The sequence below is a fragment of the Pan paniscus genome, chromosome 5 (assembly GCF_029289425.2).
Source record: "Pan paniscus chromosome 5, NHGRI_mPanPan1-v2.0_pri, whole genome shotgun sequence".
Classification (NCBI taxonomy): Eukaryota; Metazoa; Chordata; class Mammalia; order Primates; family Hominidae; genus Pan; species Pan paniscus.
Genome location: NC_073254.2, coordinates 145683969 through 145750062, shown reverse-complemented (window position 1 = coordinate 145750062; position 66094 = coordinate 145683969). Strand labels below are relative to the sequence as shown.

Below are 66094 nucleotides of genomic sequence, written 5' to 3'. Positions count from 1 at the left end.
CCTGAGCTTGGCCATACCCTCATCTCACTTATCTGATGGTCACCAGCTTGCACAGGTCTTTTTGGTTTTTGTTTTTGAGATGGGACCTCCCTCTGTCACCCAGGCTGGAGCACAGTGGCATAATCATAGCTCACTGCAGCCTTGAACACCTGACTCAAATGATCCTCCTGCCTCAGCCTCCCACGTACTTGGAACTACAGGCACATGTGTGCTCGGCTTGCACATGAGTTTTCATGAGTTACCACACCCAACCATTTGTACTATTTTATGCTTATGTTTTCATTGTCAGAAAGATGTCAAAACAATAAAATAAATCTAACAGTGGCTGCTTGTAAGATCAAAATGTGACTGGCTTAGTTCTCGTTTAAGAGTGGCTTGTGCCTGGGACAGAAATGTGTTATCATGAGAGTCATGGTCTATGTGCCTCTATGTTTTGCCCTCATGACTGCAAACACATCTCCATCATCTTGCCAGATCCCAGACAAGCCAATATGATGCAGCTGTGCTGGGACAGACTGGTTAGGACAGGGAAAGAAGCCAGTCATTGCTGGCATAAGGGAAAGTCTACCCAAACAGAGCTATGCAAAGCTCCAGGCACATTGTTTTGGTGGAAAAAGAAAAAAAAAAAGTCTTTAGGTTCTCTGCAATTAGGAAAAAGGTTAAAAAAGAAGTGCTGAAAGACCTAGGAAGGTAAATCCTGTTCATCTTGATAGCTTATAATCAGGAAAGGAGGGGTTAACGCAACTAAGATATTCACTTGTGTTCAGAGTCATAATTTATTACTACACTTATACAAGTAAAACATTATGAATAATAGCCATTCTTTGCAAAATACTTTTTCTTCTGCATGAGAAAATGTGACTTTGTTTTCATTGTAATGAAAACACAAGACTTACAATGCAAACTTGATACAAGAAACTTTAGAGTTAAGTGCCAAGGTTATTCAACCTCTTTCTACCCCTTAAAAAAACTTATAATACATTCTGTTACATCCATGTCACACTTCATATGCATGAATCTCTTCATTTCCACACACTAACAGAATGACAACAAAGGTCAAGAAAACCAAATATTTAGTTTATAGAAGGCTAAGAACTTAGAGGCATCTAAAAACCTTTCTGGGCATAAGATTTTTGAAAAATTATACACGTATTAACTGTTAACTGCTATCAAAAACATTCTTTAACTCTAGGCTGAAGAGTTAGGTCAGTTAAAAGGCCCTTTCTGATAACAAGAATTATTAAAGTGAATGGGTTACTGGACAGGTCTTCATAGGTCAAATGAAGAATTTTGTTTTATGGCATATGGACCTATGGTGTATAAACATTCAGAATAATCCAGCATTCTCCCTAAGCAACAACAACAACAATTTCTTATCTTTTAGATATGGAAGATTGGAAATGATTTTTTTTTTCAAACTCAATTTGCTTAGTACCTTAATACTTCACCATTTTGCCACACCTTTGTCAACCACTTTGAGTGAGATTATAGAATTTTCTTTGGTAGCCTTTAAAGATTAAGCTCATAGATGAAGAAAAGATACGTGTGACTTGATTGAAAGTTGAGTTAAAACTAGAGAACTGCCAAAATAATTTCCCTTTTATGTTGCATTATAAAGTGGAGTTATTCCTTTTTTCATCCTTTCATATATTAAAAGAGTGAGATGGAAGTGGTTTTACGATAATACTATAGCTGGATTTACTGTCATCTTTAGTCCAAACTGATCCTAGGCAGGCTGAAATCCTGGGGGAGTCTGGATAACTCTGAGACCAAAAAAGCAGTGTCAAAAGCCACAGCCTAGAGGTCAAAAGTATGAATTTAAGTATCAGATAGTTTTCAGATAGTTTAACTCAAAGCTCAACCTGCTAGGAATGGCCTTGGACAATTAAGCTTTATTCTCCAATTCCTAATATGTAAGTAAGTAAACTATTATCTACTCTACAGGACAGTTATGAGGCTTAAATGAAGAAACAGATTTCAAGCACTTAGCATGGGGCTTAGTATAGAGAACAACTGACCAGTATTAGCAGTTAGTATCATAATTGATTTTCTTTTTCAGACCTGCACCTTACAGTGGGTACTGGTTCCCACAGTCAGAGCAGATTCCCTGACCACTTCCTTTCCTTTCCTTTGAAGTTAGAAGTAAGGGAGCCATGGGAAAAAGCACCACCTCATGCCTAGAGAACCATTTCCCGTCTGCCTCTGGCCCCTCACGCAAGACTGTCTATGTAAGCTCAGGGGCTTTTCTTCTTCTTAAGATCTCCCAACCAAGTTCAAAGACTTAGCCTTCCGAATAATATGAGCTATAGTCACAGTTTATGATGTCATGTTTGCTGCAATGCTTTGTTGTAGTTGCTGAAATATTCACAGCCTCAGTCAGTGCTTAGATCTTAAAAGAATTATAAGGGGAAGTCAAACTCCATTCTTCAGTAAAATGCAGCAGAACAACTAGAAGCAGTCCCATTGGGCAATAAAAAGTTTAAAAAATGCATCTATCTTTAGACCATTAGGCTTACAAAGTCAATCTAGATTCTTTGATTTGACTAGGTAGGACTCTATCTTATTGAGACATTTTAAAAGTAAGCTAGAACAGCCACATTTTAATCTATGTACAACTCTAGCCATGAATTTCTAAAATTGCATTGGAGTACAATACTGTGTTATTGTATTGCCTAAAATCCGAGATGCCATTGAAATTTTTTTTTTTACATTCTAGTAATTAGGAAGTTTTATGGTCAATGTGTAAATTTATGTTGTAGTGGTTCTTTTTCTTTAAAAACTGATCTTCAACCAATAGTGTATCTTGTAACTAATGGAGTCTTAGACTCACAGAAATATAGAATTCTAAAATCATATTGCTTTCTCATGATGTTACCTAAGGTGATTAGTCTGACTTTGTGATAACTTAATGATTGGCAAAAAGAACAATTTGAATATATAAGAAAGATAATCCAAAAGGCTTCATTATGTTTGATAATACCTATGCACAGGTGCATAGGAGAGCCATCTCTCTGGTTAATATTTGAACTTTTCCCTAGCTGCTTGGGAGGCTGAGGTGGGAGGATCACCTGAGCCCAGGAGGTTGAGGCTGCAGTGAGCCATGATCACACCACTGTACTGCAGCCTGGGTGACAGAGGGAGCCCCTGTCTCAAAAAATATATATATTTTGACTTTTTAATGTTTCAACATCACTTTAAAGTTCTCTCATATTTCTTCAAAACTGCAGTATCATATTTGTGATAGTAAAATATCCAAAGAAGAGCAAAAAGCCTCCTCCCCCTAGCTCCCAGAATCTCCTTTTGTCACTTTTAGTGCACCTCCTTCTTTTGAGAACTCCTGTGAATAGCTAGGGTGGCAGCCATACCTATCACTATCAGTCTATAGGATTGTACTTTGATGTGCTACTATACACCATGCAAAACTCAACATATACAGTGCAATGCTGGGCCACATAACAGTTATTTTAAAAAAATACCTTCTGGCTCACTGATGTGAACTTTAAACAAAATTTCTAATTAGTCATGCACATAGCTTTAAACAGTTGGAAAAACACAAATTTCTAAAAGTGTTACCTTTTTCCTTTTATCCTACTAAAAATCCTTTGAGTTAATTTTGGGACTTTTACACAAATAAAAGCAACCATCAATAAATCAAACCCTGAAAATTCTTTTTCCCTAAAATAACTTTAAAGGGTATAACTCTTTTTCTATTTTGGTAGCAAACATGAGAATTACCACATCTGATGGTGGAATACCACCTTCACAGAACACTTGGATGGGAGATGGCAGCCTCCGGTGGTCAGGTTAATATAAACAGTGAGATGTGATGCTACAGGTTGATCATATGAAACATTGATCATAATTAACTTGAAATGATTGAATTACTGACAACGATTATCTTTAGGAACACTTTCTTATTAACTATGTTGCAAGTTCATTTGCAAATATTTTAGTCAGTGGAATTGAAAAATAATAATCTGGCTGGGCCTGAAGGCTCATGCCTATAATCCCAGCACTTTGGGAGGCTGAAGCAGATCGATGAATTGAGTGCAGGAGGTCAAGAGCAGCCTGGGCAATATAGTAGGGCCCCGTCTCTGCAAAAAATACAAAAATTAGCCGAGTGTGCTGGTGCGTGCCTGTGGTCCCAGCTACTCGCAAGGCTGAGGTTGGAGGATCACCTGCACCTGGGAGGTCGAGGCTGCAGTGAGCCATGATCACACCACTGCATTTCAGCCTGGGTGACAGAGTGAGCAGAGTGAGACCCTGTCTCAAAAAAGAAAAAAAAAAAAAGAAAAGAAAAAAGAAAAATAATAATACATATATAACCTGCAATAAAAAATGTAAGAAAAAACAAAAAGTAAAAGAAAGGGAGGGAAGGAGGAAGGAAAGGAATTTATCTTAAAATATTTAATTCAAATAAATTTTAAATTCCTGATCTCTAAAAGTTTACATTTCAAAAAAGGAAAAGAAGTTCTCTGAATGCTGACATTACAATAGGAATACATTCAGGTTTTAGATCTTAAAGTAAAAATTATATGGCTGTTGTGCACAAATCATGATTATAAAGCAAACACCTAAGACAACGAAATCAATTTTCTTATTTGCTACCTCATTCTATTAGAGCCAACTGGAAAATATAAGAACCACAAGGCTTATAGACACAAGAAACAAGGTGATTTGCCTTTGCCTCCCCTCGACCTTTTCATTACCCACTTACAGACAGAAATTAAACTACTTGCTGGATTTTTCAAAACTAGAATATAAAAGCCCTCCTTTTTCCTTTGAACAAATTGATAAGCATAATAAAAATCACTTTCATTCTTTTTATGTTGTTTGGCCCAATAGCTTCAGGAGCTCTATGATGGTTTATTTAGGCCTCACTGAAGCAGAAGCAATACCCATACAATCTCCACAGCAACAAAAGAAATTGTCATTGAAGCACAAGGGATTTATCATTAGGACGTATGTACATGCCTATCATGTATGTATGTGATGTTTTTAAAACACTCTACAAATGTTTTTGAATTACAACATGTATGACATGTTCTAGCTTATTATCCTACATTTGGTATACCATTTGGAAGTCTTGAATTTGCACTTTCCCAAGAACTGTAGTTAAGAATAAAAGGCAGAGGAAACTGATTATTTCTTGCCTCCAAGTATCTTACTGCCTATGCTTAGTTTACAAGCTCAGATAAATGTTATTTTCAGGCAAGCTGTGAATTATATCAAATGATTTTGAAAGACATAAAGAAAAGCCATAGCTTGGATCGTTAGTAAATAAAGACCTCTTGAAATTCATGTTGACTTTCCACATAGAAAGTGGAAGGAAACTTTTCTGCAAAGCAACTCATCCACATAAAAAATAGTCAAAAAGGACTTCATTTAATTAGTGATATGTAAAGACTCTTGCATAGAAAAAGGTTACAAAGTAATGCAAAAAAGACTAGGTACAGTAATTTCAAAACAAATATTTAAAAGTATAATTCTGCATAACGTTTAACATTCTCATAATGTTTATTGCTTTCTCCACACAGTAGAGAAATGAAGTGCATAATACATGCTGTGTCTCTTATCTTTTAAACAAAAACTCTCACGTGCTTGATTTCAGCATATTAAGAGATTATTTTGTCATTAAACGAAATCGAAAAAAACAAAACCACAACCCCATTACATAGCACTAGTTTAGGCATGGGCAAAAATAACTTATGTACATCCCATTGCATACATTCATCTTGTTTTGGGATCAAATGCAATCACTAACTTGACAAAGAGCTTTAAAAATTGTAGCTTTTCTCTTCCTAGTGCTCCCTCCTTGCTTCATCACCTCCAGAAATGTAACTTCTCCCAAAGGGTGACAAGAATAGATGTTGCATCATTAGGAGAAAATGAAGAGGATAAATATATAAAAATAGTCCTAATGAAACTGAATAAATTAAACCAAACTCCTACGAACTGGAGAGTTTTCAAGTTGGCATGAATTAAATAGCCTCTGGTGGACACATGGTAGGCAACTGCTCATAGGTGCACTATATAAATGTAAGGTTTATATAAAGAAGCACCGTATTTTGAGCCATCCAAAAAAAAAAGTGCCTGGGGGCTTGCAGGCAGAGCAGAAATGCATGTTAATCTGAGAACTGATGAAATAATTGCTTATACCAATGCACTGCTAAATGTCACCTCTTGGCATGTCTGTACAAAGAAGGCAAACTAAGATAAAACTAGATCTTTCAACTTGAAAATTATTTTCAGCAGTCATTTTGACCAGTAAAACCTGTTAGTTTCAGCAGAATACTCTTCTCTGGCATGGTATTAAAATGTCTGCAGCCTATTCCAAGACTTCTGTCCTTTTCCTTTCTTAACCTATCCTCCACACTCGTCTTCCCTTGTGCAATGTTATATATCCAAAAGAAAACTTCCTAAGCTCAGGCACTTATGAAACACGACTCTCTCACTCTCTCTCTATATATGTATGTCCCATCTAGTCTCAAGAGAATTCAGTCAGGGCATTTTACTTCCCCAATTCAGACATACTGATGCACTGCTGGATGGTACGGTCCATATATTTTCCAGGAAACTTCTAAATGGTAACAAGTGTGAAGTTTTCAAAAGTTGCTGATGTCAGTTACCGAGCTGCCTTAAACCAAACAAAAAAGGGAGAGAAAAAAAAGAGAATACCACATTTCCACTCGTGAGGTTTGTGTCTCAAATAGCTTTATTGTTCCTTTGTGGATCTGTCGGCATCTGTATGGCTACCTTCAGGGTGCAGAGGTTTTAAGCTGACTCTGAAATGGAGGACATTCAGTTACTATTGCAAGAAGTTCAAGAAAAATTTAAAAAGCTCCAACTTCTGTCCCCCAGGGTCGGTAAGGTTTATTGTTTGTTCCACTGCTGGTCTGCTGAGGACTGGACGTGGCTGATACTGACAAGGGCGGGCTGATGGCTGTGGCTGCGGCCACTGCTGCTGCTGCGTTTGGGGGGAGCATGGGGAATGCCCCCGCGAAGGACAGAGGGAAGCTGTGTGCAGCTGCGGTGGCTGCTGCGGCTGCGGCGTGGACGGTAGCAGAGAGGGACAAGAGAGAGGTGGAGAGAGGTGGCACGCAGGGGGCGACGCTGCCCGTGGATGGCATTCGAAGGGCTGAATCCGCATGGGCAAACGTGGCCGTGAGGAGAGCAGAGCCGTGGGCAGGAGGCACTTCTGAAGTTGTGGAGAGGCGACAAGGGGTTGACTCTGAGGCATGGAGGCCGTTGGGCTGGAGCAGGGCTGCGGGCAGGTGGTGGAAGGCGGCGGCCCAGTGATGCGGGTGGAGCGGATGATGGTGGTGGGCCATGGAGGATGTCATGGCCGCCGCCTCCCGCTGGGTGGCGCAAGTGCTGAGATGAGACACAAGCCGCACCCGCAGCGGATCCGAGGAGTCCAGGCCTTCCACGGAGCTCAGGTACCGCGCAACTTCTGTTAGGCACTCTCGGAATCCTATGCTCATGAAGTCCATGGCAAGAGCGTGTGCGTCAAAGTAGCCTAAAAGTGGGTTTGAGCAAAGTAGGGAACAGGAGAGAGATGGGGGGGAGGTAGGGGTGAGAAAATGGTATAGTCAAGAATAACCACCCACTGATGTTCCACTCTGTCCTTCAGAAGACTGAAGTGGAACGATAATCCTTTCTGGAAATATTGCCAGCTATTTATGGTTTTAATTTTTTGCAGAAGTTAAGAAAGTATACTTTGCCACTCACATGTGTGACAACTCTGGCAATGCAATATGCTACAGTTGTTCTTGCAGCTAAATATCACAGTGGGGAAAAAATTAAGAACATCCGCGTTTCAAACACTTCCAGAGAAAGAAATGGGGTCTCCCCCTTTGTATTGTGGGATAGTGAAATTCTCCAGGAAATTTTTTCATGGAAATACAGAGTTCCAGTCTCTCTGTCTCTGTCACATGAGTTGGAGATTAAAGGGCTTATCTGAAACATCTTTACTCTCTTGGCATTTTAACAGAGATGCCAAGTGCATCTTAGTAGCTTGAGGACTTTAGAAATGTGCTAGAATCGCAATAAATTCATAACTGCTTCTTGACTAACAATGTTTTTTATCAACAAAGTGAAACCATCTTGTCATAACTTTGTATAAAAAATTTAATGAAAACAAAATGAGTTTTTAAAAAAAAATTTGGTTTCTTACTTGAAGATCTTATATTTCTGTCAGTAATATAAGGCTAAGTTCCTGATATGAAAATACTATATGTCAACACCTAGTTTATCTGAAGTTCAAATATATGTCCTTACATTTTTCTAGCATACACCCAAGAAAAAAATGTATATTAATTTTGTCAGTGTATATGCATGCACTCCTATACCTATCGTTACTACCATAAAAATGGCTAGAGCTTGGTCACATTTATCTGAGTGTCTGTCTGAAGATAATACATTAGAATAGAAAATAATAATGTCTAATTATTGGAGTGCCCATGTAGGGCACAATAATAATCAGACATTTGGAGAAATGCTGCCCACTCTGAATGAGTGACGTCTGGTATATAAAAACAGATTATTTTTCATTTACAACTTTTTAAAAAGTAATTTCCAAATCAAAAGTTTGGCCTATTCATTTTGGGGATGTGTATATACATGAATAAGAAATATCACATTCAAATAAGGTTATTTATTAATTTATTTATCTTTGAGACAGGGTCTCACTCTGTCACCCAGGCTGGAGTGCAGTGGCCCGATCACAGCTCACTGCAGGCTCCATCTCCTGGGGTTAAGTGATCTTCCTGCCTCAGCCTCCTGAGTAGCTGGGACTACAGGCATGTGCCACCACACTTGGCTAATCTGTGTGATTTTTAGTACAGACAAGATCTCGCTATATTGCTCAGACTGGTCTAGAACTCCTGAACTCAAGCCATTCTCCTGCCTCGGCTTCCCAAAGTGCTGGGATTACAGGCGTGAGCCACCACACCCAGCAGTTGTTTTTATCTAAAACATTTACATTATCTATGTTTTTGCTGATCAAAGCATTACCTGTTTATTCATCACCTATTAAAAATTTGGCTATCTTAATCTGTAATCAAAGAACTTTGGAGATAGTAGTCACATATATTAAGAGTCCTAAAGCTAAAATTCCAACGATTTGGAAGTTCCCAGAAGATATTTGTGGCAAATATATACACTACTAAAACAGAAACAACAACAGTACAAAGCTGATACCAAGAGAATATCATGAAATATGGAAGATCAGCAGCAAAAATAGTTATCATCCCAGGACTCTGACATAGTTAACAAACAGAGCCTCTTGGATTAGGATGAAAAGCTATTCCTGAAGAAGAGGTATTCATGGAAAGATTTCACTTTTTGGTCCTCAGGGTTCTGTAGGGCTTTGCAGACTTCTGACTCCCATGAGAGAAAGACGGGGGTAATGAATAGAATAGACAGAGTCCAGAAATCCAGAGGGATTTCGAAACTTAGGTTATTCTACTAAATCCTCTCTAGATACTATTGCCATACCAAGACAGACTATAAAGAATGAACTAACAGAATTGGAGCCCCAAGAGCTTCTAAGATTTTCATTACTGGTCATGAAGTAATTGAAATTTGTGGTTTGCCTGCTATGTTGTCATATATGGCTGAGCTCTCTGTTATATCTTAAAGGAATATAAATTATGCAATTCCTATCCTATTGTGGACTTCAGAGGGAAATGATAAGTAGCTCCCTTTTGTGAATGGATCTTGGGCCAACAGTAACATACATGTCCATACCACTCCCTCTACGCCAGCACTATTCTATCGGCCTTAAGTGAATTAACTTGTAACAGCCTTATGGGTTATATAGTATGGACACTACAACTGTCCTCTTTTTACAGATGATAAAACTGGACCAGCTCCCAGGGGGTAATTTACCCAAAGTCACAGAGCTGATCAGTGGCAGAACCAGGATTTGAAATCAGGCAATCCAGCTACAGATACGATGCCCTTCACCACTGCACTATGAGGCAGTTGGTATTCTTTTACAATGTTAACCCAAACAGCCAGCTCCCTTCTTTTTATTTTTTCTATTTTTTTTGAGATGGAGTTTCACTCTTATTGCCCAGGCTGGAGTGCAATGGCGCGATCTTGGCTCACCACAACCTCTGCCTCCCGGGTTCAAGCAATTCTCCTGCCTCAGCCTCCTGAGTAGCTGGGATTACAGGCATGCACCACCATGCCCAGCTAATTTTGTATTTTTAGTAGAAATGGGATTTCTCCATGTTGGTCAGGCTGGTCTCAAACTCTGGACCTCAGGTGATCCGCCCACCTCGGCCTCCCAAAGTGCTGGGATTACAGGCATGAGCCACCACACCCAGCCACCAGCTCCCTTCTTGAAGGCCATTCTCCAGTGCAATGACCTCTTCAATGATCTGACAGTCAGGTGACGTGTATGGAGCCTACTTGGAAATATCTGTTCACAAACTATTCTGGGACAAATTTTAGGACTGTCTAGGTGGCCAAGAATAGCAACCAAGATGGAACTTAGTTTTTATAATAAAGCCTAAGAACAATATTACTCTTTAGAAGTACAGCTCATGCCAAATATTTGAAACCCTGATAAGAAAACTTAGACTTGTGGCTAACAATGCTAAGGGAAGTAAAGCAATCAAACAAATTTTCTTGTAGCACGACTAATTCAATCAGTATCCTAACATCCTGAGGTAGCAGTTGTAGAGACAGAATCATGGAGCTGCAGGGGCCCTTGGCGCTCATGCTGCTAGTGTAGCCCTCAAAGTGCAGCCCAGACTTTTTTCTTAGGTCAGAGGCACAGCAGTGGTCAAGCTAGGCTGGATCATTGGCTTCTGTGATTTAATCCAGTTATCTTTTCTATTATGTAAGAACGTTTGCATTTCATGCCATCATTCAGGATGGTTCCTTGAGAAGGTACAATCTGGGAAAAGTCAACCCATTGGGGCTTCTCTGTACAATGGTTACCCTCCCTCCCTACTAGACACAGGAAAAAGATGGTTAAGATCAGGGCTGATGGTCTAGAGATCCTCAATGGTATGGCCATACAGGAGTTAAATATTGGTAACAGTTGCTTCCCTCCAATGTCCTGCCTCTGCCCTGATCTAGGACCCGTATACTGTGTAGTAAAAGGTTAATGCTGAGCACCGGGAGGCCTTCAGGATTTAGTTGGAGCCCTTAAATCCTTCTGATACCTTCTCCTTATTCACTTGTTAAATATACTGAATAACACCCTTGGCTAAGGTGAATATCAAAGGATTCTTTGAAGGATGAAAAAGATTCAGAGGGACAAAATCAAGTCTGAGTTGTGATGTGTAAGTGGGATAATGAAATCTGAGTGAACTAGGATCTCAAGGCTGTTTTTAGCATGAGATGAGATCCTCTCTCACCACCTCAACAATTCCTCCCTAAGTCACTATCCAGTACAGAGGACACCTCTCTAGGGCCCTGGACCTGGAGTGCCTGCTCCTGTTTGCTTTCCCCAAGAATGACTCTGCTCCATTAATGGCTTCTGGTGTAGAGACTTCCTACCTGCACTTCAACTGTTCTGTTTGGTCTAAATTCAAGACCAAGCAAAAATCTGAAAACAATAATGAAAATAACTCTAGAGTCACTTCCTTTGGAATAGCTGAATTATTTTCAGTCTTAGCCTTCATTTAATGAAGACAGAGGAGGAGAAGGAGTAGGAAGAAAGAAGCAGAAGGAGGAGAAAAGGATTGCCTCTAACCTCCTGTTTATGTTTGGATGTTTGTGTGTTTGTTTTTTGTTCTTTCTGTACAGATTCCAGCATGCGCTTCTTAAGTCCTAAACAAATCTCTGACCAGGCTGCTGTGAATGAAGCTTTACTCCCACAGTATTATGAAAGCAAACACAAGCCCAGGGTCAAGTGCTTCTTTTGTTCCAGAAGTTCTTTCCCACGAGTTCAATCCTGCCATTAGCATTGATTTCCATGGCTTTAATCTGGGGCCTCCTATCTCAGCTTGTTAAAGAACTGTTCAGCTATGACTTCCTTACAATATTAGGGGGAATAACATGAAAAGAGAAAGGTAAAAAAGGCAAAAAAAAAAAAAAAAATGAAGTCATCTACTTACCTTTACCCCCTGTTGCCTGAAGCATCTTCAAATGATCCACTGTCATTTGCAATATTTCAGCTTTTTCTAACTTTGCAGATCCCTTCATAAATAAATAAATAATCATATGTCCTACAGAAACTAATCTGAAATATTATACACTGAATTTAACATTATGGCTTCAATTTCCCTCTCACTAGACAATTCCAACTTTTATTTTTTCACAGAAAACTTCGAATTCTTTCCAAACTTTACATGAAAGCACTAATTAATGTCATACCTAATGACAAGTATTTGCCATTTTAACTTTTAAAGACTAAAAGAAACTAGAATGACTTTTTTAAATCATAAGAATAATTATTCTCCTAAGATCACCACAGCAAAATGATTTCAGTTGTAAAAATCTCAAACTTTGCATTCAATCTGTGTCTTGGTTAATAATATGTTTTATTATGGGGCATCAATAGTCTTCTATAAAGCCAAAGTCTAGAGGAGTTGCATAACAACTCCAGAAGATAAGGAGATAGGATTTTAGCAATTGATTGTTAAATATTTTTAAAATAGAAAACTCCAGTAAGTCCTTTCACAGGCCTACTAAGTCCCGAAATAAGGTATTCACACTAGAACAATATAATTGGATCTGCATTTCAAGCAGATCCAAAAATTTTAGAAAGGAAGACTTTTAAGGTTTTTTTTCCCCAATAATTACCAGCAGGTGTCACTGTGAATTTCTAAGCTCACAAACAAGAAGCAATAATTTACTGCTTACCTAGGAAGCATCATAAATGCTTAAGGATTTTTGAACCTTTTAAAATAGTTCTTAATAAAATTGTCTTGCAAATATATTTTTATGTCCCTGCTTTCAGAATAAGGAAACCTCTGGTAACCAATTGAAATACAAATGTGCCATTTCAAGCTGTCTCGGGGACTGTGGGTGGCTTCTCATTTCCTGGAAGAGCTAAATAATTACCAATATGTTCTCTTTTTTTTTCTTTTTAAGGACACTAAGGTTTATTTCAGGTCCCTATGCTTTACTTGTTTTGTAAAAATTATCAGCACCACGTACGGTGAGAGTGCCAGAGTTACTTAACTGCTCTAAAGAACACTTTTCTAATCATACTGTGACAGGGCCAACTCACTTGGGTTGGTAGCCAAGCTCTGCAAATGGGAAAGCTTGTGTTTATGGTAACTAACTGCCAAACAACTGATGTTTGCTTTTAAGGTTTAAGTCAACATTTAAGAAAAAAAAATCTAACAAACCAAGAAAAAAAATCAAACAGACTTCGCCTCATAACTGCAGACATTTCAGTACTTCCAAATTTTAAAAACATCATTGATTACTGACATTTTCACTTGAAGCCTATTTGGCACTGAAAATGCTACTAATCAGAACTACAATTTCCACATTATTTTTAGTTTATCAAACACAGTCTCTGCATATAGATTGGGTGTGCTTTTTGTCTTAAAAATGTATGATCAGTAGCATATTATGTTTTGTATTTGGTCAGCGTTTAATTTTTCCATGAAAATGGTACAAGCAGATTCAGTAAAGTCACTAATAATTGAAACTGCACTTTCTGGATAATTTCCAAGGACTTTGTAGGGCTTGTTTTATAATGTTTGCAGATTCATGAAGTAAACAAACAAAATGGAATAAACAAACAACTGTTGTCTTATTGGAATTAAACTGAAAGTATTTTCAACAAGGACATGCTGCCATATCCTTTGAAAGATACTCTTAGAAATCTGTGTCATTAACCACTGCGGCAGGGGGAGAGCCATGACTTCTGAAACCACAAAAGATTTAAACATTTGGCTTTCTACTTTTCTAAGTGTGCAAAATCTTTTTCTTTCTTTTTTTGTAAAGGAATAGGTGAACTATGAAAAGGGGCATTTATGATTAACTTCGTTTTTACCAAACTTCTAAAAAGATGACCCAAATCAAATGGCATTCTACCAACCCAGGGATTAAAAATGAAAGCAAATGGCTTGGTAAATAAATTTTATTGGTATTATCATTTAGGAAATAGAGCTAGAGATGTTACTTCTTGGGCTCTGATTGTTTTTTAATTAAAAAGATTACATTTTAAAAAAATTTTGAGAAAAAAATGGTTTCTTTTTTTTTTTGAAGGATACGGTATACAGCACAGTTTTAAATAAAACCACTACTGGTATTCATAGAAAGAACAGAGAAAGCATGAACACTGTTACCCTTAAGGGGAAAATAAGCTAAAGAATGGAAATGTTTTTCAACTTCATGATGGATTATGTTTTTAATAGTTTTGCCACAACAAAGCATTTTATTGAAATAGCTGCTCTGTGCCAGATCAGGGCACATACACCATTATTTTAATGAGCTTTAACAAGAACCCACATTCCCAGATGAGCGAATCAGATTGTGTTTGAGCTTTTTTTGGGGGGGGTGGCGGGGTGGGTGGGGGGATTCTGGGGAGGGGATAGCTTACTTGTTTTTCAAAAGCAGTTGGCACAAGTCTTCTCAACTCAGATAAACTGTTATTTATCCGATCCCGACGCCTTTTCTCTATAATCTATCCAAAAGAAGCAGACAACAAAAGTTTATGAATTCACAAATGATAAAATTACTCAAATGAAAAAATGTAACTGTTACACAATAGTATAAGTTACATGAAATTAAAAGGGGGAAAAGTCACATACCCCTCTCCTTTTCTTTCTTGCCATAATCTGAGATGTTGTTGTTGGAGAATTCAATCTAATCACAGAGCTAGTACTTTGCCTATGAAATAAGAAGAGTATGTCAGGTGCTGCATTAACATAACAACAGTTTCTTCTGGGTACTTGTGGCACCCATTAAATATTCAGAGTGATTCCACAGTTCAAGTCTGTGTTATTTTATTCTTAGTTCTTGTTTCACTCTTAACAGACTTTGCTTTCAGCCCGGCTGTCTCTTTTCAGGTAAAAATTATGCCTTAATTTGTAATCCAGATGCTAACCCATTGGCCAAAATGTCCCAGAATTTTTACTTGAAAGTCTCCCAGTGAAATAATTACCGGCAGTTAGGCTGAGAAGTTAGATATTAGCATTTCCTAGTTCCACTCATATATTTTAAAGTCAACTAATCTCAAATAGCTTTCCTTCTCCCTCCTGTCAGGCACACTGAACAAAATAATGCCACTTTTTCAAATCAGGGTTATGTTAAGCACCACTATCAAACAGATGTGCAGTCGTCATACGTCAAACTCTTGTCTCTAGGTGCAAACTTTAAAATAAATAGAAGTTATCTTACTGTTTCAAAACTTCAGTTAGTCATATATTGCAACATGAAAAAATTGACAAACTTGATGTTTTGCATACTAATCTTCCAAAAATATGCCCTAAATATGCCACTGATAGGAAAATTAAAACTCATTTTATTACTAGGTGAATGTTTTACTTTGAAAATGAAACCGTAGGTGTGTCTCAGACTTTAGGCTAAGCTTAAATCTCCAGAAGCTGCAATGCACCTTGGATTTACTAATGAAAATATATTTTTATATTGAAAGTTCAATCAAAGTATTATTTGGTCACATAATTTTTACAATCCTTTCTAGTTTGTATCTGTTTCTCTTCATAATTCATGGATACTATGCTTCTTTGTGTTCTCAAATTCCCCAGGTTCCTGTTATTTGTTCTCTTTCATTTTAGAAATGCTGCACACACCAGGTTGCTATTACCTCACCTTCTCACTTCTGGATCTTATTTCTGAATTACCTGTCCCCCTCATTTTCACCCCTTCTTTACGGGTTTCACCTTTCACGTGATAGCTTCTGTTTTTCAGACCTCATTTTTAAAGACGGCACAACAACACTTCAATGATTAGATACTTAAACCTTCGGTTTCGTGTAAATATCTTTGCTCTTGCAGATTTTGTGCTTTGCTTTGTATGTATTAGAATAACAATATGAAAGAAAACCAGTTTTCCAAAGGTAGGAAGAATTTCCCTCTTTGAGTGACAGCTGCAGATAAATAATTAAGGTGCTTCTGGGGATGCCAATTAGAAGCAATTATCATTTGACCCGCCTTGGCTCTAAAATGCCTCGGTAATCTCCCTCTGTCACAGGAAAGTGGAGGTCTGGCTTCTGTGATTACGACGCCGATCTCTTCCAGACTTGAGAACAAGCAGTCAAAGAAATGATGCCCTTTCCGATGCTTACATCTGTCACTCACTCTTGCGTTAGCCAAGTCACACACGGTCAACCTGCAAAGTTCAACCTACGTAGCCTTGACATCGCAGGTTGCTTTAATTCCTCCAAAGATCAAGTTGTGATTTTGGTATCTCTAAAAATCAAAAATCAAATTGTTTTTATTTTCTCCTGATCTATTTTGAAAGTGCCCCCAAATACGGTTTCAGTGGCTGGGACATCGCCTGTCGCCCAGACGCTGCCGTTCGCGCGTCCAACTGTGACAGCCAGGACCCTCCCTCGCCAATTCCTGCGCTCTGCCTTTCAGTGGCGTCTCCCATCCTGGCTACTCCACCCCTACGGTGAAAATCCACATCCCTTGCCCCATCCCAACTCACGCTCTGCGAGCGCCCACCACTCAAACTTTCTCAGGCCAAACTTTCCCTCTCTACCCAGATGCTGCGGAGACCAGCCTCGGGATTTCCAGGGAGCCACGCATTCACAAAGCTACCCCAAGCTCCCGAGCTGCGGGCCGCTCCCGCGGAGCCCGCGCTCACCCCGAGTAATTGTTCTCGCTCCCCACGTCGATGGTCTCGTCCATGTCGCTCTCGGAGGTCGTCTCCTCGCAGGGGCGCTTCATCCCGGCGAAGACCGCGCGGGGCACAGCCCGGCCGGAAGCTCGGACGCCGAGCGGGGCGCAGCACCCTGGCGCCCGCCTCCTCCCTCCCCGGGCCTGGGCAGGCGCGGCTCCGGCGGCGGCGCGGTCTGCTCCTAGCGGCTCTTTCCCACGCCGCAACTCTGCTCGGCCCCAAGAGCCGGCGCCGGCCACGCCCCCCCCTCGAGCGGGTGGGGCCACCTCACCCGCCCCCGCGCACCGGCCCAGGCCTTCCGCCCGGCACCGCCCCCTCGCTGGTCGGCGTGGCCCGCGATTGGCTGGGCCAGGGGGCGGGGCTGCGCTCGCCAATGACCGCCGCAAGGCTCCAGCAGAGGCGTGGGAACGCCGCCGCGGACCTGGTACCCCAGAGCAGCGAGCGGGTGGGGAGCAGCCGGGGCGAGAGTGAGCGCAATCTTGCTAACCCCTGCGGAGGGAACGCGCGGGCGCCAACGCGGGCGCGGCGGGGGCGGGCCCTGGACCTGGACCTTGGGTTTCGGCCCTCCTCCGCGCCCCGCGGTCTCGCGGGCGAAGTTTCAGTCCTGAGTGTAAAGAATAACCCCGAGCGCGTGGCTAAGTGCGAGCAGGCGCGTGTGACGTCGGGAGGCGCCGCGGCTCCTCGGCCGCCCCACTCGGTGGTCCCCTGTCTGGACCCAAACTGCTGACTGGCTGACCCGAGTGGTCACATTTGCCCTCTGGGGCTTTTGAAAAGCTTAAATCAAAATTGCTTTTGAATCTGACAACTCCTGAGGCTACTTTCGCGGCCTCGGGGCTGTTTCATATAAGGACGCGAGTTTTCCCGATCAGGTCGGTCGGCCACGTTACGATTTCCAATTTGCGATCCATCAGTTACTTCCATTGGGTCTTCAGCCCGCAGGGACTGTGGATCCTAGACCCCGCGGAGAAGCCCGTGGACTGGAGCTGTGTCAGCTCTGATGGTAGGAAAGACTAGATCAATGACGCGGGCATTTCAGGACATAATCGTATATTTTCAAGTTCGAGTTTTTCGGGCTTCGATTATCCAGATAATTGCCTCCAGTCTCCTCCAGTCCCCCTGGTGTATGCACTCGCAGCCGCAGAGTTAGAGTCCGGGACGTGAAGATTGGCGCTTGGAAATTAGATTTGGTTTCTAAAGTATGAATTCGTGTCCAACAGTTCGTGCCTTGGACAACGTGGGTTGTATAAAACTCAAGCTGTGTGTTTAAAACATGTTTTCTAGCTGCTGGTTCTCTCCAAGTTATGTAGGACTTTTGAACTGGCCACCCCGCTGTGCGTCTGCGAGGGCAGGGACTGAGCGAGACCCAGCCAGGGGCGCCGGGGTCCGCTCGCCGGCTCCGGCGCGGCGGTGCCGGGAGACTGGCGGCGGCTGGGTTGGGGTCCAGCCGGAAGCCACACGTTGGCAGGGCCGCTTGGTCAGTAGTGGAGAGAGCCTCTGAGAAAGGGCCGTCTATCGATCCCCAGAGCCCTCCGTCACGGACGGATTCATAGCTTCCTGGGGATCGGCCCAGGGCGTCCCTTTGACACTCCGTTCTCTGTCCACACAAGCCCGGCGCGGGGCGGGGAGAAGAGGAAAGGACGCGACTGGGAAAGACGGGACCCTGGCGGGGTTTGGCCCGGGGGAGAGCGGGAAGGAGCCCGGTCGGCGCGGAGGACCTGCGGCCAGCGTGCTAAGCCCTTATTAGAACAGAAACCCCTTTACCCCCACACTCTCATCTCTTTTGCGCTGTCCCCACCGCCATGCCTTCAATAACCTTGTGAATAGAAACCCGAATCGTTCCATCTTGGCTTCTGAAACTTAACCCCAGGCAAAGCACACACTCGGCGGGGCCAGGTGGGGCTGGATGGGGTCCGCGCCCGACGGCGGGGCCGCGGGGGTCGGTGAACCCCAGCTCCCCTGTCGGCCTCAGGGCGGGTGGCTGGGTCGGCGCGGGGTTCGGGGCCTCCGGTCGGCTGCACGAGGGCGGGCCAGGACCCAGACCCCGTCCCCGCTCCGGCCCCGCAATCCAGCGGGTGACGAGCCTGACGCGCGCCGGTCGCCTGCCACTTCCCGCCCCGAGCGCCCTGGGCCAGTACCTCCCGGCCGCAGGTGAACGCTCCGCGGCCCGCCAGGCTCAAGCTCGACCGTCACAACTTTCCGTGAGGGCTGCACGTTTTTCCGAATTCAAATGCCTGCAGGTGCAACTAATGTTTGCTACACGGGCAATTAATTAGCGGGCGCGTCCAAACGCCTGAGGCAAAACCTGAGATCATCACTGAAAAAAAAAAAATCTAACAGTTCTTTGCCACTATACTAGTGTATTTAATTATGATTGCGAAAAATTGCAGAGGGAAACGATTTGCTGGCAATTAAGTAGCAACTGGTTAAAGTTTTTTTTCAATTTGTCTTTGAAGACAACTGCTGTACTATGTATAAAGAAGAGTATAGCAGGGAAGTTCGAAAGCACACACGGAATTTTAAATCTGTTAAAAATATTTTTTAAGCAAAGAAGGTGGTATTTTAAAAGCATTTAAAACAGCGCCTGGTATATAGTAAGCGCCATAGAAGTCTGTTAAGAATGCATAGGGCAAGAGAGCTCAGGGTTTTGAACACTATGAAAATAATATGCTTATTTATCTGCAAAACACAATAGCCATTAGGCAGCACGAGATTTCCCCATTAGGTCGTTTATTCTCCTCAGCTATTTATTCCATTTGCCTGTCCCTTGGTTGAGCGCCTTGTCTGTCTATAACCGAAAGTGCGTTTCGGGTCAGAGAGACAGAAACAGACACAGGAAACCCTTTAAAGCGCCCCCGCCGACTTAAATACGGTAGTGGATTGGAGGTGGGGAGGTGTAGGGGAGGCGTTATGTGGAGAGAAAGAAAAGAGAAAGAATGAGGGAACGGCGGGATTTCAAGCCTCCCCGCCCTTCTGCGACAACCTTTTCAGCGAAAGGGAAGGCTTAGGAAGAAAAGATGTCCGCGCGTAGAGCAAACCGCAGTTCTTTCCTTTCTTTTTGAAGGATTTGTACCATGAGTTAATTACACCAAAAGATACGAGGGACTTTATTAGAAAGGAGATGCCGTTAGGAAAGAAAGGCCAGGACGGCCGATCTAAAGGGAATGGAGAAGGGAAGACTCAGACGCCTTCCCGAAATTGGTGGTCTAGCCTGTTTTGTGCTAAATGTTATTTAACTTAATGGCGTGGGAGTGAGATGTTGAATGCAGAGATCTGGAAATACCAGATTTAGTGGTCCTGTTCCTCCTCCCCGACTCTTTTCACACCCATTTAATAAAAAGTTACAGTTTTTACACCCGTATTGATAAATTTGGCGATGTTGGCCAAGTATTATCTCGCCCCGCAGATTTTGAATTTTGTTGCACAAACCGATGAAATGATTGCTTTGCTATAATTGTAAAACTTTTTTGGAACGAACCGGGATTTTTTTTATGCCTCTTCATCTACTTTTTGCTTCATTAGAGCCCTCTGGTTTTCCAAGACCGACTGTCACACTTTGTTATTTGTTGCTTCTCTAAATCCTTTGAGATGCTGCTCGCAGCTACTTGAAAAACGTTGGCCACTCAGGTATTTGATGGGCTTAGAAAGTCACCAAGATGTGACACCATTTAAAAGTTTTAGCTTGGTTTCTCAGTGAAATAAGGGCATCTCTGTTAATTAGAAAACTTTGTGTTAGTCTGAGATGCCTAAGAGCATAGTCCAAATTGAAAATTCCAATATTTTGCCACATCTGAAATATAATTATTTACACAGCCTTCTCTTTCAAAGGGAGGACAAACAGGTTGCCTTGAGAAGAGCTATTCTATTTGCAATTGCTGGGGCAGGTGACAAACACGTGTGTATCTGTGGGCAGCCTTGTTGGGCTGCCTTCCCTGACTACAAGGCTTTTGTGAGCTGGTAACGCCTTAAAATGTGTGAGAATGCTGCGCCCTAGGAGTGGAGGCCAAGGGCAAGATCCTTGTACATTTCAATACCTTTTCCAACATCAGGCTGGCAGCAGGCAGGCCAACCTAGGGTCACTGTGTGACACATATTTGCAAGCCAGTAAAGCAAAACAAAGCTGAAAGCAAGTGCAAATTTAGGCCCACCAACCTTGAAGTCATCCCTGAAAGGGAGCTGCTTTACTAGTTAATTTTTCTTGCCCAGTCAGCCACACAAAATGCATTGTATTTCTTGGCTTGCCCCAGTAATTGCGACTTACTTGTTACAGCAGAAGCTTCAAGGTAGGAAATCTATGACCCAAAGCTCTCTCTCGAAAGTTAGAATGTTTAAACTGATCTTTAAAACTGTTGTTGAGGGGCAATTTATTTAAAAGCTTTTATTTTATGGTGTTGTTAGTGCTTAGCATGCCTCAGGATAAAGACTAGTTTTATTGCAGGACCCTTGAGAAGAGGGGTGTATAGCAAGTAACCAGTTTTCCGTACGCCAGTAAGCAACAGTGAGAACACTCAGTGTATTAGCTTAACTTTTTGTGGGAGTTAAATTGATGATGGCAGGCTTTGCCTTTAAGGAAATTCTTTTAAATTTCCATTTTCTTGAAGTTGGTTTGATTGGCAGATCTCCCCCCTCTCTTAAGGATACAATGAAACATATTCACTTCTCTTATGAAAATAGTCTTTTAATAAACTACATTCCCATCCCCTAGAAAAATGCCCAGCACACAGTAGGGGTACAATAAATGGTTTCAGATTTTCTTGTTAAATTTAATGAACTCTCTGCTTCTTTACGTGTATATGTAGAATTTACACTCATTGGAATAATAAAATAGAAGTAAGCAACCGTGCATTAAAAAGCTATGAAAAGATGAAGAGAATATGCCTTCAAATGGGAAGGAATACTTAACTGTGAAGAAGACCTAGTTCAACATGGAACGTCCTGGTGGCCAAGTCAGAAGAGAAGCACAGTGAGTTTTCTAACTTTCATAATGAGAAAAGAGAAAGCACACTGTTTTTCAAAAAAGAAAGTTATTACCCAGTCACTGAATTCTAAAAGAACTTCATGCTTGCCTTGTTCATGGACTTCAAATAATTTAATTATTTAAAATAATTATTTTGTCTAAAATTCTCATGTATCTCTGTTAATTATAACATGAATAATAGCATTTACATTATGCATAAATGAAGACAACAGTATATCTTCTAATAGCTGTATAAACCATCTACTAAGCTGTCAAGATTAATTGACATTAATAAAACCACTGTCTCACAGAGTTCCAAAAATATGGATTCTCTGTAAGAAAGTTTCTTCTTTCAGTGTCAGAAGAAAAAATTAAATCAAAGATTCCTGGATCTGCTTGTTTGGCATTATTTGATAAAAGTGAAAGAAAAGAAGAGGCTCTGCAGGTTTCTGAAATATCAAATGCTGTGGAAATATTTAAGGCTAAATGTCTTTTCCACTAGACTACAAATAACATCTATATTTTCTCAACACTTTTATTAAAATATTTTTATTAGATGTGTGCACATTTTTGCCCTTATCTGATTATTTTTAAATTGGCAGGTGACTTTCTGGGGAAAAAACCTTCATAGACTGGAAATAAGGAATTGCTAATTTTAGATTTACTGTGGAAAAAAATACAGGCTATTTTTAGACCTCCATATTTTACAAACTTATTGAAATATATACTTTACAAGAAACAGAAACATAGCAGTTTTTTTTCCCTAGACGGGACTGGATTGATTCTACTAGAGAAGAATTTGACTACATTTTTCTGGATTTAGCCTTCAAAATAATTTAATAATATATTAGTATATTGAGAATATTGGACTGAAAATTTTTAGAGACCGATTTTGGTCTTGAATAGTAGCTCCTTACATTTCTGGGACATGAATACTTCAAAGAAACGAATAGTTTGTTGAGGAATTGCAGTATTCATTAGGGCAACACAATCTCTTTGGAAACCAAATGTCATGCTGCTTAGCAGAGAACAACCATGCTCAACTGCACAGTGGAGAAGGGCAGTGTACTGTGCCTTGAATATGGAAGAAAGGGACACTACATTTCCACAGTACTTTTAATCTGAGAATCCTAGGTCATTATTGAATCATGTATCAAAACTCACAGCGCTGCAGGATTTACTTGTCAAGGCTGGCTAGCAGGATTTTGCTAGAATAACAGTTGTAATGGGAACATTAATAAATCCTGAAAATAGAAGACAAAATATGAATAGAAAATAGAAGACAAATATAAATGATGTATGTGGGTATATACTTGTCTGTCTGTCTATAGATGTAAAAGGCAGAAAATAATGAACGGTTTTATAATTAACATGACTTGTTAGTATATGAAGGACTAGGGTAGTATCTGTCAGAAGACAGTAGTTCAAGTCAGAGAGGAAAATGCTGCATTTTGTAATTAAACCACCATTTGCAAAACGGAGTTTATATATTATATGTATTTGCATATTTTCTCTATTTTTGAAAATTGCATTCACTTTATTTCAGTTTATTTTATTTTAGATACTGAAACATCCTTATGTTTTGTCGATTCTATTGTCTGTGTTTTAAATAACTTTCTTTATGCAGTTTTTAAAATGTAGACCTTTAGAAAAACAGACTAGTATTTTAAACCTCTTGGTGTGATGGAAATAAAATTTTTATACTAAAGGGTTGGGAGAATGATTTTCCCTGATGTTCAGGTAGTATACCTGAAAAATCATGTCCTCTTTGCATGGACCCATGAAATATTGCTAAATTAGATAGTATACTTGTGAACATAGATTCTAGTTGAGATGAAAAAGGTTCAATTCAAATTTTAACATTTTAATCATAAATTTATTTCTGTGCAATGTGAATTGGAAAAAGAATGTCCATTCTTTAATTTGATAATGAACACTTTGTTCTTATTCAAAAATGTAGTTTGAGAACTAATAGGAACATCATAGTGGGGACTACTTAAACAGAACTGTGGGAGAAATGATCAGAAAATGAAACCAAAGAGCTATGGACAGACATAACTGACAAACTGTTAGTGTGTGCACTTGAAAGTAATAAGACTAATTTTCATTAATCATGGCTTGATTTTTCAGACTGTACCTCTCTTCATTCATTCATTCTCATTTCCATGCCACTAAAATATTGAACACCTACCTACGTTGAGCAATACTGTCTGCTAAGTAGTGTGGTGGTACCTGGTGAGCAAGATTTAATTCCTGCTCAGGAAATAGCAGGGAAAATAATATGGGAGTCTAAACAAACAACTGTTAGACAAGATAAGATGTGTTCAAGGCCAAAGTAAACAGCAGACTACATGCTATCGGCACAAAGAGAGAGAAGATTCCTTTTTAAAGGAGAGTTCAGCAGTGATAGCTCCAAACTTTTTGTATAGAATTAGAGGCAGCAATCCTGTTGGAGGGCCGGGAGTGGCCCAAGGATTTTTGTTGCCAAGCTCCATTTGTATTACAAACACACTATTTTTACTTAGATATTACATTTATTGGAATATCTTTCTATTGTTCTTAAACTTTATAGGTATCTAACATCTTATCTGTTCTTTGGTGCAATTACGGGGTTAAGGGGAAAAGTGGCCTTGAGCAGGGCCTTGAAGGATATACCAAATAGCTACAATTGTAAGTAGACTTTCTTGGAGAGGGACCAGCATTTACAAAGAGACACAGAAGCTGAAGAGTGCATGTGATTCTTAGGGAAAGATGGATTATTCTTAGTTGGAATGAGGGGAATGGAAGGAAAGAGTAGGAGACAGTTGTCTTGGGAAAATGAATTAGGCTATAGGCAAATCATGGAGGAGCTTGCGTTCTGAGCAGGGTATCTTCTTGAAGTTATTTGAGAGCCACCGGAGGTTTTTAAGAGAAGTGGCAAGTTCACGGCTACTAATTCATTAGATATGCTTGTTCAATCTAGCCAAGTTTCTTTCTTTTTCTAGTTGTCACTAAATCAAATTGAAAACATTACAGTAACAGAAAAATTCCAGGACAATTTGCATTGGTAAATGGAATTTTTGATATTTTTTATTTCTCAGTGCAAGCCATTTGGCCATTAGAATAGCATTGTCAGGTAGGACTGTTGGCTCAGCACTTGGGAAGCTCATTGCTTTTAATTGGGTTGCTTGGGTTTATTTAATATGACCCAATTTATATGAAAAAAAAAACATGTACACTGCTTACTTGGTGGAGTAGTCAAATAATTATGCCAGGACTTGCACATCAGTTTTTACAGATTTATTTTAAAATCCGCCATGTCATAATTAAAATCAGAACATGGTTATATTCTCAGTGATTAAGAGAACTTTCTAAAGTGAGATTTTCAGTTTCACTGACTTCAAAGTAACACATAGTACATTAACACTGCTAGGTATCTGGGACTTACTCAGATTAAATACTTACAGCGAAAGATTGAGCCATGATTCTTTCCTGCTACTTTCTTATTGAAAGAACTAGGTTACTGTTATCTTTCTACAGGGTGCCATAAATAAACGTTTAAGGATTTTAAAACTCAGGTGTCATTTAATTATTTTTAGTCACAAAGTTACGCCTTTCCCTGAAAGGCCTTGTTGAAATGGAGGTAACTTGCATTTAAATATTGAATATTCAATCAATAATTAAAGTGATATTTAATAAGGAAATGCAAGACAGCCTTAAATGGTAATTTTAAGTACCCCTTTCATAGATAAGAAAAAATAAGATAAAAATAAGGCCTCTATTAGTCAATACAAATTAATCAGGGAGCATTCTCATTGAATTAGAGAGGGTATTTTGCAGCACTGAGAAATTCTTGTCAGAAATTACCTTACTTCCAGCTTTATCCATTGATCAACCATTTATTGAGCTCTTTAGGGAATTCAAAAGCAATACAACATGCGATTATTGCCCTTGGGGGGATTTAATATCTAGCAAATACATTAATAATGATCATCATAGATCCCCTTTATCTAGTGCTTGCTATGTGTCTGACACTTTTTAAATCCACAAAGCACCACGTAGATTATTTAATCTTCACTAGAACAACCTAAGGTAGGTACAGTCATTACCTTTATTTTACTGGTGACGAATCAGACCCTGTGAAGGTAAGTAGTTTATTGGTATTAAAGGGTAGAGTCAGGTTCCACCAAGGGAATCTAACTATGAGCCAGTGCTCCTACCCATTACTGGATATTGCCTCCAAGAATAATAATGCATGTGACACAGACATAAACAGTGTAAACAGTCAGAAGCAACACATAGGTTAAGAAAAAATTGCTTCCCAATGGCCATTTATAAGTGTGGTGTTTAGAGTGCCAAACATTTTTTCACAGAAACTATGTGATATGTAGCAGTTAGTTTTTTGGGTCTATTCTCATAACGCCTAACTACTCCACAGTAAACCCCAGGAAAATGCTACACATTGGGTAAAGTATATATTGCTCAGGTGACGTGACACCAAAATCTCAGAAATCACCACTAAAGAACTTATTCATGTGACCAAACACCATCTGTTCCCCAGAAACCTTTGGAAATAATAAAGAAAGAACATGCGCTTTGGAATCAGATACCATGGGGGCCGGTCATATTCAGCTGTCACTAGCTGCATGACCTTGAATGTGCTACTTTTTCTGAAATCTAGACCTCATCCAAGAGGTTAATGATACCTAACAATAGAGTAAAGCTCAAATAGAATAATGCTTTAAAACTAGTTTGACATATGGAAAGAGACAGATATAGCTGACCTTTTTTTTTTTTTTTTTTGAGATGGAGTTTTGCCCTTGTTGCCCGAGCTGGAGTGCAATGTCATGATCTTGGGTCACTGCACCCTCCGCCTCCCAGGTTCAAGTGATTCTCCTGCCTCAGCCTCCCAAGTAGCTGGGATTACAGGCACATGCCACCACGCCCGGCTCATTTGGTATTTTTAGTAGAAACGGGGTTTCAACATGTTAGCCAGGCTGGTCTCAAATTCCTGACCTCAGGTGATCCACCTGCCTTGGCCTCCCAAAGTGCTGGGATTACAGGTGTGAGCCACCATGCCTGGTGATATAGCTGATTAATCCTGACTCCCAAGAACAAAGGACAAAGTTGCCTATTATTTTTGGTTTCCTCATTAAAATTAAAAGCATCTTTTATTGCTTTTCTATCATAATATCAATACATGTTAAATGCAGAAAAATTAGTAAATCATGTTAGCAGTAATAAGAACATTTAAATTGCCACTTAATTGATAACCAGAGACAGTTACTGTTAATATTTCATTGATTTTCCTTCCAGCTTTTATGATTTTTTTTCCTTTTCACAAAATATGAGATCATTTTGCCTCATACTGTTTTGTAATCTGCTTGGACATTTAATGAGATGGACATTCCATCTCATTAAATATTCTTTTATAACATAATTTTCTCCCCTGATAATATAGTAATCCTTGGTATGAATGTATCATACATTTACTTAACTAGTTGTTATTATTGGGCATTTAAATGGTTACATTTTTTCTATTGTGGACTGAAGAAATGTATTGTGCTGAAGAAATCTTACAGGTTAAAAAAGTATACATGTTTTAGATTATTTTAAGTCTAAATTATTAGAAATAGAGTCAGGTCACCAAATGGTGTTCATATTTTAAACACTTTTTGATATTTTCTGCCAAACTACCTTTCATAACAGTTGACTAACTTATATCTCTGCCAGCAAAGTGAGAGTACTCGTTTTTCTGAATTGTCGTCAATGCTCGATAGTTTGATAGTTGCCAGCCTGATAGGTGAAACAGGATCTATCATTTTAATTTTAGTTTTTTCTCACTATTAATGATGTTAGAGATTGTTTTCATAGTTTTTATTGGCTATTTATACTTTTTTGACTATTAGTATACTTAATATTTCTGAAATAATTGTCTTGTTATTAGTGAGTTAAAGGTGGTCATTTTAAATCAAGGCACTTAATGTTTGCCTCATATATCACAAATTTACATATGTATTTATTTCAGTTTGCTGTTTAAAAAATCTTATTTATGAACTTTTTGATATGCAGGTGTTGAAATTTTTATATTCTAATTTATGAAGTTTATCTGTTTTTTTAAATTATATTTCAAGTTCTAGGGTACATGTGCACAACGTGCAGGTTTGTTACATATGTATACATGTGGCATGTTGGTGTGCTGCACCCGTTAACTCGTCATTTACATTAGGTATATCTCCTAATGTTATCCACCCCCCTCCCCCCACCCCCAAGTTTATCAGGTTTTAATATTTTTCCCCACTTAAAAAAACTTTAGAATTTACTTTGGTATATTTTGTGATATAAGAGTTATTTTTAGTCCATTAATTCAAGAAAACATTAACTGCATGTGTACAATGTACCAGGTATCATGCTTTTGCCTGGGGAATAATTGGTGCATGACACAGGCAGAATTCCTATCCTCATGAAGCAGCTGCTCCTTCAAATGGCTGGTTGTGTCATTATCAACTGTTGATGCCCATGCATGACTTTTTCACTGACTTAAATGTCTGCTTCATTACATACCAAATTCACGTGGAGAATTGGGTCTGCTTAAAGACCTATTATTTAATTCCATTCATTTGTTTCTCTGTATCTGTGTCAGCATCTGTTTGAATTATTGTAATTTTAAAACAATGTATTTTAATAGTAAGGCAAGGGCTATCTTTATTCCTCTTACTTTTAAAATTTTGCCTTGACTTGTCTCTTGCATTAGAAAATATTTTTATTGTGGTATAATATATATACATTTGCTATTTTGACCATTTTTTGAATGTACAATTCAATGGCATTAATTATACTCAATATTCTACAACCACCACTACTATCTATTTCTAAGATTTTTTTGTCACCCCCAAACAGAAACTCTGTACCCATTAAGCAGTAACTTCCCGTTATTCATTCTGTCAAGCCCCTGGTAACCTGTAGTCTACTTTCTGTCTCTACCAATTTGCCAATTCTAGATATTTCACAGAAGTAGAACCATATGATATTTGTCCTTTTTTGGTCTGGCTTTTTTCATTTAGCATAATGTTTCCAAGATTCATCCATGCTGTAGCATGTATCAGAACTTCATTTATTTTTGTGGCTGAAAAATATTTCATTGTATATATACCACATTTTGTTAGTCTATTCCGCTGTTAAGGACATCCCTTGTATTTATACTTTTGGAACAACTTTAGAATAATTTTGTTGAAACTCTCCCAAATCCCCTAATTTCTTCTTAACATCCTTTCATGTCTGTTTCTATCTCTATTATAATCTAGTAATGCTACTCAGGTTTTTAATACTGAGTATTTTTATCCTGGCCCAAGCCAAGCCTTGTACCCGATCCCTGAACCTCTCCTCCTCTGAAGCTACCCCATGCTTCAAAATTATTGACTTCCACCTTCGTTCTTCTAGTAAAAATAGGCATTCCTTCAGTGCAATTGATCTCATAGAGGTATTGGGAAGAAGCAATCTGACCGAATTGTCCCTAGGTTGTGAATGTTACATCCTCTTAGCCCTCTTGGTGAAATGTGTATTTTAGGAAAAAGATGTTTGTGAATTTAAATTATTTTCTATTTTGTAGAATTCCAATAGTATAATGAAGTATCTTTTAAAATTTTAGTCTACACATGGGTAACATATTTTTTAATTGAGGGCCAGCTTCTTGCATCGGCTGCCCATACATGCTATCTTGAGGCATTCCTGTTTTTTTTTTCCAGAAATTGTTTTTATTTTCACTAACGAATCCATTGATTTTATTTTATTTTGGAATTCCTGCCATAATACTGACATTAGTGACCTCAGTGATGGTGGAAATGGGAGGTGGTTTGCATGTGTGATTGGCAGTGGGTAGGTATAAATAAGGTACTATTTTAAGATGAAATCTTCCTGTAGGTAACCAAATGCTCAGTTCTATATTGCAGTCCACAGATCAAGGATGGGAAAGAGCAATGAGGGTTGGCATGGCATGAGACAGCTTCATGGATAGTTCTAGAATAATTTATTTGGAAATATGAGTTATAGAACTTCTGTTCTTTTTAAAGGTAAAGATTAATCCTAGAAGAAAGAAACTTAGATGGGTTAAATTAGTTCATCTGCTTTGTATATATAGTGGGAAAAGCATTGGTTTTGGAATCAGAGACCTGGGTTAAATTCATGGCCCTGTCACTAAGTAGCCTATGTTATCTAAGCCATATTAATTTTTCTCTCTGAGTCTTGGTTTCCTCAACTAAAAAATATACCTCACTGAGTTGTTTTAAAGATCAAATAAGTTAAATGTGAAACTCCTGGCAGTATATAGTTCATTGTATATATGCGATGAAGATCAATTTCCTTTTTCTTTCTTTCCTAAATGATAACAACAGTAGTATAGAGGAAAGATTTTCTAGCACCAAATGTCAACCCTGCTTGGATTAATGGCTGAATAAAGATAATGTCTTAACTTTCCTATGTGTAGCTTTCATTTCATGCTTCACTAAATTATGGTGGTTGCAAGGCACCTCAAACTTTTCTAGTACAGAGCATACTGTAAGCAGGATAGAATTAACATTATCTCTGGTCTATAAAGTATTCTACCTAGTGATTGATAGGACATATGTTGATGTTGCCCTGGGCCACATTCTTGCCTGAGTCCTGCAGCAGTGTTTTGCCACCTGTAACTGTGCTGAATAAAAGTGGTTCCATCTATCATTGCTGTAGCTTTTCCTCATAGAAACAGTCTTGATAAGGATAACAAATCCAGGACATCATAGTATCAACAGTCCTTTCCTCTTCAAAGGCATCTTTCAGACAAGGCTTTAATAGCCCTGCACAAACATTAATTATATAAACCTTGCACACTATTGCTTTGTGGGAGGTGAAGTGTTGAGTAAAAGTGATCATCGGAACACAGGTTGGCATATGGGGGCGGTATGGAAATAGGAAAAGTGGGAAGTGGCTGCTCGGCATGTATTCATTGCTGATTAAAAGTCAGCAGTGTGGCGCTGGCTGGTCCTATGTATACTTCTGCTAGATTTCCTACCCATGTATGAAATGCATGCCTTTCTTTGTTAAAGAGAAATTTGTGAGTGATATGAGCTGCTTGAATACTAAAGGTGTTAATTTTTATGATTAAGTCAGCATACTGCATACTCAGTGGCATCCTGACGTCTGGGGCTGAGTTACTCAGTATCATCTGATGAAGAGACAACTCCAAATTGAGCTCAGTCTGATTCCTGTGCTACATGGTGAATAAGAAACTTGACGGTTTATCATCAGAATATATCTTACCACCAGGAAATGATTTAGTGGAGAATTGAGCCTCAGTGTTTGTAGGAATAGTGTCTGAGATTTATATGATACTATCGTTGTTACATATAATATGTAGTATATATGTGTCTGAATTTTTTTTGTTTTATTTTGATCATAGTTTTGCATCATTAGTGATTCAGAATGGTAGTTATGGATATTTTTGGGGAAAAAAGCCGTTACTTCAAAATGTCTAAAAGAAATTACACACATTTATTTAAATCTTTAATAATGCTTTTTAGACTACCATAAATAATATATCTATTTATATCACAATGATGCTGAATACACCACTAAAAATGCCAACTCTTTTTAATGTTTCAGCACTGGTTATTTTTTACCTTTTAGGATTTCTTATAATTTATATGTCACTGATTAATCTTTAATGTGGGAAAACAAATTAATTGTTTTGCATTTTGATAGGCATTTTTAAATGTAAAATTAATATGAAAAATAATAAAAAGGCTGAAGTAGGAGGAATGCTTAGGCCCAAGAGTTCAGGGTTATAGTGTACCATGATCGTGCCTGTCAGTAGACACTGCACTCCAACCTGGGCAAGAACTTAGCATAGTACCTGGTACATGTCAGCATTCCATTGATATTTGTTAAATGAATTGGAATTACTATCATGAGCCATTTTCCTTGGTTGAAATCCTTGCTCATTTGATTCCTTGACTTGTTTCTGATAAAGATGATTTCTGCATTTTAAAAATCTTTGCATAATTCAGAATGGAAGAATTCTTTTTTTTCTCCCCAAGAAAAGTCTTATTTCATAGTTACACTTGCCCAGAAAACATAGGAGCTGCTGTAATAATTGATAGGAACTACCTGTAGTAGACGTTAATTATCTTCCCAGCATCCATTACCCACTTTCCTTCCTTCCTTGCAGTATTCAGATTTTCCTTTGAAGAGCCACCCCTCCATGTAGCAGCCCTCAGTTTGGGTGAGATTGCGTGGACTCTAGTCCAAGGTGGATGCTGAATTTATATTACCCAACCAATCAGAACATTCCTCTGTCACTTACTATAGGCTTATGTATGTATGTGTGTCAGTTCCTAGGCCATTAGGGTGGTTTAGGAGGAGTTCAATCAGTGAGAGAATTAAGAGATGTGAATGAGAATACATGAGACCCACTTTCATGGGAGACACATTTTGGAAACAGGGAAACCTGAGGGTGACATATGGAGAAGGACAAAACCTAGAAAACCACAGAGAAACAGAGCCAGGTCCCTGACTGAGCTGCCCCCGAAGCCAGTCCTACCTCTGAACTTCAGTGGTATGTGAGAAAGTCCCTTTTGTTTTATAACTGGTTTATTTTTGGTTGTAAAGGGGAAAAAATCTTAACCAATATGTAGCCTTATCTTGATCTTATTATTTTATATGAAAACATTAAAATACTAGATTCTTCACAAAATATTTTGATTAAGTTTTTGCTTTTAGAAGGAGATACAATTCATTCCAAAAGCACAAAAGTTCTTCTCTGACTAGAAGACAAAGACGCATTTGTGTATTTTAGATGACAAAGCCACTGGAAAAACTGGTAAAGTTTATAAGAAACTCATAAATGTTGTCCATTTTTTGATTATCACAAGTATCCAAGATATTATGGGCTTTTGCATGCCACATTCAATTCATCCATGTTTCACACACCTGATATTTATCATTGTACCCTGTAAGCACTGTTTGTTAGGAAAAAAAACCCATTACAATGGAGGTTAGAAAAAAGATAACCATGTAAACAAAAGTCCATTCAGATTACCTCTGGTGAGTTGTTTTTTCATGCCAACAAGTCTTTATTGCTTTATATTCTGCCTTGGTTTCCCTCATTGTTCATTTTGAAACCTCCCAAAGTTAAACCTTCCGTGAAAAGTCATCCAAAACTGAGAATATATTTGGAATTCTGCTTCTCATGACCTAGTTGTATCGCAAGAGGGATCAAAGGGGTTTTGTTCTGTTTCTATAATCAGCTATTTCTTTGAGAGGGCAGATTCATAAGAGTTTGAATTATACTTAGCAATGCATACAAGGCAAGTAGCTACATGGCATTTTAATTACCTCCCTCCACTCCAGTGAAAAACAATGCCAGGCACAAACAGATGTCCAAGGTTAAATTCGGTTTGATTCTCTTAACGTAGCAAATAATTTGACAGTCTCCTTTCTTCATAGGCTTTCTTTTTTCCTTTTTTCCAATCTTGGTCAGTTTGCTTCCCCACCCCTTCCTTTTACTTCCTAGGGATCTACCTTTTGCTAATGGTGAGATAATTTCTACTTGACAAATTTTTCTCTCTGCTAGACTTTTATATGGCATAATATTAATACTCACAAAGGGAACAGATGGCTGTCTTTGCAATTATAGTAATACCTTGCTTAATCTGAATTGACTAATTAAAACCCTCAATTAACTGGTATTGATAATTCAACATATGTGACCTCTATGGTGACTTAATGATATAGTGAGTTTGCAAATGGGTATTTAGAATTTTTTTTCTGCCCTTTGCTGTAAAGAGACAAAAGCAAAGGGCAAAGAAACAGACTTGTCTAAGGACTTATTAAAACTCTTAAAAAACTCAAAGACTAATATGCAGGGTTTGCTCTAGGGTCAGTATACATTTAACCTAAGTTTTCATATTTTCAACATCTTTATAATCATCTGGATTCATCACTAATACTCTGAAATTTTTTCATTTTTCAATTTAATTTGATGAACATTTATTGACCTTCCAAAATATTCTAAATACTATTCTGTCAAAGCAATAAAAAATGAGTTTTCCAGTTACTATTGCTACCTAACAAATTACCCCAAAACTTGAAATAACAAGAGTCATTTTATTATGTATGATTACAGATTCTGGGAGACAGGAATTCAGAAAGGGCTCCAATGAGTGATTATAGCTTGGGGTGTCTCACATGGTTGTAGTCCAGCAGTGGTTGGAGCTGGAACAGCAGGGGGCTTGTGCAGCTGAGGACTCTATAGTTGTGTAGCTTCAGAGCCTCTCCAGATGCTCTCTCTGAGCTGACTAGCTTGGGCTTCCTCACAGCATGGCAGCTCTGAGCAAGTGTTTGAACTAACAGTGTAGAAGTTATGTCACCTTTATGACCTTTAGGAGCCTTGACAGTCATGCAGTGTCATTGCTGCTGCATCCTATTCATTACAAATGAGTCACCAGTCCCTCCTAATTCAAGAGGAGGGGAATTAGACTTTGTATCTCATTGAGATAGTGGTGAGGTTCTAGAAAAGCATATCGGACTAGAAATATGGTCATCTTTGGAAAATATAATTTTCCATAGTGCACATCTTTTCCAAAGAAGCTCACAATCTAGGATAAACACATGATTCTCAACCTGCATATTGAGACACCCCAGATTTCTGTGACAAACTCACAGGGTAACTGAAGGATATTTTATATTTTTGAGGGAAACAAAGCGACATGTGTCACACCATGTAAATTACTTCTACTAAGTTGTTTGGCCCTAATTATTCAATAAACAGAATGGTTAGGCATTTCTTCTGTCCCATCTATGCCATGAAAAAATTACAGAAACACTAAAAAATTATAGCGACAAAGAAAGTTTAGGAAACTATGAGATAAAACCAAGACATAGGAATGCGACTACAGTTCTAGCAGGCCCATAACTAACATTTGTAGGGTTCAGGGCATGAGTACAAATGGAGCCACTAGCCTGCCCCTTTCTCTTCCCCTTTACTTTTGTGAGATCACCTGCACGTGTGCATGGATAGCCCAGCTTTCATCTCCGAGCTCTGTACTCTCTCTCTCTCCCACCCTAAAGAATAGCCTCTTCTTCATCCTGGGAATGAGCGTACCAGAGGCAAATCAACCCTCTGGAGGAAGGGTCAGGGGAAGAGGTCCATGTGGAAGCAGACTCAATATAGATTTTAGCAAGGAATTCTGGAGTTACAGGTACCCAGAATGTGACTTAGGAAAAGATACCAGGGACATGGCTAAGCATGGGCCCTTGGCCTTGCAGACCCTCAGCTCATTTGGAGGCATGTGGATGGAGGGGCCTTTTAAAATATTTAAAAATACAGGTCCTAGGCAAGGCCTGGTCTAAGAGTGGTCCTGAGACTCAGCACAGACCCCAGCAAACAATGGATCCTCAATATATATTTGATAGATAAGTTAATCTAGGGCAGATTCTGATAAATATGATAGACAGAGGTAAATATTGGCTGTTGTGGAAATTGAAAAGAGAACCACTAATTCTGACTAGGTACCTTGCAAAGGTTTCTGTGTATATTGCATTCAAGGATGAGGGGGAGGAGGAGAAATGGGAAGGGAAGTCTGTAAACTGCAGGGATTAATGAAGCTGCTATAGGCAAGTGTCAAAAGAACACTAAAATTATGCTCACTATCAGGGTGAATCTGGGCTTCATAGCATCCTAAAGCCTATGCAATTTGAGAGGCCCTCTTTCAAAAAAAAATAATGCAAAGGTAGGTACAAAAAAAATCACAAAAACAAATTTATAAAACCTCACAAAGCTACAAATCCAAAAAAAATCTAGAAAATTTATTTTTTCATTAATTAACCATCTGCCACACCTCTATACTATTTTTATACTGTTTTTGGCTGTATACTCTTTTATTGCCTCTTTGCTAAATATCAATTATATATTCTGTAAAGAAAATGGAAATATAACTTACTCTAGTATGATTTAATATTAAAAAAATTGTTGATAGCTGACAAATTTTTAGCCTCATTATTAGTAATCTGTGAAATTTTATGACTTGTCAAATTGGGAAAAACCTCTTATTATATTGTTGAATTGTTATAGGCCTACTCTGTTTTCGGTATAGTTACGGATTTGTTCCCTTCGAACCTAGTAACTCAGATAAATTCTATTTCACACAATTACCATAAATATATGAGAAATCTGAGATTTTATAATTATATATACTGCACTATCAAAACTATTTCTGACAAGGAAAAAAATCTGTTTTGATTAGATTTTCACAACAACCAAATTCTCTGTTAAAATTATACACACGATGATTGGAAGAATTTTCTACAGATTAGCTTCTACTGGCTTCACACAGTTTAACCTTGCCTCTCCTCCATGACTTTGCTGTTACAGCTGCACACCATAGGAATTCACCACTGGCCCACACCTTCTTGTCAGGAGACTGGGAGATGGCATAGTGGGCAGTAAGGGTATTCTTGGAATCTGTTCCCACACAGGGTTAGTTGGCAATAACTTTAATGGAAGTATCTGTACACTTAAAAATATATGACACTATATTGAGATCATATGTATCCCCAACAAAATAAACCACTCCTTAGTCATATCATCAAAAAGTACATGGCTACCCAGTGCCACTTAGTATGCAGGGAAGTTGGAGTGGAAAGAGAGAGTAGAGTGGCCTTAACCTGTTGCAGTTAAAAAAAAATTACTTTTGCAAACTGTACAAAAGTCATGTGTCCATGTGAACCTGTTGCTTTGCAAAGGGTGTGTGCAAATTAGGCACTTGAAGCTTAAGCTTCATTCACTTACAGTCACCTCTGCTCACCATTCTATATTCATGAAGGCAGAGGAGTAGCCCAAACTGAGAAAGAGTATCCTGTAATAGAAAGAACACTGGACTGGAATCGAGAGGATTGGAGCTTTTGTCTTAGTTTTTCCAGGCTCTGTTGATTTGGGCCACCCTCTGGAATTTACTATTATTTGTTAAGTCTTAGCCTTTCCTCATTTACAAAAGGAAGTGAGAAATATGAAACCCTTAGAGGTTCCACCTGTGAGATAAGTCATATTAAATTATGCAAATTATGTACATTTTAATCCATATTGTTTCCATCAGTCCTGCCATTTCTATAACTCTCATTAATGTTATATAAGCACTGAGCAAGAACTTAAAAATAGTCTAACTCTGCCATAGAGAGATGTATCACCAAAAAGGCAATGAAATGGGAGAACAAACAAGTTATCATTCCGAGTGCTATCACTAAAAGTACATTGGAGCATTTTTTCCAGTTAAAAAAAATGTTTCAAGAAAAAAGTTGCAGAAGTCACACAGCTTCTTATAAAAACAATTTGAACGCAGACATTTACACAGCAAAAAAATAGAAGTCTCATCTCCAAATTTCACTGCAGAGGTGAATTACTGCTAATCATTGAGACAAGTATGTAGCCTTCCAGAGCTGTTTTATACACATACGATGGCAGGATGACATTTTAAAATATTAACTGAAGTATTTTTTCCCTCTGTATTTCCTAATGGTCCTGGCCTTTTACCCATTCCATCAGCACATTCTGCATTCATTGCCTCAGAGAACAGATGACCCAACTGAACGTATTATAAAAAGGGAGCCAATAACTTTTCAGTGTCAAATTTTTGAGTTTCTAGTCCTTGTGGGAATAGAAAAAGACAGATCATAAAAGGAGATTTGGAAGAATATATGATAAGTCATAAAAAGTCTTAGAGATTTCAAGATTAGATAAAAAAGATTTCAATTCTTAGGAGAAGAGAGAGGAAAAAGTACCTCTGGCAATTTATACTGCTTCTTTCCAAAAATTAGCAAAGCCCTATTTTGGTGACTAAATTGCAATGAGATGCCTTGCTGAGTGGATCCTTGCCAGAGGCAGTAGCTTAGAGAGCTGACAACACCTTCGTGTAAAGACAAAGGCCCCTCCTTTTTCCAGCAGTCCTGGCTTTTTGCCAAGGGTCCTGACCTTCTAGATTTCAGCCCCAGTCATTCCCAAACAAGTACTGTGTGCAGTGTTCAAACCACACAACTGTATGAAGTATGCTTCCTTGTGCATTCCTGAGAAAGAAGGTCCTCTGCCCTGTTTTCCCAACTTAGAGGAACTTGGTAGTGGAGAGACGGACTGAAGCATGCTTAGAGAATCTGAGGGTAGAGAGGTTGTGTCTGCTTTCCCGGTAGACCTTCAGGCAGGGGTGGTGGCAAGGCCTTAGGAGCAGGAGACAAGGCAGTAGAGTGTGTTGAGACCTGCTGGGACTTAGACAAATACTCAGAATTTCCTGCAGCCTAGCATGAATGAAATGACTCTTGGAAGGGCATGAAAAAAGCTGAGAAAGCCACACCTGGGAAGAGGAGGACACAACAATGACTTGCATGATCCTAAGATGGGTGACCAGACTGGAGAATCTATCTGAGGACATGAGTGATAGATGACAAGACCAAGGACAAGATGTCCCCTTGCTCCCATATTGGTGCTATAGAAACTTTCCTGGAACCCAAACACAACATTAGGAATTAAATTTCTATCATCACAGAAAAATTGAGTTAAAATAGAAAATAAGCTCATTATCTTAGCCAAGTTACATTTCTTGTGCATTTGAGTTTGTAAACTGAGATTCGTACTACATTAGCATTGCAATGCTAATAAAATTGCATGTATATTTGACAACATACCTGGGACAGTCTTCTATATCAGCACATATAAATCTGCCTCCTTTAAAAATTTCTTCTTAAGATGGCACGATATAGGATTTATCTAATCATATGGCTGGATGTTTAAGTTACATCAATGTTTCACTCTTTGGAATGTTGCAGCAGTAAATACTCTTTTACATAAACCAACTCTTATGAGCACAGACTCTTTGAACAATCTTTTTGTGTACCTAGATGCCAAGTGTTGAATTACCTTCCAATTGGAAACACCTCCTCCCCTACCTATATGAGAGATCATATGCTAAAACTCATGTTCAGTTTTCAATTATTTTAGCACTCACATTTTTATCAAATAAAATAGCATGTAATGAAATATGTGGCAAGTCTACATTTCAAAGAAATAAAGTTGAGGAAGTCTGAATGGGAGAAGGTAGAAGTCCAGAAGCTTTGCTGCTCTGCTGAAATCTCTCCCCAGCTTGGGGACTTACCTTTCCCCTGCCTCTGCCTGTGAGTCAATTTGAGGAGACAGGGCTGGATGCTGCACCCCGCCTCATGTTCACTGGTCAGGAAAATCACAGACAAGATTTAGGATTTGGGTCTGGCAAAGCCAGTTAGCCCAGGTTTGCTTTATGGCTTTTTTGACTCCTGCTTCTGTGATTTAATACCAAATCTTGTAAAGTTAGTTGTGTTTTCTTTTGTCTTTCCATAATATATAGTATACAACTCATTTATAGCACTTACCACTTTGTTCTTTCTTAAAAATGCTGTTCCAGAAGAAGAACATTTCCTTACTTAGCTTTGAAATCTACAGCACTTATTCATAAAATTTGGCAAGGACTAGTTTTTCCATAAGGCCTTCTGAATGAATATGTGAATCACACATTTGCTTAACAACTTAAATATAGTAGGCACAAGCTCATCTTCAAGAATGTAGATACTTTAAAAAGGTACAAATGTACCTATTTTGGTCTCCTCTTGTCTTCTTTGAACTAATTATACAGGTCTGTAAGTGTTTCTGCTTTGGAATGGCCAGTTTGCTTTATATAGATTCATTGAAAGGGCTGGAATTGACCCAAAGGTCCCCCATTATATTCTTGCAGCCACCTTTGGTGGATGACATAATGAAAGCAGCGTATGTACCTATAAAAACTGCTACTGTATATGAAGATGGGCTTGGGAAATGTTGAACAAAAATGGAAATATGTCTGCTTTTTACATCTGAGTGAGGAGAATCAAAAGCTGCCCATGCCACCCAAACTCTCAATTTTGTTACCAGAATGAGCGGGTGGGAGACACAAGAATGAAAGAAATGAAGAATGAAACACAAAAGGAAATAGAGTGGAGAGCACGTGATAACTGCCAAATACATAGTGAAGGAAATCAACCACATGAAGATAATATAGTTTCTTTCTTTAAAATTTTTATGCTCACATAATTTCAGACCTGTACGTTCTCAAAAAGATGAAAATTAAAAGTTGCTGACATGATGCCACTTACCTGTAAATTTTTCAGGTCTATATCCTAAAATCAAGAACCTTCTTTTATATAACCAAGTGTAATATTAAAATCAGAAAATTAACATTAATACATGACTGTTACACAGATTTTTCAACTTGTTCCAATAATTCCCTTTTATAAACAACAAACACAAATGACAACAACAATGGATTACACATTGCATTAAGTTTGGTCTCCTTTAACCTGGAATAATTCCTCAATCTTTCCTTGTATTTTATGGTACTGACATTTTGGAAGTGTACAGCCAGCTATATTGTAGAGTGTTCCTCAATTTGAATTTGTCTGATGTTTCCTCGTAATTAGATTCAGGTTACACATTTTGGCAGGAATTCCACAGAAGTAATGCTGTGCCCTTCTCAGTGCCTTGTCTTAGAAGGTACACGATATTGAAAGGTACCATTACTGATGATGTTTAATCATTTGGTTAAGGTGGTTTCTGCCAGATTTCTCCACTAAATAGTTACTACTATTTTTTTTCCATTGCAATTAATACATATTTGAGAGAGAAACTTTGAGACTATGTAGATATCCTGTTGCTCATCAAATTTACACATTCTAGTTTAGCATCCATGAATGATTCTTGTCTGAATCAATTATTACAACCATCGTTGCTAAATGATGACTTTACAAGTTCATCATTCTTTTCATATGTATTAATTTGCTTTGTACTGTAAGAAGGAGCTTTCTCTTCTTTTATAGGCATGTATGTATGTGTGTGTGTGTAGGTAGCTCATTATGAACTTACGGATTCTTATTTTATTCAATGAGTTATAATCAGTTACTGTCATTATTATTTTGATGCTCAAATTTCCAAGATTTGACTAATGGGAAGCCCTTTAACATGGCTTTTTGGCTTTTTCTTATGTACCCACAATTCTTTGAACACTTTCTTTTTTTTGGCTTATTATTTTTCTTTTTTTTATTATTATACTTTAAGTTCTAGGGTACATGTGCACAATGTGCAGGTTTGTTGCATATGCATACATGTGCCATGTTGGTGTCTTTGAGCACTTTCTTACTTTCCGGCACAAAAAGATATTCCAGACTCAAGTTGTACTTTCCCTGCCCTGGATATATTTTAAGGGGAGTATGAGTGTCTTTTCTTCTAGGCCTTCTCAGCAGACAGAGCTGGGAAATGGAATTACACAACACACACACACACACACAGAAACAAAATGTATAATCTTAAGTTCGTACTAATACCTCCAATTTCTAGTCAAAGCCACAGAGATCAAAGCCTTCCTCCTGTTCATATTTGTAACACTTTTGACAGTGAGAAAGCTGACTCCCATTGATTGTAATATATTTACTTATTTGCCTAATCCTGGCATATACAGAATGTAGTTTCAAAATTGATAACTCATATGCCTGTGAGAAAAAACCCACTGATTGGACTTCTGTAATTGTTTTTTTTTTTTTTTTTTTCTGTAATTGTTATCAATTCTTTTTGTCTTTAGCCTGAAGGTATACAGTCCAAATATTCCGCTCAAAAGTACCTTGAGTTAGCCCTCCCTGGTCCCATTTGGTTCATTCATTTGTTTATGTTCCTTTCGTTTTTTTTTTTTTTTTTTTGAGACAGAGTCTCACTGTGTCACCCAGGCTGGGGTGCAGTGGCACGATCTCAGCTCACTGCAGCCTTGATCTCCCAGGTTCAAGCAATCCTCCCACCTTAGCCCCTCAAGTAGCTGGACTATAGGGGCACCCCGTCACACTCAGCTATTTTTGTATTTTTTGTAGAGACGCGGTTTTGCCATGTTGCCCAGGCTTGTCTCGAACTCCTGACCTCAAGCGATCCACCTGCCTTGGCCTGCCAAAGTGCTAGGATTACAGGTGTGAGCAATCGTGCCTGGCCTGTTTATGTTCCCTTTTTGAGGTCTCTCCCCCATCTTTACCTTCTTCAGCGTGTGAAACATTAAACGGTTTACAAGTCAGGATTATATAAAAAGGGGTGTCATTTTCCACCGTTCCCTATTATTCTTTTTACTTAGTTTTTGCTGTATCTGCCTTTAGGCATATGTGTATTTTCTAAATTCCTCTTTTTCTTACATAAAAATAGCTTACTATAGATATGCTTTACTTCTTTCAACTAACAATATATTCTGGAAGTCATTCCATATTAGTTCATAAAGATCTTACTCATTCTTTTTTTTTTTTTTTTTTTTTTTTTGAGACAAAGTCTTGCTCTTTTTGCCCAGGCTCTGGAGTGCAATGGTGCTATCTTGGCTCACTGCAACCTCCACCTCCTGGGTTCAAGTGATTCTCCCACCTCAGCCTCCCGAGTAGCTGGGATTACAGGCTCCTGCCAACATGCCTGGCTAATTTTTGTATTTTTAGTAGAGACGAGGTTTTGCCATGTTGGCCAGGCTGGTCTTGAACTCCTGACCTCAGGCAATCTGCCTGCCTCGGCCTCCCGAAGTGCTGGGATTACAGGCATGATCCACCGTGCCCGGCCGATCTTACTCATTCTTTTTTTATAATTGTGTAGTACTCCGTTGTGTGGATATACCATAGTTTATGTCACTGCTCTCCTATAAATGGGCATGTAGGTTGTTCCCAATATTTTACCATTATAACCAATACTGCAATAAATAATTTGAATAATATTGTGCAGACATATTTTTGTGTTGTTGGAGGTATATTTTCAAGGTAAATTCCTAGAAGTAGGATTGCTGGGTCAAAAGGTAAACATATGCCATTTTGTTAGACATTGCAAATCCCTGTCCATAAAGATTTTTGTGCATACCCACCAACAATGTATGAGAGCACCTCACCTATAATTACTACATGATAGATGAGAAATATTATCTCATTGTGATTTTAACTAACATTTATCCTATTTATCTTTTTTTTATATATATATATATTTTTTGGCATTTCTTTTTTTTTTTTTTTTTAATTATACTTTAAGTTTTAGGGTACATGTGCACACTGTGCAGGTTAGTTACATATGTATACATGTGCCATGCTGGTGCGCTGCACCCACTAACTCGTCATCTAGCATGAGGTATATCTCCCAATGCTGTCCCTTCCCCCTCCCCCCTCCCCACCACAGTCCCCAGAGTGTGATATTCCCCTTCCTGTGTCCATGTGATCTCATTGTTCAATTCCCACCTATGAGTGTGAATATGCGGTGTTTGGTTTTTTGTTCTTGCGATAGTTTGCTGAGAATGATGGTTTCCAGTTTCATCCATGTCCCTACAAAGGACATGAACTCATCATTTTTTATGGCTGCATAGTATTCCATGGTGTATATGTGCCACATTTTCTTAATCCAGTCTATCATTGTTGGACATTTGGGTTGGTTCCAAGTCTTTGCTATTGTGAATAATGCCGCATCCTATTTATCTTATTAAACCTTTTTGCCTTTGGTTTTATATATGTATGAATGATATATGTTGCAGATATTTTCTTCTAGTTCTTTGATTGTCTTTTGATTTTGCTTTTTTATGTTTTTTTTTTGTCATGCTATTTAAAAATTAGATAGCCATACTTATCAGTGTTTTTTAAATTGCATCTGGATTTTGAGACATTAGAAAGCTTTTGCCTACACTCATGTTAAAAAGAAATCCCTTCATGTTTTCTTCTGGTACTTTCAGAATTTCATTTTTTTAACATTTAGATATTTAATTTATTTGAAATTTATTCTTATGATATCAGGTAAAGATCTAATCATTTTCTAAATGGCTAGCCAGTTGTCTCAGCACCATTATTTAAAAGTCTGTATTTTTTCTGGACCCTTGAGGGGCACTTTTATTATAAACTATCTTTTGGGTCTACCTGTGTGCTTTCTATTATGACAATGCTGTTTAATAGAATAATACTTAGTTATCCCATGGAATAAATTGAATATTTATGAAATAAATATGCTCACCTTTGAACATTATTTTAGAGTGATCAACTGTATGTTCAGGGAATTGTAGGTTTCAAAATCATTGATTCTCTATTTGGAAATTTCCTTATCTGTAATTCATTGTTTACCATTCACAGGACTCTCTCTAGCTAAGCCATCTCAGAGAGAGGGGAATTTACCTTGGTTAAAAAAATATCCAACTCAGAAAGTTTCCTAACAACTATAGACACTGGTCTAATGTTTGCAATTGAATTTGGGAAGTCAAGGAAGAAAGAATAAATATAAGAGCTGGATTTTCCACTTAGTTGGGTGATTGAATTAGCTGACCTTTAAGGTCTCTTCTACTCTGAGTTTTATGATTCCATGAATCACTCCTCTGACTTGGGCCAAGTTAGTAATGAAATGGCAAGGGAAGTGTGGTGGTCAAAGGTGAGTTGGAGATGTGGTGAGTGGGTGAGAAGAAGGGTAAAAGGGGAGGGATTTTAAATAACAGAGTATAGAATTAGGAAATAAATAACTTTTTTCCCCTTTCAACACCTGGTATCATGGAAGAGGGAGCAAAGATGTGCATTTATGGAAGGAGATATTGGATGGATAGGGAATGACATAGGGGTGATGGTGTGGTCATGATAAGGATGGATATAGAGAGTTGGACAGGATTTTGAGGATAAATAAGACAACAAAAGCATCACCTTCTATTGCTCCAACAGTGAGAACAGAGCAGCTATGGGTATGCACAAGATCTTTAGAGTGTTTTTGCCTTCTTCCAATCTCATGTGCTTTGGATAAGACACTCTAATTTAAAACCTATACAATTTTCTGAATAGAAACAAATACACTGTATTTTGGAAACTATGTTTAAATTTTAAGGCCATTCTCAGGGGAGCGACATTAAAGGAAAAAATTTTTTAAAGAGCTTCTCTATATCAAGGTATTTATATGAATAGACTAAAAATATTCTGGCCAGGCACAGTGGCTCATGCCTGTAATCCCAGCACTTTGGGAGGCCAAGGCGGGTGGATCACCTGAGGTCAGGAGATCAAGACCAGCCTGACCAACATGAAGAAACCCCATCTCCACTAAAAATACAAAATTAGCTGGGCATGGTGGTGCACACCTGTAATCCCAGCTACTTGGGAGGCTGAGGCAGGAGAATCACTTGAACCCGGGAGGCAGAGGTTGTGGTGAGCCGAGATCACGCCATTGCACTCCAGCCTGGGCAACAAAGAGTGAAACTCTATCTCAATTAAAAAAAAATTCTGAAGCAGTTTAATGTTATTTAACTGTTCAATCAATGGTAGGAGATATTTTCCTTCACTAATTCAGGTGACTAAGGATAGGCTGAATTTGTGAATTGTTGCATGTGAGAGTGGATGTGCCAATTTAATTTTCTTAAAGAAATACTCAAAACAATACTATAAAAGACCTGAAGGGTGAGAATGAGAGCGGCACTATGGTGACTGGAATGGGTATGCCATGTTTGCCTGTTATTGCAACAATAATAATTAGTCAAAAGATTCACTGGAAAGTTTGAGCTTTTATGCTGCTGTGATGGAATCTTTCTATTATCACAGGCGTGAAAAAAAGAGAGTAAAAATTTTTGTGCAAGCAGCACTATAGTAGTACATATAAGGAAATAATGTTTACCTTGAAATGATCCCATGTTTTGCCCCTCTGTGTTTGGCTAACTTGGCTTCACTTTACTCAACTTCTGAAGGGCTGAGCTGTAAAAGGTAAAAAAAAATCCCCCCATCCCAGCCTGCTGTTTCCTGCAGAGCTCTTTCATTCTGCATCGAGCAGAGGGAACAACACAAATGTCTTTTATTAGCATTTTGGCTCTTATTTCTCTTTTCTTTTGGACAAATGCATTAATTTAACCAAAATTTATTGAAAATCTACTCTGAGCCTTGCACAGGAATAATTTTCTACAGTACTTTTCACTGGATAATCTCACGAATATTTATGTATTTTATTATTGTCCATAAAAATGCTCCACATATAAGCTCCAAGAGAGCAGGAACTTTGTTTACTGTGTTATTCCAATGCCAGAGGAGGGTCTAGTCCATGATGTGCACTTAATATTTATTTAATGAATGAACATATGAATTAATGATAGACTGAATAAAGAAAATGTGGTGCATATACACCATGGAATACCATGCAGCCATAAAAAAGAATGATATCATGTCCTTTGCAGGGACATGGATGGAGCTGGAGGTCATTATCCTTACCGAACTAACACAGGAACAGAAAAACAAACACCACATATTTTCACTTACAAGTGGGAGCTAAGTGATGAGAACACATGGACACATAGAGGGGAATGACGCACACTGGGGCCTACTGGAGGGTAGTGAGTGGGAGGAGGGAGAGGATCAGGAAAAATAACTAATGGGTACTAGAGTTAATACCTAGGTGATGAAATAATCCATACAACAAATCCACGTGACACAAGTTTATCTATGTAACAAACCTGTACATGTACCTATGAACTTAAAAATTAGAAAAAAAGAATAAATGGATGAATGGAAGGGGATATAAGGATGAATAAGATAGAATATTTTACCTCTAAGGATCTCACAGTGGTGAGGTAAGGGTGGCAGTAGACACAAGACAAATAATTGTAAAACAATATGGTAGTTCAAGTGATGGAAAACACGCAAGAGATTTAAAAAACCCATTTCCCAACCTGGATTGGAGGTCAGTGTGATGGAAAAAATATATAAATCTGACTGTATTATTAATAGCACTTGTATAATTTTGTTCACTTTTTCTTGTCTCCACTAGACATTCATTGACTAGTCTCATATTCACTAGTCTCTAACATTTTTATATTTTAACTCATTCAATTATCATAACAATACTTGGAAGTAGTTACAGTTATTGTTCCCATTTTACAGGAACAAAAACGGAGGCACAGAGAGGTCAATTGATTGGTCTAATGACACAGATCTAGCAAGTGGTGGAACCAGGACTGAATCCAGGTAACTTGCTCCTGATGTTTGTCCATCGGTGCTCTCATACTTTTTTCCCTCTCTCTTCCTGTTAGAATGTGCTTCCAGGACTTTGTTTACACTGGGGAATAGGTGTCTAATAAACTTAACATGCATTTATTACGGGGGTATTTACAAAAGCAGAAGCATTAAGACAAAGGAATAAACCTCTAATTGTAGAATTCTAGTCACCAGCCAATGGGCACATTTTTTTTGTTTATTTTTGGGAAAATAATCTTTAATAATGCTTCTCAACTCACATCACTCTATCCACTCAATTATTAAAGATTTATTGAGTACATAATGGGCATGTCACAGCTTGTGTTTTCTGGAAGCAGTCACCGAGATGGAATGCGGGGTGCCGGATATTGATTAGGGATCAACACCTGTGAAAAGAAGTGGGTAGAGACAGAATTGGGCCAAGGGAGAAGTCACTATCCAGAGTAGGGCTGAGAAGAACTTGGCCCACTTGATAGGGAGCTCTGCAGTCAGAATTGGCCATCAGAGGGGTCCCTGATTAGCTTCAGGCCTTTGTCCCCTTCACTCTCCCCTCTTTGCCCCTACCCCCAACTCCTTTCTCAGTTATTGGATACCAGCATGACCTGAAATGAAGCAGTTTTTATTTATAGCTGAGGCCAGCTCTTACAGAGCTGATTGGAGGCTGGAGGCTGACTGCACCCCAGCAGCTGAGCAGCAAGTCCTTTTTTGAAGGGGAATCTAACACATCTTTGTCTATCACAAGTTGCTAGACCCTGGGCTAAATGCAGGGAACACGCAGATAAAGAGGACACAATCCCTTTGCTCAAAGAGTGATTGTTCCATCTGATTTATCCGTGGTTACCTGTAACGATTTTTCCTTCCAATAATTCTTGATTGCTCAAGGCCCTAGTTGAGGGTTTTTCCTGTTCATGGACAAATAGCAACGGTATAGTAAAAATAGCACAGACAGACCTGGGTTTGCCCTTGAGGAAGTCATTTTTCCTGAGCCTTAGTTTACTTATCTATATGATGAATATGACCATATCCTTTGGAGAGAGTTCTAGAAAGGAGACAAGGTATTTATAAATTTCCTAACAAAGAATTTTAATACTTAGTAAGTGATCAATAAATGGCAGTAATTAGTTATAATATATTATTACTACCCTACTCATCCTCACTGACTGCTACCATTGGCCATAAGTTTCCTGTGGGCTTCTGCCATCTCTGTCCTTTGTTTTGACCAGTACCTCTCTTCTCAAATATGTCTAGGTCCTCACATTATATTTCAAAGCTCTTTATCTCTCTGCTTCCTATGAGTTGACTTCTGTCTGCCTTTCCCACCCTTTCTGCCTCCATTTTTTTCCTTTCTAGGAAAATTTTCCTTAATGCTTCTATTCCATCCTTAAGCTTTATTGCCTTGGCTACAACTTATGTCTAAGAAGTGTGCACTGTTTGGCTCAGCAGACATTCTTACATATCAAACCATTTTATTTATTTATAAATTCCTCTAGAATGACTAGAAAAGGCAGCAAATTCTCATTATCCTTCACGATTCCTTCTTAGCTATTAGCATGCTTTCTATTTGGCTTACATATACCATTCATAAGAACTCATTATTAGGGCCAGGCTCGGTGGCTCACGCCTGTAATCTCGGCACTTTGGGAGGCCGAGGCCCGCGGATCACGAGGTCAAGAGATCGAGACCATCCTGGCCAAGATGGTGAAACCCCGTCTCTACTAAAAATACAAAAATTAGCTGGGTATGGTGGCAGGCGCGTGTAGTCCCAGCTACTCGTGAGGCTGAGGCAGGAGAATCGCTTGAACCCGGGAGGCAGAGGTTGCAGTGAGCGAGATTGTGCCACTGCACTCCAGCCTGGTGACAGAGTGAGACTTCATCTCAGAAAAAAAAAAAAAAAAAAAGGAACTCATTATTAGGAATAGAGAACCATTCAGTTGTAAAGCCAGAAGTAAGGTTAAGAACTTTTGGCCCCGTCTTTCTCATTTAGAAGTAAGGAAACTGATCCTAGAAAAATTAATTCAAATACTCATATTTACACAGCTAGTTAAACAGACACTGGAACCCTGGTAATTAAAGTTGTTCAGCTGTATGCTATCTGTCTATTCTTTGTTTTCTGTGTCAATAATGCCATATTGTTTTATGTTCCTAGAGTACAAATAAATGAATCAATATAGTCACCAGAGAATGACTCTAAGAGCTTAATAAGCACATGAGGGTAGATGGTTCTCACTCACACAGTTTTTTGGTAGATGAAGCAAAGCCTTTGGAAACAGATGAGAGTAAGGGAGATATCATCGTTTTCTCAATTGGTCACCCCAGAATGAGGGGAGATGGGTTGGTCTTGAGCAGGAAGTTGTCTTCATCTTCCTTCTTTCTTCTTCCCTCTCTCCACTCTTCTGCCAGGGGTCAAAAACCACAGGCTAGGCTGGCTGTCTCAGATAATGCTTCAGGAAGAATTGGGGCCAATTGCTCAGCCTCAGGTTCTCACCATCTTCAATCCTAGATCTTAGATAACAGTTTTCTAAAGCCTTCCTTTAGGATGAAGACAGGGCCCGTCTCAGAGCAGATTGGAAATGGACCCCTATATGTCCAGCTAGTGCTCTCAAAGCCAAGTTTCTCTGGGGAATTCACACTCAATCCAGGATAGAGAAAGGGAAATAATTCCAGTTTTCTGCTCATCAAAAAGTTTTACCTGGGCTTGGATGGGCACAGTCTAATAAGGTAAATAATCCTTGGTTGTCTGTCTTCTCCCTAAAACAACTCACAGAACTAGTGGCTTCAGAGGGCCTTGGGGCTTTCCCTTTATTCAGGCTGTGGGTCACGGTGCTCTTTGTTGACAGTTTAATGTATATTTAGAAAAGTTTAGTTCGGCTTGGGCCAGTTCCAAACCACAGACCTTCTTTGCATTCTTGCCCACTCTACTGTGTCCTTTCTGTGGGATTTGCAGAGGAGGATGAGACAGTCTGGAGAAAAAAATTCTGTTTAATAATAATAATAAAAAATAAATTTGTCAAGTTGTGAAGTTCATCTTTAAGTCAAAAGCTACATCCCAAAGACCACTTACATGAGAAATTACATTATCTCAGGTGTTTCTGAGTGATGAATTTTAGGCTTACACAACTGCCTCTGAATAACTCAACAAGTTTCAAATTGAGTGTCCTTTCAGTATAATGGTTGTTGGGGAAATTTTTATTTTCATTAATTTTTAAAGTAACAGGTTCAGTGAGCATATCTTTTTCATTATTGTATGAAGCCCAAACACTGTTTTCCCCATTAATTGATGATAATATGGCTTATATTATTAAGAGGTTACTGGGAATATAAGTGGTAATTTTTTAATTCTCAAAAGCCACAGAATTTTAACTTGCTATTCTTCATCGTACCTAAACAATGAAGAGGTCATTGAACACTTTGTCCCTGTTATAAACATCTGCTTACAAGAATGAAATGGAGATTAATAAATGAACTGTCCTGGGCCAAGAATGGTGGCTCACACCTGTAATCCCAACACATTGGGAGGCCCAGGTAAGAGGGTTGCTTGAGCTCTGGAATTCGAGACCAGCCTGCACAACCTAACAAGACCGTGTCTCTACTGAAAATCAAAAAAATTATCCCAGCATGGTGACGTGTGCCTGTGGTCCCATCTACTGGGATGCCAAGGTGGGAAGATTGCTTGAGCCTAGGAGGTCAAAGCTGCAGTGACTCGTTCTGTCACCCAACTGCACTCCAGCTTGTGGGGGGAACAAAAAGGAAAAGAAAAAATAGAAATGGACTGTCCCTACTTTCCTAGAATTTACAGTCTGGAAAGCAATCAGATGTTTCACATCAGAAAGGCATCACCTCCTTATGCACTGAAAACTTTTGTTTAATAAGATTACATTGAACCCCAGGTAAAAATTCTTAGAGAGTGGCCAAGAAGATAAATGCACAAATATTTCAACCTATGTTGAATATGGTGGTGATTGATTAATAACTCTCACTTAAGAGGCTTAGAGAAGAAAAGTAGAAATTTTCACAAAGATAGCTCTTGTTTTTGAGATTGTAGTTCCTCCTCTTCTCAAAAGAAACCTAAACAATGGCCTTTGGGCTTTGGTTCAGAGCACAGGTATTTAATCTGGTTGTTCCTGGAATGGCCTGAGAAGTCACAGTGGGCAGGGAGGGAATGTTGACCTGGCTTCACTTTTGCTTACACATATTCAAAACACTTCTTTTCATAGGCATTGAAGATATTTTATTTAAAAATATGAAATAATAAATAAGAACAATGAAAATGTCAAGAAAAGAGGCTATAGCTGAATATCAAGTAGCCCATATTGGCTAGATCTGCTAACCTCTGGAATAGCATCTCTAAGGAAATATAAGAAGCCCTGCTGCTTGATATCATTTCAAACCAGAGGGACTAATCTGATAGTGAAGCAAAAGAAAACCATAGCTTGCATTAACAAAAGAATAGATGAAAATACTTTGTAAAGATTTTCTACCTGTAAGTTTTTTTCTATAGTTTTTTTTACTGAATTGTTGCCAGCATAGTAAGGATCATTATTTCCTAGTTTAATTAGTTTCTATTGGCTATTCATTGTCATAAACCATAGTATAACAATAAAAAGGAAACATTTCAAAGTTATTACATGACAATAAAATTATAGTGAGACATGTACTTATGTATATATAGAACAAATACTCAGCATAAAGGAGAAAATTGGGTGAGATTTTTAGTATATTTTAATTTCAGAAGGTAGATATATCACATTAGAGTCCTCTTTTTTTATCTCATAATGGATAGAAACACTCAAAGGTGGCGCCACAGCATCAACTGTAAAATTGAAGCTGGACTCTTCCCCCATTCTCTGCTTTCACCTTTTGCCTACACTTAATAGCATTTTTGGAATTCAGCTCAGGATGCAAAAGGCAGATTCACCACATTGTACACTTTCAGAGTGCATTGGTGTCACTTTTTTTTAAAGTTTCAGTTAATCATTATCTGTAAAATAAATGTAGGAGGATATTTGCCTCTATATAGGGAATGTTGAAAAAATAATTGTGGTGTTTGTTTTTAGAATTCTTTACTGGAAGGAAAAGAGATGAACCTGAAAAACATCTAAATAATTTGAATCTGGGATATAGTGTCACTAGCAAGAGAAAGTTTTAGCATTTAATCAAGTCACAGAGGAGTCAGTCTTTGGAGTAAATCAAGAGATAGTTCTGAAGGATCCAGACCAGGTAGTGAACTACAACAGGCCAGGGCAGTTGATGAAGTTCTAGAGAGAGAGAGACAGGGCTGGACTTCTCAGGGAGGAAGTTCTCAGGCAGGGAAGGGTTGGGCATCTAAGCAGGAATGATGAACCAGGTCCTTTAGACAGAGGTCAGCAGGCCCAGCTTCTGGGAGGCCAGTGCATCAGAAGACACCCAAGGTGAGTCACGAAAAGAAGACAGAAGTGATTTGTTCTTGGTCTCCTTCTGAACGCCTGCTATGTGGGTGGGCTAGGGCTCACAGGTGTCAGTAGCCAGGAGAGATAGGGCCTCACTCAGATCAGCTTTCAGTTTTCTGATATCCTCACCTCTGGTCTCAAGCTATTCAGCCAATATTGCATCTTTAATGGTTAAGCTTTGGGGCAGGTGGCTATTTGTAAGGCTACTAATTAGATAAAGGGACTGATTTGCACCAGGATGCAGATAATGCGTGGAATTGTGCCAGGACCCACAGCTCAGGAGTTTATGACCCCCTAGCTGCCATGGCAACCATGCCTATTCAGTTGGGGAAGTCTTTTTGTTGTGGGATAGGAGTCAGTGCATAGGGCACAGCATCAGCTTCTGTGGGGTGTGAAAATGAAAACTGAAAATGAAAGTGAAAGGACAAGAAGGCAGGAGGGCACTAGATTTTCCATTTATACCCAAATGGACAAGAAGGCAGGAGGGCACTAGATTTTCCATTTATACCCAAATGGATAGATTGTTCTGTGGGTTTGCTTCTACTTGCTTGTCATAAAAATCAGGGCCTTTCCTTTCATGCAACTGTCTGATGAGCCTAATGTTTGGAAGGAAGCATGTTTTGTGAATCTTCTTTTTTTGGTACGGTCTTTACTGTTCACAGCTTCCACCTCAATGTCTTTGTTTTATTATGCTTCTTTTTATTTTTCCCAAATGTTTTGTTATGTTTACTAAGCAGAACATACTGTAATCAGCAAGCTTGAGACTCTAGAAAAATCTGAGATCCGTTTTAACATGTATAACACAGCATTCTAGAGTTAGAATAGCTCTTGAATGACTTGAGAGATAGGTGGTCATATGCCCAGTTTATCTGGGACTGTCCTGTTGTCCTGGTACAATAATTAAGAGCTCTTTTCACTCTCAAAAGCAACCTGGTTGGTCAATGGTTATCCTACTAATATCCAGCTCTTTATAAATAAAGGCCCAGATTATTCTAAAATCTTGATAACCAAGCTGAGTCAGAACTCACTGAAACAGAGAGAACTATCAAGGAGTGGCATAAGAGAGGGTGACATGAACAGCTGTAGAATGTAGGCTGGATTGGGAAGAAAATAAAGCCAGAAAGTGACGAAAGATTGGGAGAAACAGGAGCAGGAGATGGAGAGACTGGACAAGGGATTCGAGAAAGAACAGGCAGATTAAAAGTCTGGGAAGTAGAGAACTGAAAGGATAGGAAATTGTGGTCAGAGACTGGGATGTTAGGTTTATGATTTCAGAGGTGGATCATGAACAATGTGGCCTGGGGTCACATAGTCCCCAGCAGGAAACAAATGATCCACTAAAAAAATAGCCGAAGAGAGCATTATTTTTTTTTGAGTTGTTTATAGAGGTGAGGGTAGGGCAAAACAAAAACTAATGATAAACCCAGAAAATCACAGTTAATGGATGTGATTTTCAGGCCAAGTCATTTTTATCCCCTAGGCCTGAAGAATCAAGTAGAAAGAGTAGTGTTTTAGAACCTGGCAAGTGTGGTAGCTATGGGAAAGGGAGTGCTCCTAGGAGCTCTGGCCATAAATAGATGAATGCAGCTATTACTAAGACTTTGGCTAGAAAAGAACGTGTGGGGATGGGATCATTGGCTCCTACCCTTGGACCTCCTGGTAGGGCCTTCTATTGGTTAAAACTAACTGGAAGGCAGAAAGAAGAAGAGAAGCATAAAGAACAGACCTGGGGTGAACAAAAAATAATCAGCACTTTGAAGAACTGTGAAAATAGGGTTGTAGCAATTGTCTGTAGATACTGTTTCTATCCAGAATTGAAATGGTTTGGCTGCGTCCCCACACAAATCTCATCTTTAAGTTCCCATAATCTCCACGTGTCATGGGAGAAACACAGCGGGAAGTAACTGAATCATGGGGGTGGTTTCCGCATGCTGTTCTCATGATAGCGAGTGAGTTCTCACGAGATCTGATGGTTTTATAAGCATCTGGCATTTTCTCTGTTGGCAGTCATTCTCTCTCCTGCCGCCCTGTGAACAGGTGCCTTCCACCGTGATTGTAAGTTTCCTCAGGCCTCCCCAGCCATGCAGAACTGTAAGTCAATTAAACCTCTTTTCTTTATAAATTACCCAGTCTTGGGTATTTCTTCATAGCAGCATGAGAATGGACTAATACAAGGATGATGGTGAGATATGGGGTGAAGAAAAGATATAATATTCTCTTCTATAAGTTTGTATATATTAATTGTTATTCTAAAGAACTATAATAAGTGATTTTTAGAAAAATGACCAGAAGGTAACCTAAGTCTAGAGTCTCATAAAAAAGTAAACTAGTTTTGGTGTTATCAGTATTCTGTATTTCTTTTATTTACAAATTATAAATTTTTGTATGGGCTGTTATAGAGTAACAGGGACTGGATATACATTCCATCATAAACAACTAGAAAACCAAGAATATATATGAAACTATGGTTTTCAAACATGGTCAGCAGATAGCTCAGGACAGTGCCCAAGACAAAGGAAACAAGGAGAACTCTATGATTTCTACAATTAACTGTTTGGGAGGGTATCTAGGCTGCAATCCAGGAAAGAAAACTCAAATAAGGCCTAGATAATTTGCTGAATTATCCAGAAGACAGATTTTGTAGTTCATGAAGGTCAAACTGGCTAGAAATTGCAGAACAAAATTAGAGAATTGAGTAAGAGAGTGAGAAGGAATTTCAGAGATTTGCAGAAGGGTTTCCTCAAGCATTTGATGGAATATTTTTCTGAGCATGCACAGAAGAAAATGATTCCAGGCTGAGGAAGGAATCACTGCAAAGAACAGGTAGAACAATCTTTGGAGCTTAGACAGTCTGGGAATAGTTCATGTTCCTACCAGCCACAGTGGAAAGATCTCCTGATACATGGGCATTAGATAAATTCCTTAGAAAGAGCCAGATTAACTCCTGAGTAAAATGGCTCTAGACCTATTCTAACATGTAATAAAAGCAAATATTGATAGAATCAAACTAATTCACTGTAACTAAACTGATTCACAGTAGCTGTCACAGAAAAAGCTTTACAATACTAAAAGAATATTTAAAAATCCAGCAACCAACAACACAATGTTTTCTAGGTCTGTCATGCAAACAAAAGATTATCGGACATTCAAAGAAACTGGAAAATGTGACTCATAAGGAGAAAATAAATCAATCATTAAAAACACACTCAGAAATCATGCAGAAGATAGACTTAGCAGATAAAGACACTAAAACTGCTATTATAAATATGCTCTATCTATTTAAAAAGATTAAGGATAATACAAATGCAATATGGAAAGAAATGGAAAATATAAAAACCCAAAAGTGGATCTTCTACAGTTGAAAGATAAAAAATTTGAAATAGAAAGTACAGTGGAAGTAATTACTGCATGTTAGACACCATAGAAGAAAAAAAATTAGTGAACTCAAAGACATAATAAAGTCTATCCAAAATGAAGCACAGGAAGAAAAATGACTTTACAAAGTAAACAAAGCATTAGTCACTTCCCATGGAACACAGTATAAAAAAAATTGAGCTATCCAACATAGGTGTAATTGGACTCCCAAGTAACTGGATGACAGAACAATTATTTAAAGTAATAATTGCTAAAATCTCTCTACATTTGCTGAAAACTGTAAATCATAGGTCTAAGAAGCTCAATGAATCTCAAGTAGAAGAAATATGAAGACAACCACACTAGGGCACATTATAATCACATTAAGTTACTCAAAACCAGCAATAAATCGAAATTATTAAAAGTCATTAGTAGAAAAAAGACCTATTAAATACAGAAAAACAAAGATAAACGTGACCACTAATTTATCATTGGAAACAATGCAAGCCAGGAGACAGTGGAGCAATGTCTTTAAATTGAAAGAAAAAATGGTCAACCCCAAATTCTTTGCCAGTGAAAAGATTACTCAAGAACACAACGATAAAGACTTTTTCAGACATACGAAGTTAAAAGAAGTTACTAACAGCAGATCTACACTACACTTGACGCCAGCACATCTTAGAGTCTCACTCAAGGCCCATACTGTGTACTACCTGGCTACCACTGCTGATTATTCAGGACCCAAGGACTCTTCAGTCAGCAGGTGATGAATCCTGCCAGGACTGGGTCTTTCCCCTTAAGGTAGCAGGTTACTTTCTGGCCCAGGGTGTGTCAGAAAATGTCATCTGGGAGCTAGGGCCTGAAATGGAGGCCTCAAGAGTCTACCCAGTGTGCTATCATAGTGCAGCTGAGCTGGTTTCCAAGTTCAAGACAAAGTCTTCTTTACTCTTCCCTCTCCTCTTTTAAACAGAAGGAAGGGATCTCTTTTGGAGCTGCAAGCTGCACTGCCTGGAGTTGGGAGAGGGGTGGCACAAACACTCCCTTAGCTGCCCCTGCTGGTGTCTCACTAGGTCATGTGCCCCCAAAGTCCACTGGCTCAAAGCCCAGCACAAGCACTAGGACTTGCCTAGGAGTTGCAGTCATTTTGGCCTCAATTTCTTCCATGTTTAATAAGGACCTTAGAGCACTTTAGCCTGCAGTGGTGAGGCTTGCTGAAACTCAAGTTTTGACTGCTGGGATGCGTGATTCCCCTCTGTCTAGGGCTGGTTTAAATGTTCCCTCTGTGGGCACCAGTTGAGTTCTGCATGGTATTGGCAGCACTGTGTACCAATGAAAAGTCCCACAATTCCTGCATTCTCCCTCCCCAAGCAGTCAGATTCTCTCTCTGCAACATGCAACTGCTGCTGAGGGTTGGGAGAGGGGCAGTGTCAGTGATTCAAGACTGCCTTTCCTACCCTCTTCAGTGCCTTTTTCAGCAATATGAAGTTAAAACCAAGTACTGTGAGCACTCATTTGAGTTTTGGTTCTCATGAAAGTGTCTTTTTGTGTGTGTGTAGATTGTTATTAAATTTTGTGTTCCTGTGGGGAGGAGGATCAGTGCAGGCTTCTATTCAGCCAATTTGCTCCACCTCCTCTCAATGTGATGTTTTGATCTATGTATAAACTATTGAAAGATTGAATCAAGCTAATTAACATGTCCATCAACTTATTTTCTTGTGGTGAGACTGGTAAACATCTATTTTAGCAATTTCGAAATATGCAATACATTATTATTAACTGTAGTCACCATGCAGTGCAATAGATCACTAAAACTTACTTCTCCACTCTAACTGAAACTTTGTACCCTTTGATCAACATCTTTTCTTTCCCCATCCTCCCCTCCCCTGAGCCTCTGGTAACCACCTTTCAGTTCTGTTTTGATGAGATCTCATATGTGGAATCTAAAAAAAGTGATCACATTGCAATTTATACTAGTTGTATTTCATTGCTCCATAGCCACATGTGGCTAGTGACTATCATGTTGTACAATTTAGGTCTAAATACTCCAATTAAAAGTCAAAGATTGTCATTGAATTAAGAGAAGCAAAACTTAATTTTGTGCTGAAAGCCACTTTATATGAAGACACAGATAGGATAAAAGTAAAGGGATGATGGAAACATTCTATATTATGATAATGATAGTGGTTACATGACTATACATTTGTCATACTTAATTGAATTATTCACTTAAAATTGGTGAATTTTATTATATTTAAATTGTACTTCAATAAAGGCGGAGTAAATAAGAAAATTTTGAGCTACAATTGATGTCTTACAAGTTAGCTTTCAAAAATTGTATGAGTATATACACTCATTTAAAGTCAAACAGAACAAAGGGTATAAAATGAAAAGCAAAAATTGTTTTCCCTTCAAATTTCCACTTCTTATTCATATTATTTAATATCACTCAACAGACATAATTTCTTATGTAAATTTCCAAAAGTCTTTAATGTACAGTATAAACAAACATTGATCAGGTATGTCTATGCTTTAAAAGTTTTCTTTTCTCTTTTTTTCTTTTTATCCAAGTAGACTCATATTCTATGACTAAAAAAAAACCATGGACACTGGAAAAGGCAGGTTTACTTTCTTTTTTCTTCTTATTGGCTGCATATTCTTCTATTGCATTGATTATTCTAATTGATTTAGCCACTCCTATACTGTGAGATATTCAGATTTCTTCTACATTCTGCTAAAATAAAAAATGTTACAGTAGATACTCATTGGCAGGTATTTTTCATATCTTGTGCTTGCTCTTTAAGATAGATTCCTAGCCAAGGACTTGTGGGGCCATTGTTTATATAAATTAGAAATTTTGATAAATGTAGTCAAACTGCGTTTCTGAAAACTTATTCTCTCCAACAATACCGGTTTATACATATTCATGCTGATTTGGGGAATTATCAGACATTTTAATCTTCACCAATCTGAAAGGTAAGAAAATGCTACCTCCTTGTTTTTCACTAAATTGTGACCTTTTCCTTGCAATAAAATAGGATAGAACTGTTAGGACTGTCTTTGATAACCAGTAGACTTCAGAATGGATATATCTGCCTCCTAGAACCCCTAACTTCTGATGAAGACCTAAATGATTTCTACAGCTGCTGAGATAAATCATCTTTTTTTTTCTTTTTCTTTTTTAGGAATCTATCTTCTTTTCCTTTCATGGTCATATTGCAGTATGTTTTCTGTATAGATCTACCACTTTAGAGCTTACAGAAGTAGAATATGTATTCACGTGTATCTTGGAGTTTATGCTTTTAGTCTCTTCCTTTAAATAGTTTTGCCCTCCCCAGTGTTTCCTTCCCCCATGGGTATTTAATCATGTATATGACAAACCAGCACTACATGTGATTCTCCTAGTAATGCCATATGGTTTCCCTGAATGGGAATAGATGGAGGAATTTATTGACTTTGATCATCGCACTATAACAAATACAATTATGGCACAGGAAACTTCCTACTTTAGTTCAAGAGAAAATGGTGTAACCCCCTCCTTTGGATGATTTGTGTGTCTGAATGAATCAGGAGGTTTTCTCCAGATCCCATCCTCTTTCATATATAATCATTGAGATGACATGTCCATATGCATTACTAGTGAAGGATTTCTCTCCACCCCCACCTTGCCAATCAAATAATCACTGCTTAAAACAGAGGGAATGATTTAGCAGTTGAAGTGTTGGCTTTGAAACACTTAGACTTGGTGGCATCTTTTAAAGTTTCATCAGGATTGACTTAGTCCCTCATCCTGGAAATACCACAACCACATGGAACCCTAAGTCATTGCAGAAGAGCTGTTTTTGTAAGAAACCCCAAACCTGGAGGCCCCATTTTCTCTGAGATTGTTGAACATACAAAGCATGTGTTTGTGAATTGTGGCCTTAACTGTCAGGCCTCTGAGCCGAAGCCAAGCCATCGCATCCCCTGTGACTTGCACGTATATACGCCCAGATGGCCTGAAGTAACTGAAGAATCACAAAAGAAGTGAATATGCCCTGCCCCACCTTAACTGATGACATTCCACCACAAAAGAAGTGTAAATGGCCGGTCCTTGCCTTAAGTGATGACATTACCTTGTGAAAGTCCTTTTCCTGGCTCATCCTGGCTCAAAAAGCACCCCCACTGAGCACCTTGCGACCCCCACTCCTGCCCGCCAGAGAACCCCCCTTTGACTGTAATTTTCCTTTACCTACCCAAATCCTATAAAACGGCCCCACCCCTATCTCCCTTCGCTGACTCTCTTTTCGGACTCAGCCTGCCTGCACCCAGGTGAAATAAACAGCCATGTTGCTCACACAAAGCCTGTTTGGTGGTATCTTCACATGGACGTGCATGAAATTTGGTGCCGTGACTTGGATCGGGGGACCTCCCTTGGGAGATCTATCCCCCGTCCTCCTGTTCTTTGCTCCATGAGAAAGATCCACCTACGACCTCAGGTCCTCAGACCGACCAGCCCAAGGAACATCTCACCAATTTTAAATCAGGTAAGCGGCCTCTTCTTACTCTCTTCTCCAACCTCTCTCACTGTCCCTCAACCACTTTCTCCTTTCCACTCTTCAATCTCTCCCATCTCTTAATTTCAATTCCTTTCATTTTCTGGGAGAGACAAAGGAGACACGTTTTATCCATGGACCCAAAACTCCAGTGCCGGTCACGGACTGGGAAGGCAGCTTTCCCTTGGTGTTTAATCATTGCAGGGACACCTCTCTGATAATACACCCACGTTTCAAGGGTGTCAGACCACGCAGGGATGCCTGCCTTGGTCCTTCACCCTTATCGGCAAGTCCCACTTTTCTGGGGAAGGGGCAAGTACCTCAACCCCTTCTCTCCTTGTCCCTACCCCTTCTCTGCTTTTCCAGGGACAGGGCAAGTACCCCAACCCCTTCTCTCCTTGTCTCTACCCTTCTCTGCTTTTCTGGGAGAGGGGCAAGTACCCCTCAACCCCTTCTCCTTCACCCTTAGCGTCAAGTCCCACTTTTCTGGGAGAGGGGAAAGTACCCCTCAACCCCTTCTCCTTCACTCTTAGCGGCAAGTCCCGCTTTTCTAGAGGAGGGGCAAGTACCCCAACCTCGTATCTCTGTGTCCCAATCCCTTATTTCCGTGCCCCGACCTCTTATCTCTGTGCCCCAATCCCTTATTTCCGTGCCCCGACCCCTTATTTCTGCACCCCATCCCTTATTTCCATGCCCCGACCTCTTATCTCTGCACCCCAACCCCTTTTCCCACTTTTCTGGAAGGTAAGAGCCCCCAAACCCCTTCCCTCCGTTTCTCTACTCTCCCTTTTCTCTAGGCTTGCTTCCTTCACTATGGGCAACCTTCTACCCTCCATTCCTCCTTCTACTCCCTTGGCCTGTGTTCTCAAAAACTTAAAACCTCTTTAACTCACACCTGACCTAAAACCTAAATGCCTTATTTTCTTCTGCAATGCTGCTTGACCCCGATACAAACTCGACAATAGTTCCAAATAGCCAGAAAATGGAACTTTGAATTTTTCCATCCTGCAAAATCTAAATAATTCTTGTCATAAAATAGGCAAACAGTCTGAGGTGCCTGATGTCCAGGCATTCTTTTACACATCAGTCCCTTCCTAGTCTCTGTGCCCAGTGCAACTTGTCCCAAATCTTCCTTCTTTCCCTCCCGCCTGTCCCCTCAGTACCAACCCCAAGCGTCGCTGAGTCTTTCTAATCTTCCTTTTCTACAGACCCATCTGACCTCTCCCTTCCTCCCCAGGCTGCTCCTCGCCAGGCTGAGCTAGGTCCCAATTCTTCCTCAGCCTCTGCTCCTCCACCCTATAATCTTTTTATCACCTCCTCTCCTCACACTTGGTCCGGCTTACAGTTTCGTTCCGTGACTAGCCCTCCCGCTCCTGCCCAGCAATTTACTCTTAAAAAGTGGCTGGAGCTAAAGGCATAATCAAGGTTAGTGCTCCTTTTTCTTTATCCCAAATCAGATAGCGTTTAGGCTCTTTTTCATCAAATATAAAAATCCAGCCCAGTTCATGACTTGTTTGGCAGCAACCCTGAGACACTTTACAGCCCTAGACCCTAAAAGGTCAAAAGGCCATCTTATTCTCAAAATACATTTTATTACCCAATCTGCTCCCGACATTAAATAAAACTCCAAAAATTAAATTCCGGCCCTCAAACCCCACAACAGGATTTAATTAACCTCGCCTTCAAGGCACAATAATAGAAAAAAGTTGCAATTCCTTGCCTCCACTGTGAGACAAACCCCAGCCACATCTCCAGCACACAAGAACTTCCAAACGCCTGAATCACAGCGGCCAGGCGTTCCTCCAGAACCTCCTCCCACAGGAGCTTGCTACACATGCTGAAAATCTGGCCACTGGGCCAAGGAATGCCCGTAGCCCGGGATTCCTCCTAAGCCGCATCCCATCTGTGTGGGACCCCACTGAAAATCGGACTGTTCAACTCACCTGGCAGCCACTCCCAGAGCCCCTGGAACTCTGGCCCAAGGCTCTCTGACTGACTCCTTCCCAGATCTTCTTGGCTTAGTGGCTGAAGACTGACACTGCCCGATCGCCTCGGAAGCTCCCCAGACCATCACGGACGCCGAGCTTCGGGTAACTCTCACAGTGGAAGGTAAGCCCGTCCCCTTCTTAATCAATACGGAGGCTACCCACTCCACATTACCTTCTTTTCAAGGGCCTGTTTCCCTTGCCTTCATAACTGTTGTGGGTATTGACGGCCAGGCTTCTAAACCTCTTAAAACTCCCCACCTCTGGTGCCAACTTAGACAATACTCTTTTAAGCACTCCTTTTTAGTTATCCCCATCTGCCCAGTTCCCTTATTAGGCTGAGACACTTTAAATTATCTGCTTCCCTGACTCTTCCTGGACTACAGCTATATCTCATTGCCTCCCTTCTTCCCAATCCAAAGCCTCCTTTGCATCCTCCTCTTGTATCCCCCACCTTAACCCACAAGTATAAGATACCTCTACTCCCTCCTTGGCGACTGACCATGCACCCCTTACCATCTCATTAAAACCTAATCACCCTTACCCCACTCAACACCAATATCCCACCCCGCAGCATGCTTTAAAAAGATCAAAGCCTGTTATCACTCGCCTGCTACAGCATGGCCTTTTAAAGCCTATAAACTCTCCTTACAATTCCCCCATTTTACCTGTCCTAAAACCAGACAAGCCTTACAAGTTAGTTCAGGATCTGCGCCTTATCAACCAAATTGTTTTGCCTATCCACCCCGTTGTGCCAAACCCATATACTCTCCTATCCTCAATACCTGCCTCTACAACCCATTATTCTGTTCTAGATCTCAAACATGCTTTCTTTACTATTCCTTTGCACCCTTAATCCCAGCCTCTCTTCGCTTTCACTTGGACTGATCCTGACACCCATCAAGCTCAGCAAATTACCTAGGCTGTACTGCCGCAAAGCTTCACAGACAGCCCCCATTACTTCAATCAAGCCCAAATTTCTTCCTCATCTGTTACCTATCTCGGCATAATTCTCATAAAAACACACGTGTTCTCCCTGCCAATCGTGTCCGACTGATCTCTCAAACCCCAGCACTTCCTACAAAACAACAACTCCTTTCCTTCCTAGGCATGGTTAGTGCGGTCAGAATTCTTATACAAGAGCCAGGACCACACCCTGTAGCCTTTCTGTCCAAACAACTTGACCTTACTGTTTTAGCCTAGCCCTCATGTCTGCATGCAGCGGCTGCCGCTGCTTTAATACTTTTAGAGGCCCTCAAAATCACAAACTATGCTCAACTCACTCTCTACAGTTCTCATAACTTCCAAAATCTATTTTCTTCCTCATACCTGACGCATATACTTTCTGCTCCCCGGCTCCTTCAGCTGTACTCACTCTTTAAGTCCCACAATTACCATTGTTCCTGGCCCAGACTTCAATCTGGCCTCCCACATTATTCCTGATACTGCACCTGACCCCCATGACTGTATCTTTCTGATCCACCTGATAGTCACCCCATTTCCCCATATTTCCTTCTTTCCTGTTCCTCACCCTGATCACGCTTGATTTATTGATGGCGGTTCCACCAGGCCTAATCGCCACACACCAGCAAAGGCAGGTTATGCTATAGTACAAGCCACTAGCCTGCCTCTTAGAACCTCTCATTTCCTTTCCATCGTGGAAATCTGTCCTCAAGGAAATAACTTCTCAGTGTTCCATCTGCTATTCTACTACTCCTCAGGGATTATTCAGGCCCCCTCCCTTCCCTACACATCAAGCTCGAGGATTTGCCCCACCCAGGACTGGCAAATTAGCTTTACTCAACATGCCCTGAGTCAGATAACTAAAATACCTCTTAGTCTAGGTAGACACTTTCACTGGATAGGTAGAGCCCTTTCCTACAGGGTCTGAGAAGGCCACCGCAGTCATTTCTTCCCTTCTGTCAGACATAATTCCTCAGTTTAGCCTTCCCACCTCAATACAGTCTGATAACAGATGAGCCTTTATTAGTCAAATCAGCCAAGCAGTTTTTCAGGCTCTTAGTATTCAGTGAAACCTTTATATCCCTTACGTTCCTCCGTCTTCAAGAAAAGTAGAATGGACTAAAGGTCTTTTAAAAACACACCTCACCAAGCTCAGCCACCAACTTAAAAAGGACTGGACAATACTTTTACCACTTTCCCTTCTCAGAATTCAGGCCTGTCTTTGGAATGCTACAGGGTACAGCCCATTTAAGCTCCTGTATAGACGCTCCTTTTTGTTAGGCCCCAGTCTCATTCCAGACACCAGACCAACTTAGACTGTGCCCCAAAAAACTTGTCATCCCTACTATCTTCTGTCTAGTCATACTCCTATTCACCGTTCTCAACTACTCATACATGCCCTGCTCTTGTTTACACTGCCGGTTTACACTGTTTTTCCAAGCCATCACAGCTGATATCTCCTGGTGCTATCCCCAAACTGCCACTCCTAACTCTTGAAGTAAATAAATAATCTTTGCTGGCAGGACTATGCTGAATCTGCTTAGGCACTCTCTAATCAGATATCCTGAGTCGTCCCAATTCTTAGACCTTTTATACCTGTTTTTCTTCTTCTGTTATTGCATTTAGTTTCTCAATTCATCCAATACCGTATCCAGGCCATTACCAATCATTCTATACGACAAATGTTTCCTCTAACATCCCCACAATATCACCCCTTACCACAAGACCTCCCTTCAGCTTAATCTCTCCCACTCTAGGTTCCCATGCCGCCCCTAATCCCGCTTGAAGCAGCCCTGAGAAACATCGCCCATTCTCTCTCCATACCACCTCCCAAAAATTTTCGCCACCCCAACACTTCAACACTATTTTGTTTTATTTTTCTTATTAATATAAGAAGGCAGGAATGTCAGGCCTCTGAGCCCAAGCCAAGCCATCGCATCCCCTGTGACTTGCACGTATACGCCCAGATGGCCTGAAGTGACTGAAGAATCACAAAAGAAGTGAATATGCCCTGCCCCACCTTAACTGATGACATTCCACCACAAAAGAAGTGTAAATGGCCGGTCCTTGCCTTAAGTGATGACATTACCTTGTGAAAGTCCTTTTCCTGGCTCATCCTGGCTCAAAAAGCACCCCTACTGAGCACCTTGCGACCCCCACTCCTGCCCACCAGAGAACAACCCCCCTTTGACTGTAATTTTCCTTTACCTACCCAAATCCTATAAAACGGCCCCACCCCTATCTCCCTTCGCTGACTCTCTTTTCGGACTCAGCCTGCCTGCACCCAGGTGAAATAAACAGCCATGTTGCTCACACAAAGCCTGTTTGGTGGTATCTTCACACAGACGTGCATGAAATTAACCATACAAACTAAGAACCTAAAATTCAGGTCTTTGTTATGCCTGGGCCGTTTTACAATTTTAAATAGACAATGTAGGCTGAATAGTTAGTTCAGTTTTTAACTTACAGTACTATGAGCATTTTGACATATTCGGAGTTCTTTCATTCTTTTTATAGTTCTATACTTGTCTCTAGGAGTAAATAAGTCACTTTGTTTTGATAAATTACCAGGTGGGTGTTGTGTTCTGAAACTTTAGCAAAATTAGCCTTCTCCTTACTTTGAGTTCTTAAGGAAGGGAAAAGAGAGAAAGTAAGTGAACTTCGAAACAGGACACCCAGCTGGAATTCCTGCTTTAAGCACTGTTTCTAATGAAGGCAACTGTCATGGAGTTACATGCCCCTTTAGCCTTGGCCTAGGCTTTTTGAGGACTGTCACTGTCACTATTGTGACCTATAGTTTGGTCAAATAATAAAGAATGAAAGAAGTCTCCTTTGCCCACAAAGCAATGGTACATGTAACGTAGTATCTGAGGAAGGCACTTAGAGGTGGAAACAAGGGGTCGAAGCAAGGGTCACTGGAATACAAGGAAATGCCTTTGTGTGGGAGACACAACCTGCTGTGTGATTGCCAAGCTCTCTCTGGAGGAGAATCAGGCAAATTTGTTCTCACACTTGATGGGACAGGAAGGGTCCCCAGGGGCGTGCAGTCCATCAGGAAGCTGGGTTACTGAGAAA

The 66094-nt window shown here is 39.5% G+C and overlaps 2 protein-coding genes across 7 annotated transcripts; one reads left to right on the top strand and one right to left on the bottom strand.

Moving 5' to 3' along the window:
• Positions 1 to 5364: 5364 nt before the first annotated feature.
• HEY2 (hes related family bHLH transcription factor with YRPW motif 2) lies at positions 5365 to 16980 on the bottom strand. Of its 6 annotated transcripts, none has more exons than XM_008952952.4 (6): positions 16753 to 16891; positions 16095 to 16352; positions 14733 to 14811; positions 14522 to 14605; positions 12078 to 12159; positions 5365 to 7519 (listed from the first exon to the last, which is right to left on the bottom strand). In XM_008952952.4, exons 3-6 carry the CDS (start codon positions 14754 to 14756, stop codon positions 6834 to 6836), a joined length of 876 nt encoding a protein of 291 aa, XP_008951200.1. In that variant the 5' UTR covers positions 14757 to 14811; positions 16095 to 16352; positions 16753 to 16891; the 3' UTR covers positions 5365 to 6833. The 6 variants fall into 6 exon arrangements, with proteins under 6 accessions (XP_008951200.1, XP_008951199.1, XP_008951201.1 ...); XM_008952951.4 differs by having other exon boundaries at positions 16229 to 16352; XM_008952953.4 differs by having other exon boundaries at positions 16242 to 16352.
• A 74-nt stretch (positions 16981 to 17054) lies between these two features.
• Positions 17055 to 54513, top strand: LOC130541613 (uncharacterized). The gene is made up of 3 exons (XM_057302589.2): positions 17055 to 17785; positions 46667 to 46750; positions 54193 to 54513. The coding sequence occupies exon 1, from the start codon at positions 17159 to 17161 to the stop codon at positions 17510 to 17512; it is 354 nt and encodes a 117-aa protein (XP_057158572.1). The 5' UTR covers positions 17055 to 17158; the 3' UTR covers positions 17513 to 17785; positions 46667 to 46750; positions 54193 to 54513.
• The last annotated feature ends 11581 nt before the right edge of the window (positions 54514 to 66094 follow it).

Excerpts from the sequence above, each read along its gene's own strand:
- HEY2 (XM_003827613.5), bottom strand. The coding sequence starts at position 16,835 with ATGAAGCGCCCCTGCGAGGAGACGACCTCCGAGAGCGACATGGACGAG. Across the intron at positions 12,160-14,521 it reads CAACTGCTTTTGAAAAACAA|GGATCTGCAAAGTTAGAAAA; the intron begins GTAAGCTATCCC and ends TTATTTATGAAG. Across the intron at positions 7,520-12,077 it reads TCAGGCAACAGGGGGTAAAG|GCTACTTTGACGCACACGCT; the intron begins GTAAGTAGATGA and ends ACCCACTTTTAG.
- LOC130541613 (XM_057302589.2), top strand. The coding sequence starts at position 17,159 with ATGACCGCCGCAAGGCTCCAGCAGAGGCGTGGGAACGCCGCCGCGGAC.